At 41.5% G+C, this 62,790-nt stretch overlaps 3 protein-coding genes across 4 annotated transcripts in view; all 3 read right to left on the bottom strand.

Moving 5' to 3' along the window:
* Window positions 1-2,507: 2,507 nt before the first annotated feature.
* Window positions 2,508-7,104, bottom strand: LOC124270752 (sodium-dependent proline transporter-like). Its single transcript, XM_046705788.1, has 7 exons — window positions 7,027-7,104; window positions 6,514-6,648; window positions 5,677-5,780; window positions 5,110-5,234; window positions 4,854-4,966; window positions 3,686-3,817; window positions 2,508-2,696 (listed from the first exon to the last, which is right to left on the bottom strand). Exons 1-7 carry the CDS (start codon window positions 7,102-7,104, stop codon window positions 2,508-2,510), a joined length of 876 nt encoding a protein of 291 aa, XP_046561744.1.
* Window positions 6,562-17,644, bottom strand: LOC124270754 (sodium- and chloride-dependent creatine transporter 1-like). Of its 2 annotated transcripts, none has more exons than XM_046705791.1 (6): window positions 17,481-17,644; window positions 11,345-11,553; window positions 10,732-10,863; window positions 10,031-10,304; window positions 7,615-7,747; window positions 6,562-6,648 (listed from the first exon to the last, which is right to left on the bottom strand). In XM_046705791.1, exons 2-4 carry the CDS (start codon window positions 11,538-11,540, stop codon window positions 10,042-10,044), a joined length of 591 nt encoding a protein of 196 aa, XP_046561747.1. In that variant the 5' UTR covers window positions 11,541-11,553; window positions 17,481-17,644; the 3' UTR covers window positions 6,562-6,648; window positions 7,615-7,747; window positions 10,031-10,041. The 2 variants fall into 2 exon arrangements, with proteins under 2 accessions (XP_046561747.1, XP_046561748.1); XM_046705792.1 differs by having other exon boundaries at window positions 11,345-11,548.
* Window positions 17,645-49,855: 32,211 nt separating this feature from the next.
* The window catches only part of LOC124270751 (sodium- and chloride-dependent creatine transporter 1-like), a 13,410-nt gene continuing 475 nt past the window's right edge, over window positions 49,856-62,790 (bottom strand). Inside the window, exons 2-8 of the mRNA XM_046705787.1 lie at window positions 57,837-57,968; window positions 57,127-57,406; window positions 52,290-52,374; window positions 51,465-51,599; window positions 50,996-51,099; window positions 50,438-50,562; window positions 49,856-49,983 (exon numbers count right to left, since the gene is read on the bottom strand). Of these exons, the coding sequence (XP_046561743.1) occupies window positions 49,856-49,983; window positions 50,438-50,562; window positions 50,996-51,099; window positions 51,465-51,599; window positions 52,290-52,374; window positions 57,127-57,406; window positions 57,837-57,968 (989 nt within the window). The remainder of the gene's footprint in view (window positions 49,984-50,437; window positions 50,563-50,995; window positions 51,100-51,464; window positions 51,600-52,289; window positions 52,375-57,126; window positions 57,407-57,836; window positions 57,969-62,790) is intronic.

Raw genomic sequence — 62,790 nt, 5'->3', positions numbered from 1 at the left:
CTGTTCAGTGACATTACCTGAGATAGTAACGAGTTCGAACTGGTAACCTATCATCATAAGATAAGATAAAATAATATATAGCTTTAATATCCCGGAGGAAATTCTTTGTGTATTAAAAACGCTCGAAGTTGTTACAACATATACTAGCGGTTTCATTCAAAATATGCAAAATTCACAAAAATATACACAATAATTACAAGCACAAAATGAATGCTGATGATTCTATACAATTAACCACATAGGTAAAGAGGCTGAGTTAGTAGTTATCGCATGCATGATGACTGTTCAGAAACATTCGTTGCATTAATAACACGAATACTGGATGGTATGAAGGACTGTCGAGCTCTGTTTGTTTTAAGCGAAGGTAATCGAAAGCGGCGTCCAGATGGAAGTAGTTGAAAATGGTGAGATAAAATATGTGAACTATCAATTCTAATTTTAGTTGCCTTTTTCACAATCTGTGGCTCTTAGATAAAGGGAATATACTCGAAAGACACTCCAGTAATTTTGCTGGCAGTATTAACAATTTTGAAAAGTTTGTTTTTGTTGCGAGCAGACAGACCCCCACCAACATAAAAATCATCCTTATGCGTTAAGTTGCAAGAACAAGGGTAAGAGTTTGGTGAGGTAGGGGTAGGGAGAACACAGATATATATATGATATATGATTTGTGTAAGTACCATGTGCATTGCTTTACTTGTTTTGGTTATCAACGTATATTATCAACAATTTTGCAACAGTATTTAGAGTTTAAACATGTGAAAGTCTTATTCTTTTCAAAACAATTATAAGTTTTAACTGTATATGTTTCCTGTTCATTTGGGATTAGGAACCGGACATCCGATGTCCATTTTCGAAAAGCAAATTTCTGCAAATCTATCGGTCAAGATCAATGTTTTTCACTTTGTGTTTCTAACCTTGGCTTACCGTGGAAGGTGGGCCACTGTTGCTGATTGGTTAATATCATTTCGCCGACTTCACTGCTTTTACCACTGCTATTATATTTTATACGCCCGTTCTGCCATTGTGAATATCCTGCTCTAATTTGCATTAAACTGAAAATATAGTTGTTTTTATGATTCAGTTGTTATTTGTATGATACAGATAGTTCTATATTCTGTGTTGGTTTCAATCTTGTGGGCCTCCTGAATTCTTCGTTCCCTTAGTGTTCAACGTGAAATCGACGACTAAATCACATAATAGCATAACAAAGACACTCGGAAAAAATAGTGATTTCATATCAATGTATTCTCATATATTTGATGTATTTCTGATAACTGTGAAAGGGTTATTTGTGATAGTTTGTATTACAGTGTGTATTAAAATGGAATACTGCGTTTGAGTACAATAAAGGCCAGATTGAAACACCAATGTTAGGCCTTATTGTTTGAACAGCAAAACGAGGATAGTCTTGTTAGTTGGTTGTTATCTTGTCGATTCATTCTGTAATCTTGCTGGCTTGTGGAATTTGCAGGACGCCATTCATCATCAGGCCGCAAGGCAAGACGTACACTCTGTCAATGAAAGCAATTTAACTTTTACAAAGATTTCATCAGCACCCACTTCAAGATAAGTTCCGAACAGTACAGTCTACAATAATCCTGTCTAGATTCCATTTGCTAATGAATCGTAATGAATAACATCATCTGAAATGTCACCAAATTCAATGTCGCACAATTCTTTAAGATGGAAGAAGCCCAATTACCTCCTTCAGGGAATTGGTCGCCATGTGTTTCCTGACAGTCATGACCATATAGACGGGTATCGGTAGAATGGGCAGCACTGCAATGAACCAACCGATTGTAGAGGCGTAGCTAGGAAACACGTACGTGCCGTATGTTGGTGGCTGGTAGCGGAGAAGTGTCAGGATGAAAGTGATCTGGATATGAAACAAGATATGATAAGGGTAACATATATACATATAGTGTTCATGGTGCTGTTATATTTCAGGATAAGTGTTCAATGCGTGATTCTTCAAGTAAATGTTACATCGACGTTTAAATTCATATTTCAACCATATTTTAACCTTCTTGAGTTCTACAATTATTATTAACAACTGACCCAGTTGGATGGAATTAAACTATAAGCGATAACCAAGATTAAAACTATGGCAAATGTGAAAGTATTTGTGTCGTTCCTTGATTTATGCGGTTACATTGATTTCACACGTCATTGCAGAAAATATTCATGGCGCACACATATTTCAGAACATCTCTGTTATGTTTTTGATGAAACGAGAAGAGCTTAACCACATCGGAAAGTTGTGATGTTCGGTCATGCTACTGCATACACTTTGGTTTTGGTGAACGTGTGGTGATTTCACTGATTCATCCAAATGTGTGGTGATTGTCATAGATATTTTCGTCTTTACTCCCATTTGAATGAGTTTCCAGGGATCCAAACGAAAAGGCAAGTATCGGTTACTTGACACCAATTATAGCACAGATTCCATGCCAATGTACATAACCTACATACACTGTCTGAAATAAATAATGGATGGAAATAACTCATGAATAATAACGAATAAGGACAAGAAGCCGATTATTTAAATTTGCAACAGAACTTTTACATACAGATTTGTTATTGTCATACACACCATAGATCCATGACACGGCGATACTCTCAAGTGTACATATCACCATTGGTCCAAGGGAGAATACATACCAGTCTACCAGCTGAAACATGTACGGCCCTCCCTGCAATACACGACAGATCCATGGAGTTGTGAGGAAGTGTTATCTATTGTAGAAGAACATTGCCGATGTATAACTGTTTCTGTCTTTTGCAATTCAAGGTAAGCCTATTTCTAGCCTGAGTGAGTTTAGTTTTACGTCGCACTCAGCAACATTCCAGCTATATGGCAGCTATCTGTAAATAATCGAATCTGGACCATGCAATCCAGTGATCAACAGCATGGGCATCGATCTGCGCAATTGGGAACCGATGACATGGTCAACCAAGTCAGCTAGCCTGACCACCCGATCCCGTTAGTCGCCTCTTTCGACAAGCATGGGTTAATGAAGATCAATATTCTAACCCGGACCTTCACGGGTATTCTAGCTTGAAGGAATACGTGGTATTAAATACTACCACTGTTGCTATTACTACTGTCACTACTGCTTGCACTAATGTTATTGTACTACAATTTGATGTTTCACTTCCACAAATATACACTTTTGGTACAGGCTTCCATCCCGAACCCTCATAACACAAACTCACGATTTTCTCCAAACTGACTTTGCAAGGGAATGCTTTATCCAAACATTTCTGCTACGTTAGGACACATACGTTCTCCTCTGTGTTCTTTGGTATTGTTATTCATAACAGAACTAGTAAACATCATCCTGGTTCTACAGAGCTACATAGATGTTTCATCAGACTCTTTAGAATACGTGAATGACTTACTGTTTTGAGAACGAGAAGGATTGGGACAATATCACAAAATTGATTTTTTTTGTACTATGACATTCATGATCTGTACCGTACTTAGACAATGATCTGTACAAGTCATCCTGAATGTCAGAAAGCTTCAGAGAATACGATACGTACTTACTGGTTTGAGACATTATCACTAAATTGCAAATTTTGCTCTGCTTATTCTGATTGTGTCAGTAAATCTCATCACATTCTTTGACCACAAAGGTGTACTATGACACGATCTATACCTTACTAAGACTATGATCACCTGTGTGCAGAACATGATTCCCAGAAGAAACACCATCAGACAGTATCCTCCTGTAACCACCATCCTCCTCTTCCCTAACTGATGCGGATACTGATCAATAAGAGCAGTAATCACGACTTCAATTCCCAGGAACTAGAAAAAGAACATATTTAGCATGCTGATTACGACAGAAATGCACAAAAAACAGAGCCATAATTTGGTTACATTGAAAATATGATTCACGGACAAGATCCGAATGGTGAACAGTGGTACTGTGGAAGGTAAAAAGTACAAGATCAGTGTCACCTGCAATCAATGACGTGTATGTCCCGAACATTGAGAACTGCCTGGCACCTTCTGTCCGTCAAAGATTGAATTACGAGCTCGGACAATTGTCCACTAGGCTTGCAATGCTAATACCATCTGCAGGACATTCAGTTGTCTCCGTCATAGTCATCTATCCAACTCGTCCAACAAACGTGCTTTTGGGTGTCTTGCAGTCTTAAAGGCCATGGAATAGCCAATCCCGTCTACTTCTTGCATCCAGTTATCCGTGACTCAGTCAAAATCTAGACTCGTCGATGAACCAGACATGTCTCCATGTCTGTTTAGGACCACAGTATAACCATCGAGGTTGCTGCAGACGATGTTGACGTGTCAAGAAGACACAAACAAAACCCTTGCCTCATACAGTTCAGTGCGTCTGTGGGGTGTTGCTCTCCGGTGAAAAATGTTCTTTTGGACATGTTTGGTCGATTGCAACAAAGGGAATCTTATTGTCATCCAAATCCGTATTTAATCCACCATATCAGATCAACCAGGTCCTTTACTCGGACTTCAATATCGGGTTTTGGGCATTTTGCTTTCCATAACTCGTCCCAAATCAAAATGTCTTGATGTGATGTTGCTGACGTAATGTTCAAAGCGTCCAACTAATCTAATCTACTATTGAATATTGAGGCTTGAACACATTGTGAATTTCTTTGCGTTTGTTTCTTAGCTTTTTACCATAGGGAGATGGTATATTTTCAAACTGACAACCTACACCTGCAAAACTGAAGTTGTAAAACTTTGCAGGTGTGTAACGTATCATGATTTCCGATTCTGGTTTAATGGACCGTGCACGACTGTCAAAGCATAGTTGAATATTGCGTTAAGAATGTACCAGATAATATTGACCTCGCAGTACCTGTGTGTCCAGTCCAACCATCAACAACATCAGAAAGAACAGGAATGACCACAGCTGAGGAAGTGGAAGTTTGGCCAGAGCTGCTGGATAGGTTACAAATCCCAAACCTGGACCTTTAATGGAAAGTGATATCCAAAGGCAAATATAATCTAACGTGAAATTGTCTAAATGACAAACATTGTAGCATTTGGGTATTCAAAACCAGAAGAAATATTCATGAAAAAAACAAAACTGATGCTGGTCTCCAGTTACCTACCATTTGACACAACAGTTTCGATGGAAACATCCACTTTCTGTGCCATAAACCCGAGGGTAGCAAATGTCACGAGGCCAGAGAAGATACTGGTTCCTTCCGAGACTACTGTCAATATGAGGCAATCTCTGTGAATACAATCATACACATTTTCAAAATTTCAAGTTCTACTTATCAGTATATCTCCAGGAAATGTAATTTGACATTATATCTTCCGATCACTAATTATCACTTCTTTCGTTTTTACATTCAACAGAGTATGACATCCAAAACGAATTTCTAATTCTTCTAGCAGGTTTTTTAGAAGTGTTGTAAATCCATGTTGAGTACAATAGGATTTCAAACAAGTAACCATAAGTCTTTAAGTTTAAATCACATTCATGATCAAATTTGATTTTGGTCAAAAGAAATTCTGAAGCAGGATTCCATTCATCGGCGGACAAATGTGTTTGGAGAAAAATGAGTAATATTTTCGAGAAAGAATATTCAAATGCATTAAGTCATACTATTACCACCACGAGATTATTTGGAGCTACTTATATAGTTGCACGGATTTCCTTGATTACTCACCTGAGACATGGTTCATGGAAGTTGTTGTAGCTGGCAGCAGTGCCAATCATCCCACAACCAACACCCAGTGAATAGAACACTTGCAAACATGCTTCCAGCCACACCTGAATATATGAATTATACAGCTATTTATCATGGCATACTGATATGGCAAAAACTAGATTATAGAGGGTCATTTTAGAGTTAACAATGAAGGGCGGATGACGCCCCCAATGACCGTTGTGTTATGCGTTACTGCACCACTATGATCACGAGTGTAAGTAAAATATGCCTGGATACGAATCTAAAATGATGGGGTTGAAGGATGTATCAGAATCAGATTACTGTATTCGGGTCCGTAGTGTACAATTGGTTTCGAAACTATTTAACTCGGTTTTAAACGTTATCACCGCATTTCAGTAACTATTTGCCGACGATGACGTTCCAGTAGTGTTCAGTGTCGTGACAATATATATGTTTAAGTGTATTTCACAGTTATTAAAAACCACGTTCATTGTCTCTTGATATATCCAAACAGATATCACCTAGAATTTGAATGTGGATACATGGTGATGGTCATGTGGAGGTTGTTAATGAAATAATCTTCTATAGTAATTAATCGTCATTGTGTTTTTCTCAGAGTCACGGGTAAGCATACACCAAAAAAGACCTAGAACGTATCACCACGTACATAACATCTTTACTGTATGATTATTATTTATTGTAATTTAATGTGTCGGGACATTATTGGACCAAAATCTATGGTATACAGTTCCGTTACATCTGAACACTTCTTTATGAACCACTGTGATCCAGTAGTTGATAGTAGATTTGCTTGCTACACAACCGCTGGCACACCTGGACGTCAAGTAGTTTGTTAAAGTCAGGGATGGCGTAGTGGTACAGGCCATCTAGAGCACCTGGCTCTTGCATTACTGTGATGAAGATGGAGAGGAGGAGGACGTACGGCAGGAGTGCGGTCACATACACAGCCTGTTGTCAGGAAAACAATATAATATTTTAGTCCTTAGATATTATAAAGGACGTCTTGTTACTATGGCTGTGGCATTTTTGGGTTGTATCCATACTTTAACACATTTCCGCCAGACTCAGCTCTTAATGTAGGTCCGTTTCGTTACAGAATAGTACAAGGTATCAATGAATTTCCTCAACCCCGATTTTTGTGACCATGTTTCTCAAGTGCATGTTGGTCCTGTACGAACCCCTGTTATAACGGATATGATCTCACTTTTGAGCATGCGCTGCGCGAGTGGAATGAAAAATCGTCACGTAAGTCAAAATTACAAAATGAAAGGGTATGTTCATTTGTTTCAGCCCACTGAAGATCGTACATATAACTGATACGGACACCTGAAAGTATTGCATCTGACTCGTGTTATTCCGGATCATGCCGAACAGTAACTCGTACCTCTTCCGGAAGGATTTCATGTTGTCGCATGAACGTCAAAACTACTTTAAACAAGAACGATAATTCTATTTCTGGTTCATTCTAATGGTACTTACCATCACCGTATATTGTATTACTGTTTTTGCTTTTATTTATTTTAAAGAAATAAACCTCTTTGATACAACTAAAAGAAGGACAAAAATATGTCTTAATCACATATTTTAACGTAATTATTAACTGCTGTTCACCCTATATTTCTAAACAGGTGTTAAGAATCTCAAATGGGGTTTGTTTTATTGAATATGCAAATAAATACTCTTTTTCAGCTACAACAAATACCAGAGCAAATACTCAAGAATCACTTTGAAATATGTTTTCAAACTGAACATTCGTGTCACCATCCAGAAGGTGTCAGACTTGGGTTTGCTGAGATGTCTGAATAGCATAGTGAATAGAGGAAGAGGTTGTACATGTTCATGTACAACTCATGGTGCATAACGAACAGATTTGTGTCATGTCAAACGTCAGGAGACTTTTTACATTAGAATTACCTTACCAGAAGACTTGATTCCACGAATTAAACATAGAAAGATTATTACATAGGATGCACACAGACATCCAACTATGTGCCACTGTACAGCTCCCACGTCCTCCAATCCAGTTGAGACATTCAGCACATTGTACCTGAAAGTCAGATATTGGCTAAGTTAGTTTGACATAAAGCCGTGCACGGGGCCGAGGCGATGCATTGGGTACTATGGATTCTGATGCGCCGTTTGGTTGCAACAGCGAATTTGCCCAATAAGACTTCTGGCCAACAAAGTCCAAATTTGAACAATTATGTATCTGAAACATCTATTAAAAAAAACAAATATTAGTAAAGGCAGTTTTGTTATATACGCCTTTGAGCAAAAATCATTTACATGTCATTCTGATTTAAATAATTTGTCAGTCAGATTCTTGCCTTTGAAGAAAAAGAAGATTTTAAATACCACTGAGTTAAATGAGATTCATAGCAATATCATCATGGGTTGAAACGAAACAAAGCCTGTGACGAGCTTGACATTGACCCGGGAATCACAATGACTCACCAAAGGAAGTTTCTTATTAGTAAAGGAAAGGTTTGTTATAAACGCCTTTGAGCAAAAATCATTTACTTGTCATCCTTATTTAAGTAATTTGTCAGTAAGATTCTTGCCTTTGAAAAAAATAAGATTTTAAATACCACCGACTGACTGACTGACTGAGTTTGGTTTTACACCGCTTTTAGCAACATTCCAGCAACATCACGGCGGGGGACACCAGAAATGGGCTTCACACACTGTACCCATGTGGGGATTCGAACCCGGGTCTTCGGCGTGACGAGCCAACGCTTTAACCATTAGGCTACCCCACCGCCCCTTAATACCACTGAGTTAAATGAGATTCATAGCAATATCACCATGGGAAGAAAAGAAAAAAGGAAAAAAGCTTGTGGCGAGCATGACATTGACCTGCGAATCACAATGGCTCACAGTAAACCTTGGAACCATCAGTTCTAGTTGGTTGTAACCAACTTCAATAATGGCATTTCGACTAACAATGTACAGCAATTGGGCAGGACACCCCCAACCCCAAAACAACAATAAACAACAAAAAACAAACAATAAAAAATAAACAAACAGGAAAATGGAACCCCACAAAATAAACAAAGAACAAACAGAGAACAATATAAAAAAACATATAGAGACGGACAGACAGACATATTTATTCAGTAATTTGGGCCTAATGGCCTATAATACGATTGTAAGATAAACTATTTTACAATGCCTCGTGATAATTTCATGTATAATCTTTAATCAGATGTTTCAAAAACAGAGCAACTGATTTCATGACATTAGAATCTTTCGACTGCAATTCATTTATAATGCTTTGTTCACATTGAGGCATGCCATTCAACCGAATTTCATTATATGTTGTACATTGCATATAAACATGGTATTCATCTTCAATCGCTCCAAAATGACAACTTATACAGATACAACTAGTTATACCATTGTCTTTATTTCTAGAAGATACAAGAAAAAAAACCCACCAGTTCATAACCGCCGGTTTGTTCTACGCGTGTATACTAAGGCAGCTTACTGTGACACTGCCCTGAGTTATACTGTTGCAGGAGAAGGCATCAAAGCACGTACCATGTGTTCACTGCTCAATGGGAAAATAACCCACCGTCTCGATATTTTCTTATCTCAATGAAGACATTCAATTCATAATATCTTTCTCAGATTCAGACTTTGCATCTCCGTGTCATACTTTGCCAACTGTCAAAATCTGACCCAATGTAATATAATAAAGTATTTTGGTAAATTGACTTAAACAAGTACCATATAACTACTTGCGAGAGCTGCTAATTTTCTCAAGCCTAATCACCCAATTGAATCTTCAAAGCGGCTAATCTAGGCCATTTGTTTTCTGACTTTGACGTTTGTGATTGCAGACTGTATCTTTTCATTTATATGGTCTTCAAGGACCCAATATGTCTTCTGTTTAAATGTGAACATGTCAGTGATGTATATATAGCCCCATACACGTGCATGCGGTGTCATTCATGATATTGACAGTTTTCAATAAGGTCGATACATCGCTGAAGACCATTAATTTTGACAAGTAGTAAGTGTTTGTTTCTAGCGGGGAATTGTTTGCTTGAAAATGAAACTTGTACACATGCAAATTTCACGTCATACACTAATCTTCTTTCCAAGACCGATGACTGTACAAACAACTATGGCCATAAGGAAGTGCAAGCGGTGATGCACTCTCAAAACATTCATTATTATCATATCAACATATATTGACTCAGATATCTCCCAACAGTGGCAATCGTAAATTAAAAATGAAGTCCCCCAACTTTTTTGAAAGGCATATATATCTTGAAGAATGTGTACGAAAAGTTTGCTTTTAGGGAAAATATCATGTATATCTCACCGAAAAAATTCCTAAGCAGGCGTGCGAGCAGATGTTCCATTTTTCCTACGCTCGGTTATGGTGATAGGTTCTGATGTGTTCCCTGCCATATTTGTCCCGTTACTGGTTGTATTCATGTCGTCAATACACAGGTCGGTGTTCCAGCTGTTGCCACAAGTTGTCCAGGGCAGGACGCTGGAGCAGGACTTCACCATGTAGTAGATGGACCAGGCCAGGAAGAGGGTGTAGTAGGGCATATACAAACAGTTTATCAATAGAGAGCCAACACCAACCCCTAAATAGAGAAAAAAAAAATCGATCAGACACCCAGTTGGACCACCTAGTGCCACTTGGTCACGTCTTACGACTAGAATTTTTTGCTACTGACCATCTAGCCTGGAACAACTCATTTAAATAGCATCATCTTTATATTTTCTGTAAATTAGATCCAATAGAAACTTGTGTTCAGACAGTAGAACATTTCTTCACTGTTACAAATGTTTACATAGCTAGCATACTGTTTCGTAGATGGTTAAAAAACTTCTAATGGTGTTCATTCTATAAAAGAACCGTTTCTTGTCATTTAGTACCATTCAAAGAGCATGTATTAATGTCTCTAAAAATTGGTGACATAAGAGAAAGAATCAGTAATGTTTTAGCCATCACCTCTTCGCTCAGATACTGATCTTAAATAGACAATGAGCATATGATGAGACACTGACCTTTAAGCAAAGGACAAAAGCTCCAAACATGCTTTGCGCCCTTTCCAGAAAACTGAGAGATCATCGACTCCAAGAAGAACGATGGGAAGCCAGTGATCAAAAGGAGCAAGATGAAGGGGATGAGGAAAGCTCCTGGAGAAAAGGTGTAGTCCCATTTTTATGTAATGACGTAAGCTTCAAATTATTATATATATTCCTGAATGATTGTCAGCAATGTAGATAAAGTGTTGATGAAACTGTTTCTTTTCCTCTTTATTACACTCATGTATGAATGATATAACAACGTATGAAATAGCCAAAAGTCCAGCCAGACATCAGGCCCAACATGGATTGAACCAGACCAAATGTGGTGAATGTACTCACAAGTATGGAACATCTAAAGTTTTTATCAGACCATCCGGCTGGTTAGGTGTAAAGTTAGACCGCCTCGGGCGGTCGGACGGGCCTTATTTCATACACTGTATAACATTGTTGTTTGAAAGATTAATCTGTATTTACCATTGTATTGATCAAGATATCATGAGAAGCGTCGTACCAGGCATACCAGAAATCATAAGAAATAGCCATCAAAACAATACTGTTAACATCCAATATACACATATAATATTCCTACCTCCACCGTTTCTGTTGCAGATATAGGGAAATCTCAGTATATTGCCTAATGCAACACAGTAGCCAACCATTGTCAGCATGTAGTCCAGATGTCTGCTCCATGATTCTCTCTGTGGTGTGGGCTCACGTCTGTCTCCTCCTTGACAATGTAACTCTGTCATGGGAACTCCTGCATCACTGTCCTCCTTGCTCGCCATGGCTAAAACTGATCTATCCATAAAGCAAACATGATATATACTAGCCACATAAAGAAACTGTGCATTGTCAAAATATTATCCCAGTTGATAAGTACGATAACAATGTCAAAGGTACATATAAACTTTAATGGAGGGATCATGAGACCATAACAAGTCGGGAGCATTTCAATTGAAAAGTCAATCACAATGACGTCACGAGTCCACAGGCGGGACAGGGGTCAAGGGACCATGTCACAAGCTCAATAACGGGTATGTCCACCATCAGCATTGAGAACAGCAGTGCATCGACGACGCATAGAGCCTATCAAACGTGCAAGGAAGGCTTGTGGGATGTCACGCCAGATGCTCTCAAGTTCGATTGCAAGGTCAAGGACGTTATCTGTCGGATGAGGAAGACGGCGTAGACGTCGATCCAGCTCGTCCCAAACATGCTCTATCGGGGAGAGATCCGGTGAATTTGCAGACCAAGGCAGTAAGTCAACGTTGTGGTGTTGCAAGAAATCCATAGCAACCCTTGCCCTATGAGGGTAGGCATTGTCCTGTTGGTATGTTAACCCAGGGCCATGACGTTGCAGAAAAGGAATTGCCACAGGTCGAAGAATCTGATCCCTGTAGCCCACACCAGTTAAGTTGCCCTGAACAATCACCAAAGGAGTTCTTTGGCGTGCTGTTATTCCACCCCAAATCATCACGGAACCACCACCAAAGCGATTCCTCTCCAATGTGCACAGTTTCTTGATGTGCCTAGTATATATGTGTACTTAATGTTACTGATAAAAGATAAAAACATACAGAATTATTTTGTAAGTAACATAATCTAAGACCAGTGGAATATATTTTGCAAGTAGTGATCCTCCGTCGTAGTAACTCTTGCATCATTGCCTCCTCCTACTGATTGAATCTGTATCGCAAGATTAGAAAGTATGCACATTGATACTAATTTAATCCAAGAGGTGTTACAGTTATTTGTGCAAACAAATGACTGCATCATTCTTGTCGTTCTGAACTACTGCAGATGAGAACTCACGTCTGTTTCTTACAGACAAGCAGTCTACTGCCTGCTATTTGATGGCCATATGGCTCATAATACAAACGACAAAGGACATCTTTGACTAAGTTTTATGTACGTGTTGAAAACCTATCTTTGCAAAAATACAGCGGGTACTTAATTAAGTTCTTTGTGTATATAATTGATCAGGTAATCAGTCGAGATAAGAATCGAATCTGCTTCATATTCAGATCCATGTTGGTAACATATTTCAACAGCTCAAGCCTTTGGTGTCTGCAGAAATAGACCTAGACCTTTTTAGACCTAGTATGTGGAAACAACTGTTTGATAATAGTTAAAACCTTCACAACCTCAGTATAACCTTCCCCACATAGGTACAATGCGTGAAGCCCATTTCTGGTGTGCCCCGCCGTGATATTGCTGGAATATTGCTAAAAGCGGCGTAAAACCAAATTCAGTCAGTCAGTATAACCTTCAAACAGTGTTATGTTAGACGATGTACACGTTTTATGCATCCGTGTTGTTTGATGATGTAATCCAGCTAGTGTCGTCTCTAATATGGTGACCAACCTTTGGTGATCTATAGCCCAATTATATAAAAATATTGTTCTAAAGTAGTCATATATGAATTCTTTCATACTAGTTCAGTATTTGCTAGTTATTGTTTTCTTCTTTTGTGAACAAGCTTTATAGTTTGACAATTATGATTAATGCATAACTTGTTTTAGTTAAGTTAGGGCAGACATACTGCCGATGTGACTTACTATCAACGTAATCACCCCAGAAAAGAAATCATCAATGATTAGTTAATTTTCCTGACATTTCCCACCCTGGTTAGGGTTGTCACTGATTATATTATAAAATTTATACAAATATATAAATAAAAATACAAGCGTCACTATATTACTATTCAAAACAATACATGATATAACTGGACTATAGATAGGCATCACATTAGTTACTGGTGATAATTTCCTTACGTCAAGAATGTCAAGAGAAGTTCGGAAAGTGCGGAGAGATCTTCTTTGATCTTTATGGTGGACAGCACTTTAAAGCTTGCAGATTCTACCTCATACGAAGGAGTCATAGTCAAGTTTTGAACAGATAAGTAATTTATATGTAAACATTGACTATTTCTTATATAATTATTTGTTTCGTATCGCCATATCATTCGGTTTGTCGCTTTGAACTTTGATATGCAATATTTTTGTTTACTTAAGTTGGCGGAAATATATCTTGTCCTTTTCCATCGCTTTCCTAGCTTGTCTACAATTGATATTAAACCATAGCTTCCGCGCACGTAGAGTTGTAGATGAGTTTGGTACACATCCATTAGCTTTTGCTTCAAAACAGATAAAAATGTTTTATCCAGCCAGCCGAGATATCGAATTATCAGAGTTCGACGCAACGGTGCTCGACTGTACATTGATTTTATATCAAGTTTCAGTAAACTGTTCTTACAGCAGAATAACATGAAAAATCCATTGCTTTCTTTGTTGATAAGCAAATATGAAGAGTCCCCAACTGCAACTGCTAAGAAAGGTACGTTTGTGAACATGCGTGATGCTAGCATGCTATTGAGGGCCGTTGCCATTCTCAAACATCGACTATCAGCCGATTGGCCAGTAAACATCAGCAAACTAATGACGTTATGGACCGTCAGAGTTAAGGTCGACCACGAGTAGCAACTGCTATGGAGGACGAAGACCCGTCTCAGAATCACAAGACTTCATCCGTTCATGTCAAGTTGTGTGTCGAAACAGAGTGGCTTCTCCACATCGTCGTTTTCCAACAGAACGGCCCGACACAGCTTAAAATCGGTATCTAGCCAGACGATCTATCAGAGGTAGATAGATGTCAGAGGTACTTTGATATCCCCAGAGCAAGCTCAACGACACTGGTATTTGACGTCATCGGGAACGGCACACTGTTCGGACGAAAGTCGATTTCTTTTGTCCCTGACTAAAGGCCGAGCTCATGTTTGCAGAAACACTGCATAAGCACAACGGACCATCGTAGAGGAAGTACATTTTGGTGGGGGTTCATTGATGATATTGACTGTTTCTCACATGACTGTAAACTCGACCTTGTGACGATGAGACAATCCAAATGGACAACAGTGCATCACAGTACAACATTCTAGACAGGGTTGTTGTTCCACATTTCGATGACCATCCTGTGAACACATGGACGACAATGCTAGGCCACATCGTTCACGGTCCGTTGGTGACTTCGTAACGTCACGATGTGGTAGCATCTCTACCTTGCCCCGTCATCCGTCAGATCTCAATCTCACGGAGCATGTTCGGAACATAACTGGTCGCAGATTACGCCAGGGAGATGCTTGATTCAAATATTTGATGCATTGCAACGAGCCCTACCTCAGGAATGGAACGCGATGCGTCAACGTCAACGTCTTATGTAGTCAAGAGGAGGGTTAGGGTGTTATTGCAGATGGTGGAGGTTATTTTGATTGGATGTGGGATGTGCCAGATAATGATTCTGCTGGTTGTGTGGATTATCCAGGTGTACATAACTCTCACCCATTCTAAATCTGTTTGACAGTTTATCAAAGAAGTCTGGATTGAATACTTTTCGACATCAGTCTATGAATAAATCGAGTCCAAGAGAGCGAGATCTGTTCTCAGTGTGTGTGGCAGGGATACAGATATAGATATAGGTATAGGTGAAGGACATGTAGTATGACCAAGGTTTATTTATGTCCTATTAGGGAGTGTGAATCAGACTGACCGTATAACTTCACCGACCACATACTGCGTTGATCATAGCTGATATTCTATCTATGTTAGAAGTAGGCAATAGTGAGGCCTGTCAGCAAACTAGTGCACCTTTGGCAGTTATGCTGGTTCTGTTTGGACTTGTAACACTGGTCTCGCCTATCCTTGTGAGACATTTTTAACGGAAAATATAAAGATGAAGAAAGTATGTGTGTATTCAATAATTAGTACATGCATTATCAGTCGAATATTATCTAAAAATAAATTATTCATTATCATAGGTTGTGGGAACTATTTTTACACAATTAGTACACAATATATTCAGTACTATTCACCCCACGACTTCACTTTCCTTTTATAAACCAATCCTTTTGTTCCAATCCTGGCTTTGCATTTACAGCATCTGTTTAATGTTTTACATATCTTATTTTTTAGGAGAATCATGTATATGCTATTGTTCAGCAGCATCAAAGTTTTTCATGAAGTGATTGGTTCACAGAAAAAAGCAGAAATGATTTTTTAAAGTACATAGATTCATTTTCTAGTCTGATATAAACAGTACGTGGTCATCTTATCGTCATTGTTATTTGTGCATATAAATACAGATGTAATTAGTTCCATAGATCGACATCACCCAAACAGACATGTTGAATACAGACATTTGATTAACATCTGTATTTTAACATTTACACAAGATCGTACTTATTCCATACTGATATAATATACATTATTTATACGTTATGTTTAGATCTTTCCCCTGACACCTGAGATTGAATTAGGTGTTAGATTATGTACTTATTGGGTGATAAATGCCCAATTTAGGAGCAAAAGAGTTATACTGCATTAGCGTATCATGGATATCATCACACTCAGTGTGGGCAACGACTCTTGAGGTAACATTCGGTTGTGAGTAAATACACATTTCCTGAAAATTGTGTCAGGAACTCTTTAAGGACTTCAAAGTCCTTGAAATTACAACAAATATCACAATTCAGCTACAACTGTAACAGTTATCAGACTTACAGCTAAGATAATGAGGACGTTTATGTGTCTATTCATATGACATCACTCTGATCCTGACACAAGTTTTGGGAAACATTCACAATGCAGTGGAATAGTAAACCAGAGAGTACTCAGGCTCTAGCTATTATAAAAGGGTGGAACACCTTTCGTGACTAAATATCTCACATGCGTTGACGTGAATATCATCATCATCATCATAACACATTGGTAATGCGGTGGTATCCATGCAGTCCATGCTTAAAGCGCAGATAGAATGTAACAAATTACACAGTTATAGTTGAAAAGGCTGTCCTGAACAAATGTGTTTTTAACTGGGATTTGAAAGTCACAAAGTCAGTACAGTCCCTGAGATTCTGTGGAAGTTTGTTCCAGGCCACAGGTGCTGCATAGGCAAGGGTCTGTTTCCATACTGCACTGTTCTAGTTTTAGGGACAAGAAGAATACTTTTATCCTGTCAACGGAGCGAACGAGAAGGATTGTACAGAGAAAGAAGACTGGATAAATATGATGGGGCAGTTCCAGACAGACAGCGGAAGACAAGGCAGAGAAGTTTATAAGAATAACAAAGATGATTAGACTTAGTTACATAAACATGAAACTCGGAAACGAATTCGACTTCACGGTCGTGCCCCTCGACTAAATCCAGCTGCTCGCTATTTTTTATTGATGTTCGAAAATAAAGTGCAAATTCTAACAAACAATGGATACTTATTGCCTGATGAAGCACAACCTTACTCCTGACATGAAGGAGGCCAGCAAAACACCTTGACCAGACAGTCAATAGCTAAGTCAAACCAAGTTACGTGATAGCGCATTTACTGTTTTGTTGTCACTATTTCAAACTTTGATTTGACATGATTTACATGTGTAGAAGTGAAAGTGAGACGGCTGAACAATATAGAAACACGTAAAAAACCAAGTGTTTTTGCAGCCCAAAGTGCAACAGTTTTGATATTTCGGTCTAATTGTTTTTCGTAGTGAGTGAGTGAGTTTAGTTTTACGCCGCTTTTAGCAATATTCCTGCAGTATTACGCAGGGGACACCAGAAATGGGCTTCACACATTGTACCCATATGGGGAATCGAACTCGGGTCTTCAGTGTGACAAGAGAACGCCTTAACCACTAGGCTATCCAACCGCCCCCCTTTCGTAGGGAGAACTGTCTACTTACCAATCTGCCAATATGTGATCTATTACGTTGTAGGACACAAGGCACAACCCATTTGTCAAACAACGCTGGTTTAAGATTTGGAACAGTAGGTGGTTAGGTGGGCTCCCTCAGTGGCATATGACTTATGTCAGGTTTACTTCGCATCTGGTCCCGACAGAATCATCAGCTGTACATATATATATGATGTCGCCCTTGGCAACAGAGATATGCCTCCATCTCCCACCAGCGAATATGCAGCTTGGATTATATAAACAAAAAAATCGATTGGCCTGGACAAGATGTAAATTTCATGAATGCAATATGAAAATGAATACCCACATCTCTTTTGTATACACGCATATAATACATACATACATATAGATATTGGCATCACAAAGCAACATATAATATTGTTTCTTACATCAGCGTTTAGGAACTCTCATTACTAGCAGACTGAGGTATTGTGTGCACTATCGTCCAATACCAACTGATACCAAACGAGGTAAAAACATCGAAATAAACAGTTGAAAAAGTAGAAAATTAACCAAGTTTCTGGTCAAATTCCGGTTTGGTATTCCGGGCGCGGGAACATATGGCACAAGTCAAAATAGTAAAATACATCGGACATAATTTTTGTCACTTACGCGTCTAGTTTGGAAATGTACATCACAAAACATGTGATAGGTATGTTGAGACCTTGAATGTTGTAACCTTGATCGGACAACTTCATAAGAGACATATGACGTTGGGAAATGTAAACACCAAAGGCTGTCAATTCTAATCACTGAACCTTTCTTACCAGACTTGACCGAGATTGTTTGGACCCAAAATACATAGAACAAGTGTGTGCCATAAAAGAAGAATGGAATATAACATATTTACTAGTTTTTATCTTTTGGCCACATAGAAGATTACCTTTTGTTTGATATGGTTTTTGGTCATGGTTACATCTCAGAATCTTCTCCTAACTAGTATTAAGATATTTCAGGAGTGAGTGAGTTAACATTTTAAGTCACATTGGAAGTATTTTCGCTATATCGTGACTAAATCAAGGTATATATTAATAATTAAAGGTAAATCATGACAGTCTGTCAACGAAGGGCATTAAAAAAACTAGATTATCACAGATATAAATTTAAAACTAATGATTTAATCTAAAACATTGTTACTATTGAGGACAACACAACATAAAAATAGGCTATAGATTCCCAACATATTAAGGGAGATCACATACGAGGGACCACGGGGACTTACAGTACATTGGCTTCCTGCATGGACCCTAGCTTGGTTTACACAATCCTTTCAGATGTTAGCAATTTAGACAATCTAGCCATAAATTAAAATAACATGTATCCTTCGGTTAAAAATAGTACTAAGCTTAACTTTACTATAATTGTTTATAATTACGTACCCTCTCAGGAAGAAAATAATTTTACAGTACTTGGACCCCCTTAGAGGACACAGCCACTAACAATATCAGTTGTAAGTTTAAACTACTAATCATAAAACATTTATCTATTTACACAACTGTAATCAAATTTTATCTAACAACTCTATTTCTTTTCAAAAGTCAATGATTAAATGAAAATGAACATTAGTGAAAAGTACCTTAGCTGTTTTGACATTGAAATATTATTCCTTGTGCTTGAAAAATCAATACAGCCAAAGACATTTCGGGAATATAGTAGATTTGAATGTATAGAGACAGACGATCACATCCACTGTCAGTATCAGTGGGTATTAGGGTTGGGACGGGTCCAAAACTTCTACCCGGGTATCCCAGCCCCTATTACCCTACCCTACCCTGAAACCCGTTATGCTAATTCTTGACATAATATTTATAAGAACTGGCAAATATATTCTTTAGTACGGAGGCTAAAATTTCGAGTTTTTCAATATCTAAACCATTTGTTATATTCAAAACAGGTGACTAACATATTACATTGTTTAATCTATTAGTCTCATGATCATAACGGGTCTGGGTTTTGAGACGGGTGATATTTTGAAAGGTGTCATGTGACTTTGAAGACAAGGTCATGGTCACCCAAGTCGACGGGTGTCTGTGTAATCCCCAAATGTAGGCTGTTACCAAATTTGAATACATTGGGTACAACAGTGCATGAGATATCGCGTTAACAAGAATGATGACCTTGAAAATAATGTCAAGGTCACCCAAATCGACTGGTGTCTGTGTAATGCCCCAATGTAGGCTGTCACCAAATTCGAAGACATTGGGTACAACAGTGCATGAGATATCGCGTTAACAAGAGCTTGAAAAGTGGTCAAAGTGTCCTGGTGACGTTGAAAATAATGTCATGGTCACCCAAATCGACTGGTGTCAGCGAAATTCCTAAATGTAAGCTGTCACCACATTTGAAGACATTGCACACCAGTTCATGAGATATCGCGTTAACAAGAATCAGGACGGACGTACGGACGCTGCTGTAGACATGGTCCCCTGTTCCGCGTTGCGGCGGGGGACAATGCAGTGTGTACTAGGTGGATATCATCTTTCATTACCTGATGATACTCCACAAATTCTCTCGTTTCCGATAGTTCTATACCCACATCGAATAATGATGCGATTTAGTCCTTGACAGCGGGGTCAGTCGGGTAGCCTCTTCGGCGGTAATAACGCTCCCTCTTCATGCCGAATACCTGAGTTCGATTCCCACATGGTACAGTGTATAGTGCCCATTGCTGGTATCTCCCGCCGGGAGTGTTGGTATATTGCTAAAAGCGGTGTAAGACTCTCACTCTCTCTGTTCTATTGGCTATGATTCCACGTGAGACCCAAGCTTCAACTACGCCCACACAAACTACAGGCATTTTCACATAATTCTAAATGAAAAATATGACGACCCTCGAAGTTGTTACAACATGACCTAGCAGTCACACTATACGATTTATAAAATACATATTGCCGGATGTATTATGTGTATGTTTTGTGCTCATGTGTGCTTATATCCGGTTGCATGGGCGTATCAAAACAGGTTGTGAAGAGTTTAAACACCCACGCAAATACGCACACACGTACGCACACAATCATACAAATAACACGTTTGTACCTAACCCTTTGCACTTTCCTATTCTGTTTAGTGACATTATTGACATTGTAACGAGCTCGAACTAGTAACCTATCAACATCCTTGTGCAGGAAGTTTCAAAAACAAGGTTTTAGAGAGGTAGGGGTGGAGAGAACACGAAAAATATGAATAGTATGCCTATAACTTTTTTCCGGTATTAATAATTTTAAATCTTCTTTGTCAAGAGTCCACATTATGCGAGTCACTGTGTGGTATCCTTGGACAAGGTTATTAACTCCTTTGTTGACTGTGTTGAGAAATGCCAGGTCAGCATAGTTTATCCTCATGTGATGAAACAGAGAACAGGACCAATGTCAGGGAACGATCTTATATTAAGAACCCCATTAATTAACAGCACTATTACAGGGTATGCCGTGAATAGGACAAAAGAGAAGGTTGCGTGTTGCCCTGGATGGCGACAGTTATCGATCCACCATCAGAACTTAAATTGCACATGAAAGTCCCTATAAATCCTTCACAATTTAACACCTGCGTCAGTCATTATCGTGTATGTGAGTGAGTGAGTTAATAGTGAGTGAGTCAATATTTTTAGTCACATCGGCAATATTTCAGCCATATCGTGACTAAATCAAATTATAGATTTAGAGTAATTGGGAGTAAATATTAAAATCCTGTCAACGAAGGACAGTAAAACAACTAGATTATCACAGATACAAATTTAAAACTAGTAATTAAATCTAAACATTTTAGCTACAGAGTACAATACAATATAAAAGGCTATATATTGCCAACAACTGAAAGTTGATCACCATACTAGGGGCCATGGGGGCTTACAGTACATTTGCTTCCTACATGGCCCCTAGCTGGATTTACATCAGCCTTTCAGTGGTCAGCAATTGTCGACCAATGTAGCCATAAATTAAATAACAGAAATACTACAATTAAAACCTGGTACATATAACAATACTTGGAGAGACATGCACTTCCATACCCTCTTAGGGGGACAATAATTTTACAGTACTTCAATCCCCGTCGAGGGCACAGCCTTAATCAAACCCTGTTGATAAATATATCCTACCTAGTTATATAAAACTATTTATGTATATCATAATTTATGAATGATATCTAATTCTTTCAAGAAACCAAAGATGAAATGAGAATGAACGTAACTGAAAAGGTCCCTTGCTGTTTTGACACTGAAATATTTATCCCTTGTGATTGAAAAATCAACACAGTCAAGCAGGACATGCTTGACCGTGATTCTTTCATCTTGTATGTCCGCTTTTCCCAAACTCGACAATAGACAGAAAATGTGAAACGTCTGATCGCCAAAATGGGATTCGACATCATTGTAATGAGTGTAATCCGTGAAGATCCGGGTTAGAAGTGATCTTTAGCAACCCATGCTTGTCATAAGAGTCGTAAGACTAACGGGATCGGGTGGCCAGGCTCGCTGACTTGGTCAAATCATGTCATCGTACCCCCAAGTGCGTAGATCGATACTCATGCTGTTGATTGTCTTGTGCAGACTCGATTATTTACGGACCACAGCCATGAGTAGTATATACAATGGGGGTTCTGGACCACTTTCAACCAAAGCCTCTGCAAAGCCTTATTTCACAGATAAGGCTTTGGTCGGACCCTTAGCTCTTGCTACCATTACCCCTACTATGAAAAAGTTTGGGACGATAGCGGGACCTCCTAGCCGCACCGGGGGCATGGCTGGAGTGTGTTGGTATCCTGGGGCACCGCTATGCTGTGTTGACTGGAGGTAACACTGTGCCGTACGGTACGATCAATAATTCCGCTCTTACAAACCCCCTACCTGGCCCATCCCTCAAGTAGTACAAGTTAGGCTCGTCTGCTTTGATGTCCACTTTATCTATGTTGTAAGTTTTGACTGACCATATAGGATCGGTGGCTCGCTTAGGGCTATCACCCTCATGTTCCCCAGGCTGGTATAGATACCTCACTAGGGCCCTATCTGGTATCTGTTTCTCTTTTCCACGCAATGGAGCAGCCGACTCTGCCACTATTGATTTTAGTTTGATAGCGTCTGCCGGTTTCTTGCCGGTGAGATGGGTGACTTCATGGTTGATTGCCGACACCACCTTAGGGAGCCGTGATACCCATTCAGTCGATCGTTTTCCCGGGGTGGTCATCTCCCTCGCATATTGATGTCCGAATAAGCGCTCAGCCAAAGTCCTATTGAATCTCTCAACTATGGCTTGGCTGCGATGGGCTCCGGCCGTGCCACGCCTGACCTTTGTATCGTGTTTGGCTAGCAGTTGTGGCACGGCACCCATGAACTCCTGCACGGGGTCAACTTGCAGCTCTGTTGGCCACGCCAGCGGACTGCGTTTGTATATGGCGCTCGAATCCTCTGGCTACCTGGGCAGAATCTTTCGTGGTCAAGGGTTCGGCTTCCTTGTAGCAACTGGCCACGTCCACTACGGTTAAGGCATACTTGTACCTCTTGTTGTGGGGTAGGAACAGTAGGTCTGCCTGGTGAACGCTATTGGGTATGTTAATACCCAACCTCCTTCTAGGCACGTAGCGTGGTGCCGGTAAATAGATCTGCCACAGGGCTTGTTTTTCAAGCCACGCTTTGGCTTCCTCCGGGGGTACTCGCGCCATTTTTTGCCAGCTTATCTACAGCGCTAGCTCCTTTCCAGTACCCACGCGGGCTATAGTAAATAGCCTCAAACTTTCTCTGGTTCCGTGACATGTCGCCTACATACACCTATGTTCTTGGTTCAATTTTCTCATGCCCGTACGCGTACTTGTGATCCCATCAATAGCTATCCAACGTTTAGTGTCCATAGGCGACAGGGACGTCTTGTTTATTGTCAGTCCGTATATCCTATGGCCATCACTTCTAAGTGTGTTCATTTTATGCCTAAATGTACAGGTCTTGAACAGGGCTTCCTTGAATCTGGCGTGTTTGATGTGTTGTTTAACCACGTACTTCTTAACACCCTTAGCTTTCCGGATCTCACCATTGTCGGCCTTCAGTATGGAATACATCTTAGGCCTCAAACCTATGTACTCGGCTATGGGCGTGCCGGCACACTTGTCCTTCATCTTACCCAGGACCTTTTTATTTACCGTACTGTATATGGCATGGGCCTTGGGGTAGTCGCTAGTGTCATACAAATCGAGGTGTTTTTTCATGTCCTCGTACACGTCCTCGGTTCGAATCTCCATCAGCAGGGAATCCGTGTCAGTGTACAGCACTTCACACCTGTCGTTGTACTGTTTCTTAAGCTCGTTGTAGTAAAAGTCGTACATCAGGTGTTTGGATAAATCGAGGATGCTCATCCCCGTAAACAGGCGGTTGAATTTTATGTGGCTTTTCTTCATGTGTAGGGCAACTAGGTCATCGGTGAATATCTTGCTACGGTTGAATGCCGGACTGGCTATCAGTCTCCTGAGCTTGTCTTCCTCATTCGACCGAACCAGCTTCCGCGGTCACAGCGTTTCCTCAGGTTCTCCATAGTCTTACCGAACACCGAGTTGTTCATGAGCTTGTAGAGGTTTTTCTCAAAGTCACTGGTGGCAAGCTTTCGGAGGTCTGTGTTCATTCTGATGTAGGGTTCCATCCATGGGCTCTGGTCGAACATGAGCACCCTGTGTATTTTGGTCAGCCTCATACCCAACGACAGGTACAGCTGTAGGTTGCGATAGTGAACTATGTACTTGGTCTTATTCATTAAGTTAGGCACGAGTTTTTCAACGTCTGCCACCCGCCCACCTAACAAGTTATGTTGGTACTCAGACATCCAGTCTGGGTTAACCCTCATACGTTCGGGGGCTAGGGGGGTAGCTGTTGTGTGATGTGTGTAATGCCTTGGGGTATTCCAAGTCAACCTCGAGGATATAACCTTTGTTCGAATCTGGTGCGATGCTCATAACATCAATGGGTGACGCCCATTCGAATCCCCCTGTGGGTAGATACTGGCTCATAGCCCAGCCGTACAGGTTGTTGGCGTCGAGGTAGAGAATGTGATTGGTTGGCTTGCTTGGGTCGTAGCCCTTCACGTATTGATTATTTGCTTCGCGTATCGTTTGGTTGCCATGGAGATCCCACCTCGCAAGCCTTTCTCAATGAATAGGAGCATGTCATAATCTGTGAGTAATTCCAACTTAACTCCGGTCTCTTTAAGCAAGGCATCCCACGACAGACCTGGGCTTGTGTAATACCATGCGGGGTCGAGTTTATACTGCTTGAAACATGTCTGCCTAAACGTCTCAAACACGTCGGCTAACAGCAGTACATCTGTCCTCAAGTACAGGTCGTGATAGTCACCCAGGTTCTTACAACCCAGTTTATTCCATACATTAATAGCGTGCGAGTAATCGTCTTGGGATATTTCCGAGTCTGTCAGATTGCTGTAAAATTCTTCTGATGGGGGGTAGTCTGGTCTCGGTGAACTTGGGCCAACTATCCATGTACTCATAGGGGTACACACCCTTCCTCATAAGCAGGGGTCTAGTCTCGGCGTCTGTGTATCGATCGGTGATAGGGAAGGTATCGTTGGCCTTGACCAGACTGTCGAGTGAGGACAGTAGGAATTGAATTGAATCTATGAACCTAAGGCCGTTTAAGCTGAAGGAGATGTATCTCTCCATGTTGTTGGGGATGCACGTTATATTACCATCGATTTTCGCGATGGCCTGCATGATCAAGTGTGAGTCATACCCTCTCAAGTTGTGAAAGACAACGGGAATGTTTATTGTCTTAGGGGTGATTCTAAGCTTAAGGTTACACGCACTGTGAGCGGCGCCTCTATACTTACCGGTTACGTGGCAGTGATCTCTCACGGAATCCCCATTCAGTGGTGAGTCACACACATGGCAGTTAGTGCTACAGGCGTGAGCTAGCCTGTCGCCTTTGGTCATACGCATGGGAGCGACTCTATACAGTGCGTTCCTAATAATTTTTTCTTCCCCCTGCAAACACTTAAGAAACCTTTCAGCCGCGTCGGGACCCCTATACACTACCGGAGCTTTCGTTTCCCCAACACATCGGACGACCACGTATCCAAACCCACAGGCTTCATGCTCTTGTGTTTTGAGTGTGGTTGGGGTACCCCCAACAGCCTCAACAGGTTTGACCAAGGCTTCAAAGTCGGCGTATATGATATAAGGCACAGACATTTGGTTCTTCTGGTTACCGAATTTTAGGATATTGTCACCTTCTTTAGGCATGTCGACTCGTATAGCCGTCTGCCCCACACCTTGGCAATCCTCCCGGTGGGATTCTAATAAATCAGCTCGTGTGAAGCCATGTAGGCACCGTTCGCAGAAGTGGGTCTTTTCTCTGTGTGCCGATTGGTCATACAACAGCCTACTAAAGTGTTTTATCAATGTGTAGTGGTACTTGTCACCTCGCTGGATCATGAATATATTGATAACGCGGTGGGGTTCCCCCAACGGGCTGACTCTGTGCACTATTGTTGTGTTACCTTCGTGCCCAAAGACATTTATAGCTAGATTATTCTGTTTTTCTATTTTAGTTATCTGGGATATGGGGGTGGGTTCATCTATACCATCCCAGTTGAGCCCATCGTCTTGGGGATAGCTAGAAAGCCTGTCTGAATGAGTGTCAGCTGGAAACAAGGCTGACCTGATAGCTACCCTCAGGCAATCGTCTCCTCTATTCTTGATATTGACCATGGCATGTTTTTTCCTATAGTAGGGAGGCAAGTCTAGGTATGACCCGCCTCTGAACGGCACGTAGTTAGCTATGTCTAGATAAACATTATCGATTTTATCTACAGTCCATCCAGACCCCAAGTGTGTGTAGCGTTCTAGGTATTCCCGTATCTGCTGAAAACTGGTATCGATTGATGCGTCAATGGTCTCTGTATGCGTGACAACCTCTTGTTTACCTCGGAAGTAAGGCTGAACGTACTCAGTGACCCCATTCCCTGCCTGCTTATCGAGCGACATTTTCACTGTGATTTGAAATTTGATACTTCCTAGACTGTTTAGTTCCTGGTTTATTTTATCAACTATGAGAGGCTTCATATCTATAATATCTATGTTCCTATCAACATGCATGCGCCAGCCTCTTAAATAATTACCTACAGCGCGCTCAGTGTGCACGAACTGTAGGTCAATAGCTCTATTCTGCCGTAATAGTTCTACAAGCTGTGGTTTTCTCATACGGGAATATCCCCCTAACCCCAAACTTTCAGTTGTTTTACAGTGGGGAGCTGACGGTTACCTCCGGGGGCCTGTGATAACAATGCGATTAACCCGGCTCTCCCCAGGTTTGAATAACCCGTGAATCCAAGCTGTTTTGCTTGAGCTTTTAATTGTTTTACCGTAGGAGGGGCTTCTAAACCTAGTAATTTCAACAATGCTGGTTTGGGCATTCGAGAATACCCAATTACACCCCTCTGCCTGGCGGCCCGCTTAAGTTCACCAACAGTAGTCATAGTTGCGTACACACCTATGAAGATCAATGTCTAATTGGGCCGCCGTAAAGGTAAAAAATCTAGATACACTTTATCGATTATTCCCTCGGCCCACCCGGAACATGCGCAGTATAGTAGGGTGTTTTGTATTACTTGCAACGAGTCATCAACAAGTATATCTATATCCCCATGCACATCTACTCGCCCCCCATCAAAGTAATTCCAAGTGTGCCCAGCCCATGGCACATCAAACCCTACTTTTACTATGATTGTAAACGAGCACCCCTTATATAGTTCACTAACAATCATGGGTTTGAGGATACTGATATCTATACTTTTCCCCACATCCATCTGCCAGCTTCTCAGGCAACCTTCCCTGGGCTCAATTTCCACAAACATAGCTATACGTAGGTGTGTATAATCTCTAACTGGGTCAGTGTCAAAGGGACCAGCCTTACACTGCTATCTTGAGAAGTCGCCTACGTTCTTTTATGTAGGCCTTTTTATTCTCGTAGATGAGGTGATGTCTGACTACGTTCGCCCCGTGAGCTTTACATAGACAGTAGTGCCCTTTAACCCCTATACCACACACAGAACACGTGTAGTTAGGGCTTCCCATGTGGAACCAACAGTACCCCCTAGTCCTGCATTTCCTACCACAGGCTTCTTTCTTCCCCATAAGTATGTATTCGCATCGGTATGGAGCAGGTCTCATGTTTAGCATACTTATATGAGTATTTAGTCTAATTGTTTCGCAACCAACACAGTCGCTGTTATACCCAGCACAATGAAGACCAGTTCACGGTCCATTTGCCCCTTGGATGGTGTGTAGTACTGAGCGAGTGTGGGTTTATTGAGTGGTTGCAACTGTTTACCAGTTAATAAGAAGTATTCTCTCGCTGCCTCGTCGACATCGTGGAATGTTTGAACGGCATGGTTTTCACGCCTGAGTTGTTCGTTAATGTAATCGATCCTCTGGAGGCGTTTTTTAGCGTACTCGGATGGTGCGGCCTGTAATTTCTCAATAGCGAGATTATGCCGCTTTCTTTCTTCCTGTATTTCAGCCGCGTGTGACTCTCGTAGTTTCGAGAAGAGGAAATTACTCCCGGAAAATGCTAGGGCATTTACTAACGCCCCACCAACCATCATGGCGATCGTAGCCATCCTATATTTACTTCATAATATTTTCAGGTAGTATCCCTTGTTTTACTAGGATGTCTTTTGTAGCCATCGCCATACCAAGGTTCATTATAAGCATACCCATATCCTGCAGGTTGAAATCTAGCTTGATAGTAGGTTGTTTAAGCACCATTTTGGTCAACCGAGCGTATCCTACGGCTAGACTGGCGACCACTGTGGCGTGGTATGCATCGTTGACGAACGTTTTTTCCCCTCAGACATTATGTATATGATATAAAATATTAAATTATAACATGATATGCGGGTTGACCTCTAATTGTGGGGGCTCCCTGGAATCCCTGTGTGGGTTTCCCTCACTGTGAGGGGTTCCCTCCCCGGGATCCCTGTGTCGTGTATATAACCACGAGATAACCACGGCAGCAGTTACGCCTACAGCCAACAAGAGTCGGGTCGGGTGAGTCACCCTGATAATTTTATGTTGGTTACACCACCGTTTTTTACCGGCAGCTACTCTCTTAGGATTCTTCTGCCTGGTTACTGTGGGTTGGGGTTCCCCCAACTTTGGGGTCTCCCCCATCCCCTCTGAAGGGGTCTGGGGTGGGGTCTCCTCCTTGGGGGTTTCCCCCATCTCCTCCTGTGCAGCATCCATCTATACTATTATTATTATTTTTCCTCTCAAATTGACAATGCTTTGCCGTAATAATCGCCGCCGTAACCGGGGCTAACAACATACCATATTTGTGGTACAGCTCGCAGCTAATAGAGCTCAAGGCGTGTTCGATAAAAGGGTCTTTCTCAAGGTCTTCCCACAGGTAAAGCCGGCGTTCCTGGGGATTGGGAAGGAAGTACGACGCAATACCAGTGTATATCTGGGTCATAGCCGATCCTATTGTCTTTGTCATCTCTGCTCCGAGCCGGGTCTCGTATCTAGCGTACAGTTTATCGATTTCTTCAGCTGACATTTTGTGAATTTTATCCGGAGTGTACTCCCCAAAGTAATGTTTGGCTTTGCCGCCAACAGTCAACGCCACCAGTTTCTCTCGCTTATCATCGTCCACCTGTGGTGATTGGGGTAGCAACAATTGTTCGAGCAGTTCATCACACTCCATCTTATAATGTAACAAGTAAGATTTAGTTTTAACTATATAATATACGATATAGGTGAAACAGAGAGAAATGAAGGTTAAGTTGCACACGACGAACACTTCAAATATCATAGCTATAACTAAACACTAAGCATTTATACTAAGCATTGCTAAGCATTTGCTAAGCTTTGCTAAGCTTTGCTAAGCATTTGCTAAGCTTTGCTAAGCATTGCTAAGCATTGCTAAGCTAAAACACCCTATAGGCCACGGGTTGGTCGGTCTTGAGCACGAGCTTAGCGTGTTTAGTTTCAGCGAGCTGTTTCTTCACCCGTTCCCGTTCTAATTTGCTCATCACTTCGTTCTCTCTCAAACACTCTTCGAACGAATCCCTGTCCTTGCAGTGAAATAAGGCCACCCATCGCGTCTGCTCCCTTAGGTCTTTCAACACCGAGTTGAACTTCTGCGTTAGCACCCAGACGCTGTGATTTGCATGCCGGCCAGAGAAGGCCAGGTACGATAGCATGTCTCTCTTATCTCACGATTAGCGCTGCAGTCATCCAGTATGAACAACGTCGACACCCCTTTAAATTTCATATGGTAAGCTTTCAACCAGTCCTGCAGACGTGGTCCCGGGTCGACTCTGTGTACGTCCGGGTCCGTCATCACCCAAGGTCTTTCCGTGTACGTTTTATTCATGCTCAGAGTAGGGCACATGATAACGATGTTATCAAACACATCCCTGTAGTACCCCCTCCAACATATCCAACACGAAAACGGTCTTCCCACAGCCAGTCTGCCCGCACACTATGGCACAGTGTGGGTCGCGGGCTAATCAATGCCGCCGGCAGGCAAATCAGTAGGCAACTGCCTACTAGATGATGGCTTGCCGCCATCAGTAGATGGCCTGCACGAATCTCCCATTGTCTATATTAAGTTGCGCGTCCATAATAACGTACAGATATAATTTCAACTTGCCAGCGGGTTGAGCCTTCTTGGTAATCTGGATTGTTATCCCCTCGCTGCCGTTATCTATGTGGCGGCCGCTACCGTGCAGTTTATCGTCATCCGTGGATCGCATGTCCAGCCATAGGGCGTACTTGGTGGTCAGGTATTCACCGATCTGCACGGAGGATAGGTCCAGGTCCTTGGTTATGTGGTGTTGTTTGGCTGGTAGCTTATTTATCTCATCCCACTGCTGGTATGCCCTCATACCATGACTGAACAGCTGGTTGGGCACGCCCTCTATGGTCACTTCCACCTTTTCAATCTCGGGGTTGAAAAACTTCTCGCTGTCCCTCCGGAACGGCTCGTAATCCTCCACTGGGACGACCAGGATGCCTTTCATCGATCGCGCCGGCACGTTCAGGTTGATATTCCACACAGTGTCGCTCTTATCTCGCACGACTGATCTATGCCTCAGTATGCGATCGTACAGGATGGCCATCTTCCCAGAGTACTGGCTTCGAACCTGCCTGGCCAGCTCTGGGCTAGTGACCATGTCAAACTCCAGAGAGATGTTGTCTATGGCGTAACTGGCCTCATCACCGTTCGGCGTACGCACTACTTTGCTGTAGTCGTTAAACGTTAGCTCGTATTCAAGCCTATCACCCAGCGCGGCCTGGTAAAACGGTGCGTGTCCCGTGAGCAACTCGAAGTCGAGCGGAACGCAGAACCTGTTCCCGTACGCTTGAGCGATGGCCTTTTCACCGTCCGATAGCTTGTCTAGCTGGTCTTGCGTGAAGCCATACCCAATGCGCAACCGGGTCGATTTGCTGATACCCTGGTACATGTCATTGACACGTTCTCCCTCGCTTTTCCAGAGATCCCCGTAGCAGTGAAACACGTCGCTGTCGTCGATGCTCAGCACCTCATTACCGCTGTTCTTGATGGTGGTTTTCTTGATGATGGCTCGACCTACGTTCCGCACTAGCTCACGTTTGTCGTTGGTGGAGGTCAACGTGAGGTTGAACGCCAGTCGAACCGTGCCTGGTACAATGAGGTCATTCTCGCCAAGGTTTGGAAATCTAACCAGCAGCGTTTGGTTCTGGTCTATCTTGCTGGGATTGTTGGTGATGGTCACCGACTGGCGCACGGCTCTGACGCCTAGAGGCTCTCTCGACCTTCTGAAAGGATCTAGTTTTCTACCGTACATTGTTATATAAATGAAATATATAAGTTTTAATACTAAATAATGGCCGAGTACATACCTATGGATGATATGTGGGATGATAGTGCCCAGGCATTCGAGGATGACCCCACATTCACTACCCCCCTTAAGTACTGAACTTGTACAGCCTGCTGTCGACGATTATTACAACGCAGTTGAAAATAGAGACAACATCAAGCCGTTGGGGAGGGACTATGCCAAGTTTACCGTCGATAAGAAGGGCACGCTGCGATTGAAGGCTCACCCGGGGGTCGATATCATAAAAAAAGACGGGAAGCCGTATGCTTTGTCAACACTCACCAGTCGCCCTGGTGGGGGTCAGCTGATCCGTGATGAACTAGGTTTCATAGATTATGGCGGCGCACGGTCAAAGCTTCCCCCGAAGGTCATCCAAGATCTGCAAGCAGCCAGGCCCAAAGGCGATGAACCCCAACGTGCTAAAGAAACGTCAGACAGTATCGAGAAAATATTGACCACGTACCATGACAAACCCTTGCCGGGTCTCGAATTTCCCCTGAGGGAACTGCGAGGCCTAGACGAAGCCTTGAAACATGTACGCGGAGAACTCGTGAACAACATGGGGAAACTTAATGAAATCGATGAGCACATCGCTCGCGAGAAAATAAAACTCACCGAAGTGGATGGTGATATGAAACGTCGTATCGAGGAGAGAATAAAAAACTTGGAAGACGAGAGACGGACTCGGTTGGAATCCGCTTCCTCTAACCGGGAAGCGCTCCCGATCACAGATCAGTAGAGTACGGGAAACCATCGATCGAGTCCTAAATGAAGACACCACGCTAGCTGACAGGATTCGGATACTGTTCCGGGAACAAGGGATCACCATCGCCAGCATTCTGACTGCATTGGGCTTCATAATATCAACCCTGGTGGTGTCACTGACGCCTGCCGGCGGCGGTGGGGGTACCCCCACGCCTGCACCAACACCAACACCCACAGGTGGTGTCAAAGAGTGGATAAAAAAACACCTGAAATCCCTAGGGGAAGCCCTGGCTAAACTGGCTGGTAAGGCCGCCGAAGCCCTGCCCGGCATCCTGGGTAGCATCCTCTCGTGGCTGCTGAGCGCTCTGGCTAAAACTGCCACGTGGCTCAGTCAAAACCTATGGGCAGCCATTGTCGCCATGGTGGGTTTGGTGTACGTAGCGGCTAAGAAATTTTTAACCAAATAAGTCCCAAAGCTACCCCACCAACCACCAGGGCTGTTTTACGGTCGATGTGCTGCTGTGTGTGTGACCCCACAGGGGGGTGTTGGTTGCACCCTAGGCCCCGGGGGTGGCGCCACTATACCTGTTTCACCGGTTGTGGGTGGTGGGACGTGGGGGACGTTGACATCAGGGTTGACGCCCAACTTTTGGCCCGCCGTGGCTACAACTATTTTGTTGTTGTAGCCCACTACTTTTTTTACCCTCAGTTGCATATCGCTCGGAGCCATGTACAGCCCCACATCGAAGACGTAGTCGACTTTCGACCTGGCATATTCCAACACGTCTTAGTAGCGTTTGATGGCACTCGGGAGATCAACTGGAGCATTGATAGCATCCTCAACGTTGGCAACGAACTGTTTCTGAGCGTCGTAAGCAGTCCCCTTACCGATAATACTGGAACGCGTTTGCGTCTGCGCACCCAACACCGCCCACACGTACGTTCGAATCGAGTCGTTTAAGCGTTCAGTGCCGGCACGAGTAAACCCTTTCGACGTGTCCAACATAAACTTTTTCCAGTCATCCGCTGCCCCTCCCCCTGATCAAACCTCCAGACTCTGTACTCCTTGTTGGTATTGAAAGCCATGTAACGGTCATCCCACTCGTTGGTTGTGAAGAGATGATACGACTTGTATTCCCAATCTTTCACCAGCAGTTTGCTGGCTTCCACAAGGGGCATTTGGTGAACGATGGGGATACCCAACCCGTGGTTCGGCCCCGGCAAACGCCAATCCGTCTTCGGGTTTAGTTCGAATTCGTTGCAAATACGTTCGTAGGCCCGTCTATCGTACTTGTTGTTTAATGGGTTCCATGCTTCGTCCAGCGGGAGCGGGTCGCTGATTTCTTTAAGGATACGCCTGACCTGGTAGTACACGTGGAACTTGAACACAGACTGACTCAGCGGTCCTCGCCGAGTGTCGGTCAATGTCACACCACACCCCCGTTGTAGCGCACCACACGGCAAAGTTGAGTTGATTCTGCCAGAACTGCATCGGGTTGTTGAACCAAGCATGAACTACCTTAGCGTTAGTCACCGAAAATTTATACAGGCTGAACACATCTAAAAGCTGGGCGTTGAAATACATCCCATCAGCGACCATGATCTTCATGGGTGAGAAATCTATGTCCAGTTTAGGGTAAAACACTCCAGGGGAATACATTTTAAAACTATTATATAATGAGCATATATACTCTAACATGTACATAACACTTCCAGGAATAACGAGCGGCGAGGCCGTTCAGCTGACGCACGCGATCGATAATACGTCGGGTCAACTCGAAGTCGCACTCTGCGATATCACCTACCTACCGCAATGGACTAACATCAACGCCAGCAACAATAAGCTGTTCGTCAGTGGAGCTCGCAGCCAGATAACTGACGGCTACTACAGCGTGTGCTCGCTAAGCGACGAGGTCTTCAAACCCCTGGGAGCCGAACTCAAGATGAACGACTCAAACTGTACAGTGGTGTTAATCAACAACGGAAGAAACTCCTTGAGGCTCGGCCGGCCATTGGCGAGGACACTCGGTATACCGCCTGACGAGATAAAACCAACAACAACCGTCACAGGCACGAAGTTACCCGACCTAGTACCGTACCGAGAGCTGTACATTCATCTCGGTCAGGTGAGCACAACGTACAACATTCAAGGGGGGTCACCCTTCCACTATACTGAGAGCAGTGCCGGTGAAAACAGAGAAATACAACGACGGTAGAACTGAGTCGTTTTCACCGCGGCAGTATAAGAGGTTGACTCAGGGCAACATACCTGAGCTGATAATATCGGTGTTAGATATAAATCATAATCCCGTGAATATAGGATACCTCAGCTTAACGCTTCACATGAAATGACCAGCGCACAAGGGCCCGGGGTGAAAAAATGCGTCAATGTGGGGATCTCCGACCTCGGGGACACACGCGGATTCGACGCTCCCGGGAGTAGATGGTAAATTGTGCGCCTTACAACTGAAAAACAACATTTACAAACGCGTTGAAGTCCCCTCCGGTGGAGCCCTAGGTGATATAATAGATACCACAAGAGCGGTAGTCAACACTAAGTACACCCTAGTCACCACCGGGGATGATAAATGGATAATATACCCATCGTTCGGGGGTAAGCTGTTCGACTTAGACGATGTTGAGAGCACTACCGTCGCCCGAAACAAGCCATATACGCTCGTCTTCACCGAAGATGACAAGTGGGTGTTGATACCAGATAAAGACGACTGGTTTCTCAATATTAGGCTCGGCTCCCCCTACGTGTTCACGGATAACAAAGACAACCACCTAAACAAAGTCGTTAACAACGGAACCCTGCTCGTGGCTTACGTCCCGACTCAGAGACGTAGCGTAGCCATCAGCCCAGTCGCCAGTATGGCAGCCCACATTCTATCGAGTAAAGTGGGCATGCAAAACGTGACATTGCAGTTGGTGTCTGAATTTGAAGGCGTGGTCAGGATACTGGAGAGTCTACCGGCGAACTCAACACTGATCATCAAAGTCTACCTAGGGGAACCATCGGGGAATGATGTCGAGATCGTGAAGGGGGTCAAACTCGGGTTGGTGAAACGACACCAGTATCACGTTTGCACAGTTTACGTGCGGATGGGTGTCGGCTCCAACACCAGTCTGCAGGGTGTCACCGTGATCGTGGAAAACACGATATCACTAACCAAGATCTTCCTACCTGACAACATACACTTCATGGGGGTGAAGTTCACCCCTGAACTATTATCAGAAAACCAGTTGGAAACTATATCGTAATAGTATTATAGCAATGACCAGTCATCGCCCCAACACTACGCTTAATGACCTAGGGGATACGGAGGGATTCGATCAGCCTGGTGAGGAAGACACCTCGTACGTCCTACACTTGAAAGACAATGTGTATAGGCGGGTGCCCCTAGCAGACTTTAAAGAACCCAAATGGTTAATCAACATGACCCTCACCGCACCTTATATCTCACTAGACAAAGATGGCTTTGTCTCTGAAATTAGGAACAACGGTATCTTATTTGCGAGTTTCATTCCGAATAGGGGCCAAAAGAAAGTCCGGCTATTAACAGATCACACGGGTAACATGTTATATTCAGTACATAGTGGGTGTGATTTTGAGGTACCCGATTCCCAATTGGCTCTTAGTACTATGAAACCAGGTTCCACACTCTTCATAGAAGCATATCTCAAGCTAGTAGATCCTAAAGCGAGAAGTATATCCATTGTAATTGGGGTGGGAATAAAGTGGGACCCCATACACAATAACCAACGTTGTCGTATCGTCATACAACTGGACCCCGTAACGGGTTCTATAAGCACCTTAGTAAGCCCACGGGGGGGGGTCGTGTGGAAATAAGGCCGCCTATTAGACTCTCGTATATTTACCTGTACTCTTTTCTATCACTTATAAGCCTCAAGTACACTGCGCAAGAATTAAATAGCACACAATTAAAAGATATGTTATAAAGTATATTATAGGCACACAGAATGGGGCTATACCCAGTCGTAGAGGAAGTAGCGAAGACCCTGGAAACCGTAGACGGGTTCCGCTTGAGCCAGTTATGTGATGTAAAACGCCAACTAGAACAAGACCGCGACAAGCGGAAAGCACTGTGTAAGAAGTACCATAGAGCTTTCAATATCGTGGACGGGGCTGACACTGCCCTTATGGCAACCAGCATGGGGCTGGGAGCGGCAGGTGTTGGGTTGTTAGCTACCATCGTGGCTGCCCCCGTAGTGCTAGGCATTGAAATAACAGCTGGGGTGGCAGGGGTGTTAGGGTTGGCGCTTAAGTTGACATCACGCAGACTGCATCGTAAGGCATTGAAACACGATGAGATCAGGGTTCTGGCTGAAGCAAAGCTGAACACAGTAAGTGAGCGTATTTCCACTGCACTCACTGACAGTAAGATCTCAGAGGAGGAGTTTAGTTCAATCCTCTCTGAACTCACAAAATATAACAAAATGAAACAAGAGATTCGATCCAAGTCTCGTAAGTCTACTATCAGCGAGGACGAGAAAAAAAAGTACATAGAACAAGGGGTGAAAAAAGCCCGGCAAGCCTTTATTACAAACACCAAAGAGATCATAGGCGATTCACATTAAACTGTTTCATCGAGGTAAACATGGCATAGTGTCATAGCGGCACGTTAGACGCAGCCCAGTATTGGATGATGCAATCCCAGGATACCAACACACTCCAGCCATGCCCCCGGCGCGGCTAGGAGGTCCCGCTATCGTCCCAAACTTTTTCATAGTAGGGGTAATGGTAGCAAGAGCTAAGGGTCCGACCAAAGCCTTATCTGTGAAATAAGGCTTTGCAGAGGCTTTGGTTGAAAGTGGTCCAGAACCCCCATTGTATATACTACTGCCATGTAGTTAGAATATTGCAGAGTGTGGCGTAAAACTCAATTCACTCACTCTAACGAGTGTGCTCTAACTGTTCTAACATGGTCGTTATCTAAGTGTAGTATGTGACTGTATGAGTCACTTGCTGCCGAAACTAGTCACCTACTTGAGTGAGTGAGTGAGTTAAAATTTAAAGTCACATCTTTAAGGCAATATTTAAGGTATAGCGTGACTAAAACTAGTTCTAAATTCATAATGCATTATATATAATATAGTCACAAACATTGAAAACGCACCACTTATAAAAGTTCGGATTACTAAAAGCACGTGTAAGGAATTGATATTTTTTAGTGGATAATAACAGATGGACGACTGACAAAAACTACAACACAGAAAAGACGCTCGTTCATTTAATTGTTCCACAGTCAGAAAGGATCAAACACACGTGGGGTCAATTCGAAAAGTCAATATCGCGTGTGACCACCCTTTGCATTGGCACATGCAGTACAACGTCTCCTCATTGAGTCAATAAGCTTCCTAATAGAGTTCTGGAGGATAGCATTCCACTTCTGCAATAATGCAGCCTCAAGTTCCCGGATGTTTCGCATCTGTTGTCGCCGCGAAAGACTTTGATCAATTTCGTCCCACAAGTGCTCAATGGGGGATACACCTGGCGACTGTACTGACCAATGAATTACCTGTATGTGTTACTGGGCCCGTGTGTTGTCCTGTTGAAAAGTATGGACATCTTGGTGTTTCTTGCAGAATGATACCATGTGAATATGAAGAATCTGGTCACGGTAGTCAAGGGCATTAACTCTCCCTTGACTACAGACATGAAGACAGTCCTGTGATTGTAACTTATTCCGACCCAGACCATGACACTCCCACCACCCCAACAGTCTGTCTGAACCACACACTCATCAGTATAACGTCCACAGCGTCTACGCCAAACACGTAATCGGCCGTCAGCGCTACGTAGATGAAGACGTGACTCGTCAGTGACTACCATATCATGCCATTGTTGTAACCTTTACTGAAAATGCCTGCTAGCCCATTGTATACGCTCATTACGGTGTCTGTCAGTCAGAATTGGTCCAACGTAAGACGGCGTCTCATGGTGTCAGCGCTGATAATCCCACGTCGACCTTGAACTAGTGCAGCAGTCGGCAAAATTCGATCACGGATCAAGGTCAATATGGCAATCCTGACGGGGCGTTGTGACACGTTGTTGCCAAGGTCGTGGAAGGTCTCGGGTGCTGCCTGTCTGTAGCTGTCGTCTATGAAGCCTAACGGTGGTGGAGTGGCCAAATCCAAGTTGTCGAGCAATATCCCTGCTGGTGGTGCCAACCTGAATCATGCCCAGTGCACGTTCTTTTCGTGATGTGTTAACCTCGGCAACTCTGTCCTTGTTTCACAATCGTTAGTGAAGCAATGATAATCGTTTCTCACACACCTGCATTTAATGTCACAGTCAGCGCGTTTTTTTCATGGCGTGGCTGCATGTGGATGCGTTTTGGAATTAAGAGTCATACTGTGAACAGGAATTTGTTTCTAAAGCATGTTATCAACTGGACATGCCCTTTGACTTCATGTTAGTCATATTCATTGATCAGTGTCATGCTGACATCCATCTTGATGAAAATATGGACAATTTGAGACTGGTGCCCTTTCAATGTTGGTGAGTATATATAAAACCCTGTCAACGAAGGACAGTAAAATTACTAGATTATCACAAAATGAGTTAAAACTAGCTAGCATATATCTTTAAACGTAGAAAACTATTTTTGGACAATACAATGTAAAAATTGGCTAGTAATCGCCAACAACTGAAGGTAGATCACCATACTAGGGGCACCACGTGCTTGATGTATCGTACCAACACCTTCTTGTCTCTGTTGATCCTTGCATATTGTTTGTCACTGCCCTGCTGCTTGGATGTTATTTAGCAATGCGCTTTTCCTTTTATATCGATATATGTTGGCATGCCGAAAGTGCAGCGAACTTCCATAGATCTTGGTACCACATGCATTACTTTAATTGTTTGGGTTGTGTTTAAGCGATATATTATCAACAATTTTGGAAACAAACACTATTTGGAGTCAAAGACTTTATTTAATTATAGTTTGACTGAGTGTCTTTACTGTTCATTTGAGGTTATGAACCGGACATCCGATATCCACATTCGTTTGATTTATTCGCAAAGCAAATTCTATCAGTTAAGATCAATGTTATTTGTTTTACTTTGTGTATCTAACCTAGGCTTAATGTTGGAGCTGGACCACTGTTGCTGTTAATTAATATAATTTCACTGACTTCACTGCTTTTACCACTACTGTTGTATTCTATATGTCTAATATTTTGTATAAATTTGTATCAATTTTGAAACCTAGTTGTTTTTGTGACACACTTGTTATTTTATGACTTTTCTATGTTCTGTGTTGGTTTCAAACTGAATTGTTGGGCGTTTTGAGGTGAGGTGAGGTGAAATTGGGTTTTACGTCGTGCTTGAGAATATTTCGCTCATATGACGACGTGCATGCGTGTGTATGTGTATGTGCGGCTGCTTGTACTAGCCCAGACTGAAGCTGGTTTTATAGTGCTAGCCCACTGAGATACCATGCCGCAGTGAAGCATGAATACCCCACTCAGACACATTATACTGACTCCGAGCCGACCAGTCCTTGTTGTACCCATTAATGCCGAGCGCCGGACAGGGACCAACAAGTACCATATTTTTACGTCTTTTGGTATGACGCGGTCGGGGACCGAACCCGCGACCTTCCACTCTCCGGGCGGACGCTCTAACCACTACACCACGGAGGCGGTCTTGGGCGTTTAGAAATCTTGGTTCAATTATTGTTTCAACGTTTCAACTAATACAGCAAAGCAAACACACTCGAACAAATGAGCGATTTCATATCGATGTATTTTCATATATTTGATGTATTTCTGATAACTGTGAAGGGATTATTGGTAACAGGTTGAATTGAAGTGTGTATTAAAATGTTGGAGTACTGCGTTTGAGTACAATAAAGATCAGATTGAAACACAATGTTATGCCTTATTGTTTGAACAGCAAAACGAGGATAGTCTTGTTAGTTGGTTGTTATCTTGTCGATTCATCCTGTAATCTTCCTGGCTTCTGGAATTTGCAGGTCGCCATTCATCATCAGGCCGCAAGGCAAGGCGTACACTCTGTCAATGAAAGCAATTTAACTTTTACAAAGGTTCCATCAGCACGCACTTCAAGGTGTGTGCCGAACAGTACACTCTACAATAATCCCCTCTAAATTCTATTTTCCTGGAACAAAATCAGACCTTCAAATTCAAACGTGAAAAGCATTGTACATAGTGAATAACATAATCTGAAATGTCACCCGAATTCTTAAAAACGGAAGAAACACAATGCATTACCTTCTTCAGGGAATTGGTCGCCATGTGCTTCCTGACAGTCATGACCATGTAGACAGGTATCGGTAGAAGGGGCAGCACTGCAATAATCTAGCCGATTGCAGGGGCGTAGCTGGGAAACTTGTACTTGCCGTAGGTTGGTGGTTGGTAGCGGAGAAGTGTAAAGATGAAGGTGATCTAGATATGAAACAAACATATCGTAAGTTGACTTTGCTAAGTGAGTGAGTGAGTTAATATTGATCGTCACATCGACAATATTTCAGCCATATCGTGACGGGAACAATTAATAACTATATTAGATATAAGATATTAGATATAAGATGAACAAAGTTAGAAATTAAAAGCCTGTTGACGAAGAACAGTAAAACTACCAGTGTATCGCAGATATCCATTTAAATTTTGTAACCAAATCTAAAATATTTCAACTATAAATGACAATACAATATAAAAACAGGCTATAGACTGCCAACGACTGAAGGTAGATCGCCTTACTAGGGACCATGGGGACTTACAGAACATTTACTTCCTGCATGGACCCAAGCTGGATTTACACCATCCCTTCAGCCGTTCGCGGTTTAGACACATTTAGCCATATATATTACAAACACACATATTCTACGATTAAAAAGGTTGGATTGATTTAAATAGACTTTGAATATTTGGGGACTTACGTACGCTCTCAGGAGGACAATCATTTTACAATACCTCAACCCCCTTTGAGGGTACCGCCACTAACAAACTCAGTTACTAATCTAAACTACCAATAATAAAATACTCATCTATTTACACACCATTCCTCCAAATTTATGTAATAATTCTTACTTCTTCTAAAAAATCGATGATTAAATGAAAACTAACACTACTAAAAGATCTTTCACAGTTTTTACATTGAGATACTTATCCCTTGTGATTGGAAATGCTTGACCATGATTCTCTCATCACAAGGGATGCAAAACGGAGGATCCTCACCTTTTAACAGGCATTCATGTGTGTATCGAAAATGGCCAATACGGCATCGTCTTAAAATGACTTCTTCAAATCTGGACTGACAACCGAAGTAGGTGTAACCAATATAGGGTTTTACATCATGTAATTTATTTATACCTGCTTAAGTGTCCCACTTCTTTTGCATTAGATCACGGATATACGATCTAATAACGGCTTTACAATCAGTATATGGAATAAGAAGTGGTCTCACAGATTTGTTGAGTGCTGTCTTTGCAGCAAGATCGGCCATTGTGTTCCCAGAAATACCCACATGGCTGGGTAACCAAGAGAAGACGATGTCGTATTGACCTGACTTTGTTAAGGGTGGCGTTTATAGCATTTATGGTGCTGATATATTCCAGGCAAGTTGTTTAATGCGTTTCTTGTAGCTATAACTCGTAATGTCGCAATGTAACAGTGACGTTTAAAGACATATTTCACCATCTTTTAACCGTCTTAGTGCTTGGCATGAGTTGCTCCTTGTTTTATTGTAGGGTTACTTTGATTGTTGAGAATATTTATGGCGCGCAAATATTTCAGGAAACTTCCGTGTTGGTGGGGTAACCTCCTGGTTAAAGCGTCCGCCCTTCACGCTGAAGAACCTGGTTCGATTCCCAACATGAGTACAATGTGTGAAGCCCACTTTTGGTGTCCTCTGCCATGATATTGCTGGAATTATGCTAAAGGCCGCGTAAAACCATAATCACTCACTCAGGAAACTTCTTTTATGTTCTCGATTGAAATGGAAGAGCGTAACAACATCTGAACGTTGTGATGTTCGACGATGATACTGAATACACTTTGCTTTAGACGAACGCCTGGTGGCATCACTGATCCATCTGTATGATTCATATGGTTTTCTTACATATTTTGCCCTTTAGACCAAATGGAATCAGTTTCTGATGATAGTAAAAACAGGTTATTACTTCGCAATAGGTTATCTGTGTCATGTCGTCAGTTCGGAGAATGATGTGTAGTTTTTCCTTTGGTACATCACACTGAAGACATTCCAATATATGACAATTTGAAAGTAATATCATGTTTAGTATCGTGTACCAGAGAAAATGTAATGTCGCTATTAACCATGACTCTATGATTGTACTCACTATTAGGATTGTCGGTGTTACCAGAGCCCAGAGAATCTTTACAATCATCGGTAGTGGCTTGCCAATCATCATCTCGACGTCTTGACTGATCCGTTTCAGTCCTGAGAGAAATATAATGTATGTTCACAAGTTATGCATGGCTCTGCAACCACTCCTACTGTTTTCCAAAATTGGCTTTTATATTTGTTATTCAACGCCACACTAAGCAGTTTTCTAGCTATAGTATGACCAGAAATTATTGAGAATTTTAGGAATATGCTTAATTGGACTTCTAGTATAAACAACCTTGACCAGCTATCAAGTGCTTGGTTTCATTCAAGAGAGACAACTCCGTTAATCCTTTTTCATTAGTTTGTGAAGAGTTATCCCCCTTTGTTTACTTGCTGGCAAACGACATTTTCAGTGATCCTCTGTATGGATCGTGTTATGAAAAATATTGCAAATGGATATGGCATTGAGCACCAGGGAGGCGCAGGTAGGCCCAGAAAATTGACTGTCGGTGACAGGAGGCGTCTTGGTATTCTTGTTTCTAAAAACAAACGAAGGAGTTTAGAAAACTTAAGGCTGGATATGATTGATAGAGGAACTGTGGCTGTCTGTAAGGAGACAATTAGAACTGAGCTGCATGCAATGGGTTGGCAGAAAAGTCGACAAATTCCTTCACCGATCATGAAACCTGAACAAAAGGAGCAAAGGTTGAACTGGTGCTTACAGCATAGAAATTTTAACTGGGACAATGCGATTTTCTCAGATGAAAGTTCTGTGTGGCTCTTTCCTAATACACTAAAATTCTGGACCAAACAAACTGAAAAACCTTTGTATCAGCGCCCAAAGTACAGTCCGAAATTTAACGTGTGGGGTGGCATATCTGTGTTAGGGCAACGCCCCTCGGTCTCTTTGAAGGGAATATGAACGGTGAGCAGTACACAGATATTTTCGAGGGACATTTACTTCCATCTGCTCACGTGTTCTATGGACATTTTTGGATTTTCCAGCAGGACAACGACCCAAAACATCGTTCAAGGCATTCACAGGCCTGGTTTCGGACCCAAAATTTGACATTATTAGATTGGACAAGCTATAGCCCTACCCAAATCCAATAGAAAATATTTGGGGATTATGAAGGAAAGTGTCAATAAGCAAAATCTGACAAATATTGCTGAAATGAAAGAAGAGGTGGTCCGATATTGGGACAGCATGGACCACGACTTTCTAAATTCTTTGATCTGTAGTATGCCCCGCCGCATTGAAGCCTGCATCGCTGTCCATGGTGACTTGACAAAATACTAACTGTTCACCTGTCTTTGAATCTGGAGTTATGTTCTGCTAATATTCACATTTAATACGTGAGTAATGAGTGAAAAAAATAAAAAAATTACAATCTTTAAATTCTCAATAATTTCTTGTTGTACTGTATATGTCAACAGCGTGTCGATAATACAAAAATTGGACCACACAATCCAGTCATTTATATCATGAATAAAAATGAGTTTCCTTCCTGCATGATTCAGTGAGCTCCTTCTGTATGAACTGAAATGTTGGTGGGTAGTTATTCTTACTAAAGTTGAAAATGATTCGTTTTGACAGGATAATTGCAAAGTTTAAGGTATTGTTATTTTTCGATGGATAGCCAACAAGAACGGGTTTTTTTGGATACTGTTGCCGGTGTTTTCCACGTCTCTCCAGATGGAACTCACTTTGTTGCATTCCCAGAATATATGTATGACATCTTCCATTTCTTTAGAACGGTAACTGCATTTTGTATTGTCCACGTAACCCATCTTAGTGAGAAGGCAGTTGGTTAGCAAGATATGATGTAAGATTTGTTATTGGAACCACTGTAGTTCAGTCACATTCGGACACTAAACGGGATAGAATTGATACTCTTCCTATCTTGTTCGTTACTATCATGTCCAAGGACATGCTCCCATTTAGCGAAGTGATTATTTCTCTCGCATATTTATTAAATAAGTATTGTATTACTGTGAACAAGTTTTTGTTTGCAGATGGTATATATGAAATGGTAAATGGAAGATTGTAGGAAAGTGTTTAGTTTTGGTAATCGTTGGATTCTTCAGAATTGTTTCACAGCTTGAACAACACCTGTGTAGGTTAGATAAATAGTTGTTACGTTGAAAACAGTTTGGAAAGTTTCGAATGGCATGAATTATCCTTTATTATCTACAAGCTCGTTGATATAACGTACCATATTTACAAACCAATCGTTGTAAAATATGCTGGTATGTCCTATTTTTATGTTCTCGTTACACCATATATACTGTGCTAAAATGTCCTTATCATTTATACTCGCCACGTGGATGTTATCTTTGAAGTTTCATAAGGTCTTTGTAGTATGCATTTCGTATTCGTATATCATTTGTAGTCTTAGTTTCTTAAGGTAATTTCACTATAAGGGCCAGAATTATTGAAGAAGAATAATGGACACCACTTTGACGTTGACTTTGATGCTCGACGTACCATTTCTATTTATTGTGCTTGGATTATTTCTAGTATATTGGGGCATTTTATACCCCATCTCATGTTTCACAAATAATCTGGCTCCTCCTTACTTTGTCAAGTTTATTTTCCCAAATGAACGCGAAACACTTTTCATAAAAAGCCTAATAAACCTATACCTGGTGGATCTGGAAGAGATGAGAATAAATGGTTGCATTTGGGAAGAATAAGATATTTAAGTATGGTACTTCGCCCAAGTGGTGTCAAATTTCTTGAAACTCATGAACACATGCTGGTTTCGCATTTTCTAAATGTTTTGTCATAGGTCAAGTCAGTCATTTCGTCGAGATCAGTACTGAATTTTATTCCAAGTACATCGAACGGATCTTGTCTCCAACCAAGGTTCCAGGGTTAGGAATCACCTACAACTCCTAAATATTTTGAAATGGGGGGATCCAAAGCGTTGGGATTTTAAATTAATCTTAGCAGTCTCAAATCAACGATAAAGGACCGCAAAATCGAAAACAGAGTAACTTTGTCTTCTAAATTCAACACAGTTTGAAGCATTGATGCTTTTTGACTGTCGTTCACTGTTCAGTAACCTGATGAAATCGCAGCTTAAGAAGAGACGTGTTTTGACACTTGCTGTAAGGGGTCAGGCTATAGGCCTTTTGGAATCTGGTCAAACTCAGCGGCAGGTTGCTGTCCGATTTAATGTGAGTCAGAGTGCTATTGGTAGACTGTGGCATAGATTTCAAGCAAAAGGGTCCATAGATTATACACGTCCACCAGGTTGCCCCAGTGTCACAACAGTCTGAGATGATAGGCACATGACTGACACTGCATTGCGTAACAGATTCCTTAACGCAACAGATCCTCAGACAGGAACACCGTTCCTTGACGTTCGCCAGCCGAACTCCGCTGTAGGTAGTTTTTGAAGGGCATTTAGAAGTTGGATGAACATGAATACATGACCTGATGAAGGAGCAAGAATTAGCTCTGAAACGTATAATAAGGAGTTGTTATCCAATAAAACGGGTCATGTATCCGCTGTAGGCGACCTGCAGTTCGCCCGCCACTAACACCATTTGAGATGGAGTAGACATCATGACCGCTGGAATCAACGTCAATGGTTTAGTGTGCACTTCACAGATGGATGTAGATTCTATGTGTCCTTCCATGATGGCCGGCAGAGGATTTATCGTCGCAATGAAGAACGAATCACAGATGCAACTGTGGCCACGAATAACCGACATAACTGGTGATCGCTCATGGTTTGGGCAGGGATAATTCTACTGGACGTACTCCACTGCACGTGGTCGACGGTAGCCTTACCGGACTGCGTTATCGGGACGAGATTCTGGCTCTTTTAGCTGTACCATTCCTGCAAGCCATGCATGGCTTTTATGGTCGACCCTCTTTACGACAAGACGACAACGCTAGGCCTCAAAAGGGCCAAGATTGTCACGGAATTCCTTAGGCAGCAGGGTGTAGAGCAGATGGAGTGGCCAGCATGCTCGCCAGACCTCACCCCAATTGAGCATGCCTGGGAATAACTCGGTCGATCTCAGCACCAGTGGATCTCCAAGGACTCCGCAGAGCTCCAGTAGACGAATGGAATGCGATTCCGCAAGCTTTCTTTCTGAACTTCATAAGGATCATGAGAACAAGGTGCACCTGTGTCTTGGACGCGCGAGGAGGGTATACAAGATATTGAATGTCTGAGTGCTTCATGCTACTCATTTTCATTTTGGGGGTTGGTCTTTACAACTGATATTTGCTTGTGCCCTTTGAACTTTTAGTCTGTATGTCACGTTTGTCAGCAGTTAACATTTTAAAGATTATGATGACACTCTTAGTTCTATTATTTCTGAGAAACGTTTCTTTACATGAGCTATATTAGCATGAGACCCTTTATTAATGACGCCTAGTATATATTTACCGTTGGTTTCCGTTTGGGGCGGGAGGTGTTTTTTCGACAGGCTACTGTACATCATCTTCTCATAAATATCACAAGTAAGGTCTAGAAGCCGACTTTTTCAATTTCCAACAGAACTTGTGTTTACACAGTTGTTATTAATCCGGTTGTCATACACACCATAGATCCATGACACAGCAACACACTCCAGAGTACATATCACCATTGGTCCAAGGGAGAATACATACCAGTCTACCAGCTGAAACATGTACGGCCCTCCCTGCAATATAAAGGACATCTGTATTGTTATATGGTAGTGTTATTCATTGTGGAACACTATTGCAGCTGCATTACTTTGTTTCTGTTTACTGCAATACAAGGTAAGCCTCTTTCTACCTTAAAGAAATATATACTATTAATTACTACCCTAATACTATAACCACTGCGCCACTACAATTACTTTCACAACCACTGCCTGAACTAATAATATTCTATAACAATTTCACGCTTCACTACCACAAATCCACAATGCTCGTACATGCTCCCATCATAAATGTTCATGACTGAGGATTCTCTCCACTTTGACTTGTTCCACCCGCATTTTCTGCTACTTCAGGACATAGACATGCTTCTTTCCATTCTTACTTTGACTTGCGAAATTAGTGAGTATGTTTAGTTTTACGCCGCACTCAGCATTATTCCAGCTATATGGCTGAGGTCTGTAAATAATCGAGTCTGGACCAGACAATCCAGTGATCAACAGCATGAGCATCGATCTGCACAATTGGGAACCGATGAGATGTGTCAACCAAGCCAGCGAGCCTGACCACCCGATCCCGGTAGTCGCCTCTTATGACAAGCATGGGTTGCTAAAGGTACATTCTAACCCGGACCTTCACGGGTCACTTGCGATATTAAGCCTAGTGCATAACTTAATGAATGTCAGAAAGCTTCAGGCCCCGATTTCTCGAAACAAACTGAAGTTTTTACTCAAATTTCAAACTGAGTTTGAAACAGCTGAATTTTAACTCATTCTAAAATATAAAAGCCCAAACAACTTAATTAAGCTATCAACAAAACACAACTTCTCTCATATGTTTGAGTTTAATTTCGATTTCAGTTCATTCTGGCCAATGCATTTTCCTGCGTTTTCTCATGTTTGAGTAAAAACTCTAACTTAAGTCAAAACTCAGACTTAAGTTTGTTTCGAGAAATCAGGGCCAGAGAGGTTTCACCAAACTCTTAAGAAGACGATACGAACTTACTGGTTTGAGACTAAGAAGGATTTGGATAATATCACTAAAATTGTAATTTTTTCTCTGCTTATACTGACTGTGTTAGTAATCTCATCACATTCTTTAACCACAGAGGTGTACTATTACGTGATCTATACCTTACTAAGACTACGATCTGTACAAGTCACCTGTGTGCAGAATATGATTCCCAGAAGGAACACTACCAGACAGTATCCTCCTGTTACCAGCATCCTCCTCGTCCCCAACTGACGCGGATACTGATCAATGAGAGCAGAAACTAGGACTTCAATTGCCAGGAACTGGAAGAACAACAGTTAATTGTTCAGCTTGCGGATTACGAGGGAAATACAATGCATAAAAAAGAACAACCACAAAATCATATTTTGGTGATATTGGAAATATGATTTGATTTAGTTGTTGAGGTGTCAAAATAAAAACTGGACATCTGTCGTGCACACTGTCTGGTCCATATACCCAGTATTTCTGGTGAGGTTGGCGTTGATGAGTTCTTTCACGTCGATGGGTAGGTACCCTTGTATGTAGCTACCTTGGGCGGCGGTAGTACAAGATCTGGGTCAGTCACGAGTAGAGCATAGCTTTTGACATCCACATTCACATCTTATGATCATATCTGATCAACCTGGTCCAATAGTCGGACTTTTTTGTCACGTTTCTGCCCTTTTTCGTTTCTTTCCTGACAATATATTCAGCACAGCATTCCTTACCCCTGTTACAGTTTTATCTTCATAATGTTTGGTACGCGTAGTCGGTTGGTGAGTTGGTAAAGTTGTTCAGGACATCAATATTAATCCATGTCGTTCCCGGTATTCAGCTTTAGGAACACACATGTCTCTGCTGCTTGAGATATGGCGAACAATGATTGTCTCAGTTCTCGAACTATCGGGGACGCGAGTGACCATACTTCACATATGACTCATTTCGCTTATTCGTTGCTAACAATTCTGGAAAGACTATTGGAATTACAGATGTGTCAGCACCTTAGCTGCGCTCATTGGTTTCACTCAAGTGGCAAACGTGTGAGAATTACTTCATCTCGGATTATATCACTGAAATACTGTTCAAAGATCCGTTTAACTAATCTCATTCACACTAACAATATGTTAAGGCTAGAACACTTGGGAAATTGTTTGCGTAGGTTTCCTACCCTTCTTCCACGGCAAGATGATATATTTTTTAAACCGGCAGAAAGGTGAAAAACCAAAAAGATCCATGTGGTGACGGACAAAAGAAGCCCACAACAAAGACAACCTACACCTGAAAAACTGATGTAATTCTTTGCAAGGATATAATTAACCATGACCTCAGATTTCCGATTCTGGTGTTATAAACCATTTACGAGTGTCAAGGTATAGCTGAATATTGAGTCAAGAATGTACCAGATACTATTGACCACGCAGTACCTGTGTGTCCAGTCCAACCATCAACAGCATCAGAAAGAACAGGAATGACCACAGTTGAGGAAGTGGAAGTTGGGCCAAAGCTGCTGGATAAGTTACAAATCCCAAACCAGGACCTTCAATGGAAAGGCAAAAATTTAACATAACGTGACATTGCTTAAATGACAAACATTTATATTATTTGTATATGTGAAATCTGAGAGAATGTTCACGGAAAAGCCCAGGCAACCCAAATGACGTTGGTATCCATGGGGATGAATTTCAAGATGTTGTTGTTGCGACGTCACCAACGACCCCAACGTCAGTTGCTCTTCCAGCATGTTAATGAACGTCCTCATGCAGCAAGAATGACACAAGTTTTCACGGTTCATGGATGGTGTGATGACTATGAACCAGATTCGGACCTCATTACACATTTGTTGGATGAACTGGCGAGAGGGGCTTAACGATGTCAGCCACCACCAGCCAACTTGCTTGATTTGACCACATATCCGTGCTAGTGTCAGGTCCGATGGAGGCCACACACAACACTGGCTCTGTTGACAGGGGTGCAACCTTTTAGGAACTACTGCACTAAGCCTGAGTGGCAACATCACATGTTTTCTGTCCGGGAATTATTGCATAATCACCATGCCATTTAGAAACTATTAACATTGATAAATTGCTATCTATGTTATTTTTCTTCCTCAAATCGGTAATGCGTATTTCAAAGTATATACGTATAAATGAATAATGTATATAACATACATGCCTTCTGGAAGATGATATTTATCTTGTATCATAGATCTGCAGTAAATACTTACTGAACTTGCTTGGACTATTTCTATGAGCCTTGAGGTGACTTGTTTTAAAATAGATCTATAAACATGCAATGTCTGTAGGAGGAACAACGTACGTGTCAAGAACAACTTCTCCTATTATTCAGTGGTTGTCAAATTCAGAGAAAATGCTAAATTATCTGTACTTGAACAGTGCAGATCAGGTACCTACCATTTGCCACAACAGTCTCAATGGGAACATCCGCTTTCTGTGACATGAACCCGAGGGTAGCAAACGTCACGAGGCCAGAGAAGATACTGGTTCCTTCGGAGACTATTGTCAGTATGAGGGAATTTCTGTGAATGTACACATGTACATATTTTCGAGATAACCGTAAAAATCCCTATTATTAGTTTTCTGGAAAATGTCCAGGTTTCATCAATAAAGCAACGCAGAACAACTCTCTGTGATTGTATTACGGGCATTGGAGGGTTTGCCTCTCTACTACAATAACACCTTAAACAGAATATCCAATGATTCTAGCTTTGTTCTTTTCAAAGCACTTCCGGTCTGATGATGTCTTTTCCAAGCAAGAAACCGTTATGACTTAGGTTTAAATCATGATCACATTTTCTTAATATTGGACTGCTTTTATTGTCGAACAAATATTACGTTTGGAGACAAAAAATAGTCATGGTTTCTATTAAAGATAATCACATACTTTGGGCATTACGTGACTGGTTAAGTTGGTGCTGCTTAAACAATTGCACGGATGTGCTGATTACTCACTTCAGACATGATTCATGGAAGCTGTTGTAGCTCGCAGCAGTGCCAATCATCCCAAAGCCAACTCCAAGTGAATAGAACACTTGCAAACATGCTTCAAGCCACACCTGTAGGCATGAAATTCATAGTCCGGTCTACACGTATGATTTAGTTCAGTTGAATAGTAATCAACAGTCAGTATGTCTTCCTCAGAATCACAGACAAGTAGCAATATGACAGGGAATATGTTACCATCTTTTCTCTGCGTTTTTTGTATTTCTAAAATAATGCCAATTTTACTCCTCTGTGTTGGGAAATATAGGCTTCCAAAGACGGCACATTACATTGCTGGTAATGACTGACTCCAAATGCTAGTGTCTGGGGATTTGTAAGATACCTTATATTTACAATTCCATCTGAATGATACTGTTGTTATGACCAAGTGATGTTAGTAAGGTTACTTGGTGTACATCCTACCCAACTGGTTGCCCACCTGTATATCGAGAAGTTTGTTGAAGTCCGGGATGACGTAGTGGTACAGACCATTTAGAGCACCTGGCTCTTGCATTACTGTGATGAAGATGGAGACGAGGAGGACGTACGGCAGGAGTGCGGTCACATACACAGCCTGTAGTCAGGAACAAATCCTCACATGTTTGTCCCTGTCTAATATTAGGGATGTTTTCTTACTTCGGTTGTCCTATTTCTTGTTTTATTCATACACTATGAATTTAACGCCACAAAACCATCACTTTACCGAGTATCTACTGATCAGTACAAGGTCTCCATGAAAGTTGGAGATGGTATTTCCTCAACTCCATTTTGTTGTGACTATGTTTTCGTGTTCAAGCTTTCGTGTTCGTGTTTATTTCGTAGTCATGTACGTTATGATAACGGAATGAAAGTTGAATCATAGATTAAGATTAATAGTCACAACAGCAAATATTTTAGATTTAATTACTGATTTTATATTTATATCAAGTTGTTTTACTGTCCTTTGATGATTTTAGAAATTACCTTTAATTGTTAATATATTTATAACTCGATTTAGTCACGATATGGCTGAAATATTGCCGATGTGACTTAAAATCTTAACTCACTCACTCACTCTACCAGAAGGTATCAAACTTGGACTTGCAAAGATGTCAGTGGAACAGGTGTGGGGGAAACTGGGTTTTTCACCCTACACATATTCATTTGCAACACACGATGCATCGCAAACAGATTTGTCTCATATTACAATTCAGGATATGTTTTTCATTAGAATTACCTTACCAGAAGACTTGATTCCACGAATTAAACATATAAAGATTATTACATAGGATGCACACAGGCATCCAACTATGTGCCACTGTACAGCTCCCACGTCCTCCAATCCAGATGAGACATTCAGCACATTGTACCTGAAAATCACATATTGGCTATGTTAGTTTGACATAGAGCAGCGTATGGGCGATGTATGTAATATTATGTGTTCTGACGCGCATATCGGATGCAACATTCGGCTGGTCAAGCATGTCTAAATTGAACGAGTATACATCTGAAATATCTCAATTACAATTATTACTAAAGGCAGTCTTGTTATATATACACCTGTGAGCGAAACGCATAAAAGGTCATTCTTGTTATGGTATCCCGTAGGTCAGATTCATGCCTTTGAAAAAGGACAGTCATTTTAAGTATCAATCAATCAATCTTTATTTCAGTACTTTAAAAGGGCACAGGCCTGTAGTACATTTAGAGTTTACATGAGTAGATAGAAGTCATTTATAAATTCTTTTCTGCAACAATACTTTTTCTTAATCTCATAGCGAAATAGATGTACATTGCCAGATTCTGTAATATTGATGTGGTAGTATCTGTTAATAGTGAAATTAATGTTCTTACACTTGGATGCTTATAATAGTATGGCTTTAGGTATTTTGTTCGTAGAGTCGTATAAACAGGACAGATTAGAAGAAAATGTAGTTCATCCTCAACAGTACTCATATCACATAACTGACATATTTTGTTTTCTCTTTGTATACCTGCATACCTGCCAGTTTCAATAAATAATTCATGGGAAGAGCAACGAAACCGAGAGAGAGCTATACGGAACTTCTTTACGCCGAGTTTTGCTAAATAGTCTTCAAAACGTATGTCCGATTTCCATTGATTATAGTATAAACATTTTGTGGATAGAAGTAGTGATTCCGACCAAGACTGGAAATAGATATCTTTCATTCTTTGTGTAAATGATATGATAAAATTGGTATGCAACTGAACATTGTGATCACACCACACATAACCATAACCAATTTTGTACAACAACTCCCTAATATCTTTCACCCAATTTCTTTTCCCATTTTCGTCATACAATTTCATCATATCATAACATTTTTTCGGAAACCTATGGCATGGCATATGCAGTAATCTTACCCAATACTTTATGGCTTTAATGGAAGAGTATATAAACAAGGGGAATCTACCTAATTCTCCGTAAACCATCCTATTACATGTGTTCGGTTTTACACCAAGAAACTTTTTGCATGCATATAAATGAACTCTTTCAGTACTGTCATATTGTTGTAATCCCCATATTTCAGAGCCATATAGAAGTATTGGACTTATCTTCATATCGAATATTTTAAAGAATGTGTTAAAGGACATTTCACCCAACGATCTCATATTTTTACAAACATCGATTAGGATTTTCAAGGCTTGTGCTGACGCTTGTTTTGTGTGTTTGGACCAGGAAAGGCTATTACAAAAATATACACCAAGATACTTATAAACACTGGTAGTTTTGAGTAGTTGCCCTTTATAATACCATTTTTCTAATTTAGAGAGCTTTCCACCTTTCTTAAAGACGATAATTTTGGTTTTGTCTCTGTTTACACACAATTTATATTGGTCAGAAAATTTGTCTAATTCATCTATTTGTTTCTGTAAACCGCTAACAGTACTAGAGAATAGTACAATATCATCGGCAAAGAGTAGCAGAAATAGTTGTATTGTATCTGGGTGTAGTTGAATCCCATTCGTACATGTGTCACATATTTGTATTGCTAATTCATTAATGAAAACGTAAAAGGAAAGGGATTAAAATACAGCCTTGTCTAACACCTAGTTCACTAATGAAAGGTTCAGATAATTCATGCTGATTCCTTACACACACTTTAACATTTTCGTATATACTCTTCAACATTTTATTCATTTTACTACTAAGACCGTGCGATTGTAGAAGTCTCCATAGTTTATCCCGCTGCACAGAATCGAAAGCCTTTGCAAAATCAACGAATAGTGCGTAGAACTGTCCACCTTTTGAGCTGAGGTATCTTTGTATTAGGCTATACAGTATAAAGATATTATCTGTTGTTGTATATCCCTCCCTAAAGCCCGCTTGACCCTCGTATATCTGATCCATGACGTCAGTCCATTTAACTAATCTTTTGTTGATAATGTAAGTAAATAACATGCCAAATATACTAAGTACAGTTATTCCACGGTAGTTATTGGTATATTTAGGGTCACCCTGTTTATAGACTGGGAGAAGAATGCCAACTGACCAAGATTCAGGAAAGTTCCCAGTGTCGAGGATAATATTGAAAATAAGCTCAAGATATGGAAGTAAAAGATCAGATGAATGTTTGAAAAATTCCGGGAGGATGTTGTCTAATCCTGGTGCCTTATTACACTTTAGATGTTGTATACTGTTAAGTATTTCATCTCTACTTATTGGGGCATCCAATATGTCGGAGGCTACACCTGAAAAATGAGTAGACTCAGTATCGTTCACATAGTCTTGTCGATTTGGATCTGGGTTGTTATCAGAGGTAGAGAATAATGACTGAAAGTAATTGAACCATTCGTCGATTTCAATGTTATTATTTTGGCTTTTCTTAGGATTTAGTGTTTTAAGTTCATACCAGAATTTTTTCGCATCATTTATATTATTTTCTAGGTTTTTTCTTTTCTGTTCCATAAATGCCTTTCTCTTTTCCTTGCAGGTTGTATTATATCTGTTTCTAGCTTTGTGATATCTCTCCAGGGATTGCAGGTTTTATCTTTTCGGAAGGAGTTAAGAAATTTACACCGTTCTTTTTTTAAATGATTACATTCTTCATCATACCAGATATTCGTATTATGTTTTTCTGAAAAGGGGCGTATCCGTCTTTTCATATCAAAAGCAGCTAGACACAATGCTTCTACGACATAATCTACACATTGACTTATATCAGTGAATGCTACATCAACAGATTTATCAAATAAGTCTTGTATATCATCCGATAGTAGATTATTTCTGAATTGCGACAACATCTTGCTATTCCAAACAAATTTGTATGCTTCATGATCAGATTTATATTTACCACTCATAGTCTTTGGCTGTACTGGTGGGTGATGCGCACGTAAATCTAAGGTTAACGGGAGGTGAGAGGACTCTGCTTTAGTAGGTATAGCAAAATCTAGCACTTTGTCAAATAAATGTGCAGAAGCTAAGACATAGTCTATTTTAAGTATCATTGAGGTAAATGTGGAGATGGCATCGACCAAATAATCTCCCTCGGTGAGATGTGTAAACCACATATATTTAGCCCAACGAGGTAGGAGTGTGTGATTTTAATAATAATTTCGTAATAAGTAAAGGTATACTATGAACCTGCCAGTAGGACAGTAAAAACAGCTAGAAGACGCAGATATAAATGTAAAACTAGTAATTAAATCTAAAACATTGTAACTATAGATGGCAAAACAATCTAAAAACAGGCTGTAGATTGCCAACAACTAAAGTATATCACCATACTTGGGACCATGGGGACTTACAGTACATTTGTTTCCTGCATGGATCCTAGCTGGATTTAACCACCCCTTCAGATGTCAGCAATTGTAGACGAATCTGGCCATAAATTGTAGTAACGCATATACTACGATTAAAAACTGGCAGATGGACTTGCATAGCCTCTCAGGGGGATATTAGCTTTATGGCACTTCAACCTTCAACCTCTGGTCTGACTACCCAAGCAGGTGTTCATTGCATGTAATATATTGATACCTACTTGGGTGTCCCAATTCTTCTGCATAAGATCACGGTTGTTATATCTAATCACAGCTTATATAATCAGAGTTTGTTGGACAGAGCAAGCATGCAGTAACCAGAAAGAAATACCACAATATGCAAAGACTTACGCTAGAGCAACGATCGGTATGGCCACTATAGGGATTTTGCAACGCCAGCTGACAAGAACCTTCAACTGCAATTTGATAAACTGCTACCAGCAAACAGGCCAGACCCAGTACCGCCCAAGATCGGGAAGACCAGGAATGACGACACTGGTCGAAGACCGCTACATCCAGCAGATCCACCTCCGGAACAGATTCGTGACGGCGACAGCACCATCAGCAGACGAACAGTCCTAGACAACTTCCGTTCAATGACCTTGACCCGTCTACACTGTCAACACATACTGCAATTGACATGAACTGTTCGTCGGTTGCAGCGACAAGACTGGCAGAGTGGTCATTACAGATGAAAGTAGGTTCACTTTCTTCAGAAACGAAGTCAGAGTTCGAGTTTTTCAACGTAGAGGAGAGCGACTGGCACCAAACTGCGTTCAATAAGTCCATCCTTACAATGGAGGAGGTGTGATGGTATGGGCGACACTTGTGGCCAGAGACCAACAGGACCAGGGCCCCGTTTCACAAAGCTCTCGTAAGCTTAAGATCTTGTAACTTTTGTCGTAGCATTCGTACCTCCTATGTTACAGTATAGGAGGTACGGATGCTACCGGAAGGAACTTGAACAGACTTATTGAAAAGGATTCCTGCTGTCGTCATTCATCGACTTACGACGTCAATGAGGAGATGTGTGTTGGCGTGTATGGATGCCCACGGTGGTCATGTTCGATATGGATGTCGTGTCCCCTGACTTCTGTCTCATTATTTGACTCTTTAAGCTTTTGAATGGATTCTGATTTGTGTGCTTTGATCCCTTGACTCTATCTTAATGAATTGTGGCAAGTGCAATACTAGCATTACAATGCATTTTCAGTTGCATTATTGGAAAACGATTTCTGTTTGTAAAATAAATATAATAGATCTCACATACGTTTTTGTTTCTATTTGTGGGTCAAGTGAAGTCGGTGATACCTTCCTTTTGTTGGTAGTGTATATCTCACCGAAAAAATTCCTCAGCAGGTGTGCGAGCCAAAGTTCCATTTTCCCCATGCTCCGATAAGGTGATAGTTTCTGATGTATTCCCTGCCATATTTGTCCCGTTACTATTGTAGGTTGTATTCTCGTCTTCCACACACAGGTCGGTGTTCCAGGTGTTGCCACAAGTTGTCCAGGGCAAGACGCTGGAGCAGGACTTCACCATGTAGTAGATGGACCAGGCCAGGAAGAGGGTGTAGTAGGGCATGTACAAACAGTTCATCAATAGAGAGCCAACACCAACCCCTAAATATAAAACAAAACCTGACAACCTAATGTCATTACTCTAATGGCTGCTTCTCACAACCAGAATACGTTGCTACTGACTAAATGTAACCTAGATCCATTCGGATAAATAGGATTACCTTTGTCTTTTTGGTAATTTAGTTCCTATTCAATCCTGTTTTCAGATAATAAACCTTACCTAACTGTTGGACATGCTAAGATAGGTAGCGTACTGTTTCATAGATGGTTCAACAACCCCTTGCAATAGTGTTCATTCTGTAACAACGTTTCATGCCCTTTGCTACCTTTCAAAGAGTATATAGTGATATGTCTACACATTGTAGCACTCATGAAGGTGACAACATAGAAATAATCAGTAGTTATAGAACCATCACTTCGTCACTTAGATACTGATCCTGTATAGTCAATGATTATATAATTAGACACTGACCTTTAAGCATGGGACAGAAGCTCCAAACTTGCTTTGCGCCTTTCCCAGAAAACTGACAGATGGTCGCCTCTACGAAGAACGATGGGAACCCAGTGATACAAAGGAGCAGGATGAAGGGGATGAGGAAAGCTCCTGGAAAAAATATGTAGTTCCAGTTTTAGGTAATCGCATAAGCTTCAAATTATTATATTTATTTCTGAATGTTTGTCAGCGAAGTAGGTAAAGTGTTGATGGGCTTGTGTTGTTTGTCTTCGTATAACACGCATGTATGAATGATGTAACATTGTTTTGTGAACACGTAATCTTTATTTAGCCTAGAATGGATCAGGATATCGTAAGAAGCGTCTTACAGGTGAGCTAACTAAATAAAGTCGAGAAGATGCGAAAACATGGACCACAAGAGAATATGAGATTTTCTATTAATGTGGCCAATTCTGCCCTTGCCAGCTGTTATCAAAACACTGGATTGTCTTCAGAGAAAGAACCTTGGGAGAGTTTTTTTTGTAGGCCTGAACTCAAAGTCTACTCTCACTAAAGATCTGGGATAGAGATGAAGGTGCAGTGATTTAAAGGTGCAGTGTGTTTACGTTCCCAACTCATCCAATATATTGGATTCTTCTTTAGCATAGAATTACAAAATCCCTTTTTATGATAAGCAAGTTATGTTTTGCCATGTTGATTCACATGGAATAGATGCAACTCCTTGTGACTTGATAGAACCATCTGTATGGGTAAATCAACTGACGTTATCCTTCCAGATCATTGTTGTGCTGACGTCAGTCTCGCCAAGACGCTTGTTCAGTTCTTTCATGATGAGATAGCAAACATCAGCGGATCCCTTCGAAACACATCCGTTGAGACACGGTCTACACCTGCATGCAGCTCAACTATCGACAGTTTCCTTCAATTTAATGAAGATGACACCTTCAAATTTATCCAGAGCTCAAAACCGACTTCATGTTCTATAGATCCAGTACCCACCAAACTACCTCTAGAAGTGATTGGCAGTCTGCTGCGAGATATCACGATCGTCACCAATTTGAGTCTTGAACCTGGTATTGTGCCTAAAACATTCCAAACTGTCTTTGTCAAACCCCACATCAAGAAAACATCTCGATCCCCAAACTCTGCAAAAGTACCGGCGGGTCTCCAACCTGCTTTTCCTGTCCCAAATCTGATCAAAACAGGGCCCAATCTCAATGCACACAGCCACTTTGGCAAGTTAAACTCGGCTTATAGAGCAGCACACAGTACTGAAGCTGCCTTGAAAAAGATCTAGGGGTCATCGTGTATAATGGTGACTTTGCAATGCTGGTACTTCTCGATCTGTCCTCGGCATTCGACACCATTTACCATGACATCTTAACCCCACGCCTACTAAGTGACTGTGGTTTTGATGGTGTGGTCCTGAAATGGTTAGCTTCTACCTCGCCGATCGTTTCAAATATGTTACAATCAATGGTTCCAACTCAGACTCAAAAGGTCTAAACTGCGTGTTCCCAAGGTTCTGTACTTGGCCTCGTTTTGTTTATCATGTACACAAGACCAATCAGTAATGTCATCTCATCAGTGTCCACTATCACTTCTACGCGGACGACACCCAGTTGTCTGACACATGTGGTGTGGATGCTACATCTCAGGAACACTGCACCAGAACAATGGAAACCTGCATAACAATGTGCAATCCTGGATGATGGTGAAGGCCGAGAAAACAGAGACTATGATGATTAGTCCTCCAGTTCGCCTTTGGAAGTTTGAATATAACCACATAACAGTTGATGGATCTGATATTCCCTTCTAATCATGTCTGAAACACCTGGGAGTTTATCTCGACATCTCACTCTCCATGGAATAACAAGTGACAGCCTTAGTCAGAAATTGCTACTTCTACATTGACAAACGTCGGCAGCATCCGCATCTACAGAGCAGATACATTGCCTACAGAGGATCCAGAATACAGCTGCTAGGATTGTAACTAGATCACCAAAGCATTGCCACATCAAACTGATTCTTAAGTCCCTGCACTGGCTTCCAGTCCAGAAGAGAATCCTGTTCAAGGTCTTGACACTCACCTATCAATGTGTCAACGGAACAACCCCAAGCTATTTGTGCGAATTGGGCAGCGGGTATCATCATGCCAGAAGACTCAGATCATGTCACCCAATTCAAACGTCAGCTCAAAACATTGTTATTCAACTAGCACTTTGTTTCCACCGGTGCTTCTCTGACATGTGCTTTCTACTCTTCCTGTGGCGCTCTGAGCATACATGTATATGGAATTAAGTGCCATATAAGCAACCTTATTATTATTATATCTTACAGATTAAGATAAAAGTGCAACTGAGAGGGTGCGGGTGATCCTGGCAAATCAGGCTGGTAAGGCTCATCATCAGCTCACGACCCTTGCCCCCTGTACACGCTGCCCATACAGCGAATGGGACTTCTCCCAGGAAACTCTGCCTAGTCGAACCCACAAGAAACTTTCTGCAGAATATGAAGGCTCCCCAACACTGCAGCCTTCTGCATTACACAGAGTGTCAGAAGGGCTGTGCTCCCGGTGGAAAAGCCGGGCACTCTCCTGATCTGCGCCAAGAGATCAGGAGGTATCAAACCAAGGACACCGAGAACAATGGTGAGCCTGAAGACAGTGTACTTGGGATGCAAGCGAGACATTTCAAAGGCGAGGTCCGCATATTTATCATGCTTTTCCTGAATCTTGCCAATCACATTGCTGTCAAAGGGACAAAAACTTCAATGATATAAATAAATTCATTGGCTTTATAAAAAAGGGTTTGTAAAAAAGGATCAGGTTTGTTGGCTGGAATTCTTCTGAGGCTGTATATGGGCCTATTCCAAAGGAGTTTAAAAGCATCATTTCCATGACGCCCTGTACATGTTCAGGGTCGTACCATGGATGGACCTCAGAGTAAACACAGGCAATGCGGAAACGGTAGTAGGAACAACGAGGTCTTTTAAGACATGCTGTTTGTGCCAAGGAAGGCATCCAATGACAAGGTGTTGGAATGTCTCCGTACATGCATTACACATTCGACATTTCATATTGATATTTTCTTTAAGAATCAAATTTTAGCGATTGCGAGTGGGAAGTGACTGGTCCTAGGCAGCTAAAAAAGTCCTCAGTTTCATATTTAAGACCAGACGACTTCATCCAGGCGAAGGAGTCGGTGGGATTACTGTTCTGTTCCACACACAGCATGTACTCACGATACAATGGTTTCTCAGAAAGCTTCTCCACAAATGACCGACTCTGGGCAGACTTGGTGAATAACTTCACCTGGTTTACTTCCATCGTTGTATCGTCCACCAGTACATTGCCATCAATAAAATCTAAAATTTCAGATTTTGTGCAACAACCTTAGCACACTTAACATAGCTGTGGAATTCCTTGGTTTGATCATGAGTCTTGACATGCATCACCAGAGGATCATCCGATAAATAATATGCAACACTATTATTATTACTATTATTATACATATCTGTTGGACACGGAATGGTTGAGTCATACACACTGAATGAAACTTCATAAATTATCTAAGTTAGTGCAGGGTGTACAGAGTAAAGAACATGTCTTTGTGTCGAGCAATATCTGACAGTTTTGTTACTTCTTATTTGTATCCTGGACATAAGGAGATGAATGACAGTGGCGAATGACGCACATACCATGTTGATGGTAGCATCAGTGTCCAATGTCAGACTAATTGGATGACCCGGATAAAAGACGATGATGGTTCTACATCCATACGTTCCACACCTTCAAGGTCCAGTGTATAAAGGGGAGATTAGTGTGCACTGATACAGAAGACGAGACAACATTTATTGAAATTGAGTCATTGGCCCGTACAGTACGCTCATTGATTTACCGGGAAAGACACCCAAACAAGGTAAACATTATCCCATAATGCACCATAAAGACTCAAATTCAAATGTATCTGATAAAGTAAGGAAGTGGAATGTATTGTAAATTACAATATCAAATTTATTCGAACTAACTGAAAAGGTGAAATAGTTGCACAATAGATATGTACCACACTAAAAAGACGTACTGGAACGGAGTAGAGGCATTGTTCTGGGTCATTTTGGAATCTGGTTTTGGGAATAATTGAAATTATTTATTTTCTGCCGTTGACCTTTATATACCTCATACCATTACGGTATTATTCCTTTCAGTTGAAGCTATGATTTTATCAAGTACAAACACTTAAATATTAACCGGGTTTGTTTGTCTCTTTGGGTTTGGGCTAATGTTTTCCCCATTTGTTGATGATGTCACCAGGCGATTCCCAGGTTGCAATGCAAAGGAGGCATACAGAGCTAATTCTAACGATTACAATAGATCTCCTGCCTTTTAGGCATGCAGCCCTATTTACAAATTATACTGAAACGCGCATGATAAGGATTACGATGACAATGTGGCAGGAACAAAGTAGTGTAACCGTAAATTCTCGGTATTGAACAACAATGAGTTATTAAAGGGAGTACAACTGACTTCGGCTCTCGCTCGGGACCCATCTACTGTGTGGCTGATGATGTTGTTTTAATACCGTGTACATGTGGTATTCAGAGAGGGGCAGGGGTGTGCTATATTAACACTTGTACCAGATTTAGACAGGACGATCTGTTAAAGGCTATGAGGAGCATATTCCCGAATCATCTGACCTTGTGTCGAACTTTCCAGCATATTTTGCTAAGGAATATAAGGATAGTTAACTATTGCTTTTCATACCACATTACATATCAAGTTACTAGAAGATCAGCACTGTGTGTGATGATCATTATACACTGTCAGGCCGAGATACATTCCCTATTGCCACAATGACTGCTCTTGTATTGTATTCCCCTTGAATGTGTACTGCCATCGTGATACATTTGTATTGATTAGTCAATATTAGGATACAATCGTTTCACACCTGGTTCTTTTACAGATTGATTCCCG

Source organism: Haliotis rubra, unplaced genomic scaffold (genome assembly GCF_003918875.1).
Source record: "Haliotis rubra isolate DU_JTF1 unplaced genomic scaffold, ASM391887v1 Scf1540, whole genome shotgun sequence".
In the NCBI taxonomy this organism is placed as follows: domain Eukaryota; kingdom Metazoa; phylum Mollusca; class Gastropoda; order Lepetellida; family Haliotidae; genus Haliotis; species Haliotis rubra.
The sequence above is the reverse complement of the archived record's forward strand: the minus strand, read 5'-3'. Positions and strand labels throughout refer to the sequence as shown.

What these genes read in the sequence shown, in the direction of transcription:
- LOC124270754 (XM_046705791.1), bottom strand. Translation starts at nt 11,540, where the DNA reads ATGGCGAGCAAGGAGGACAGTGATGCAGGAGTTCCCATGACAGAGTTA. An exon ending in CTGCAACAGAAACGGTGGAG is followed by an intron (nt 10,864 to 11,344) that starts GTAGGAATATTA and finishes CCTTTTCTCCAG; the next exon opens with GAGCTTTCCTCATCCCCTTC. An exon ending in CTTTTGTCCTTTGCTTAAAG is followed by an intron (nt 10,305 to 10,731) that starts GTCAGTGTCTCA and finishes TTCTCTATTTAG; the next exon opens with GGGTTGGTGTTGGCTCTCTA.
- LOC124270752 (XM_046705788.1), bottom strand. Translation starts at nt 7,104, where the DNA reads ATGAAATCCTTCCGGAAGAGGTACGAGTTACTGTTCGGCATGATCCGG. An exon ending in ACAAACTACTTGACGTCCAG is followed by an intron (nt 5,781 to 6,513) that starts GTGTGCCAGCGG and finishes TCATATATTCAG; the next exon opens with GTGTGGCTGGAAGCATGTTT. An exon ending in TTCCATGAACCATGTCTCAG is followed by an intron (nt 5,235 to 5,676) that starts GTGAGTAATCAA and finishes TTGTATTCACAG; the next exon opens with AGATTGCCTCATATTGACAG.